This window comes from Sinocyclocheilus rhinocerous, unplaced genomic scaffold (genome assembly GCF_001515625.1).
Source record: "Sinocyclocheilus rhinocerous isolate Xijiao unplaced genomic scaffold, SAMN03320098_v1.1 scaffold919, whole genome shotgun sequence".
Classification (NCBI taxonomy): domain Eukaryota; kingdom Metazoa; phylum Chordata; class Actinopteri; order Cypriniformes; family Cyprinidae; genus Sinocyclocheilus; species Sinocyclocheilus rhinocerous.
Window position 1 is genome coordinate 2,086,908 of NW_015637585.1, and position 72,089 is coordinate 2,158,996.

At 37.4% G+C, this 72,089-nt stretch overlaps 2 protein-coding genes and 1 pseudogene across 5 annotated transcripts in view; 2 read left to right on the forward strand and 1 right to left on the reverse strand.

The window, feature by feature from the left end:
* The first annotated feature begins 14,408 nt into the window (after window positions 1–14,408).
* LOC107749095 (calmodulin-regulated spectrin-associated protein 2-like) lies at window positions 14,409–57,028 on the forward strand. Of its 3 annotated transcripts, none has more exons than XM_016564148.1 (18): window positions 14,409–15,073; window positions 20,549–20,808; window positions 32,045–32,206; window positions 41,029–41,106; window positions 42,333–42,474; window positions 44,701–44,840; window positions 46,820–46,910; window positions 47,185–47,269; window positions 47,371–47,396; window positions 47,594–47,663; window positions 47,754–48,002; window positions 48,811–50,632; window positions 51,883–52,019; window positions 52,645–52,865; window positions 53,245–53,341; window positions 54,818–54,927; window positions 55,803–55,921; window positions 56,170–57,028. In XM_016564148.1, the coding sequence occupies exons 1-18, from the start codon at window positions 14,935–14,937 to the stop codon at window positions 56,464–56,466; spliced, it is 4,245 nt and encodes a 1,414-aa protein (XP_016419634.1). In that variant the 5' UTR covers window positions 14,409–14,934; the 3' UTR covers window positions 56,467–57,028. The 3 variants fall into 3 exon arrangements, with proteins under 3 accessions (XP_016419634.1, XP_016419635.1, XP_016419636.1); XM_016564149.1 differs by having other exon boundaries at window positions 47,597–47,663; XM_016564150.1 differs by lacking the exons at window positions 54,818–54,927; window positions 55,803–55,921; window positions 56,170–57,028 and adding an exon at window positions 53,542–53,801.
* Window positions 34,474–40,704, reverse strand: LOC107749091 (sterile alpha motif domain-containing protein 9-like; annotated as a pseudogene).
* A 4,139-nt stretch (window positions 57,029–61,167) lies between the features above and the next one.
* Window positions 61,168–72,089, forward strand: part of LOC107749106 (WD repeat-containing protein 47-like) — a 20,872-nt gene continuing 9,950 nt past the window's right edge. The window contains exons 1-7 of one of the 2 annotated variants that reach the window (XM_016564170.1): window positions 61,168–61,349; window positions 62,703–62,869; window positions 63,668–63,751; window positions 64,066–64,150; window positions 65,526–66,316; window positions 67,498–67,615; window positions 69,483–69,664. In XM_016564170.1, coding sequence (XP_016419656.1) covers window positions 62,712–62,869; window positions 63,668–63,751; window positions 64,066–64,150; window positions 65,526–66,316; window positions 67,498–67,615; window positions 69,483–69,664 — 1,418 coding nt within the window. In that variant the 5' untranslated portion in view covers window positions 61,168–61,349; window positions 62,703–62,711. Of the gene's footprint in view, window positions 61,350–61,508; window positions 61,557–62,702; window positions 62,870–63,667; window positions 63,752–64,065; window positions 64,151–65,525; window positions 66,317–67,497; window positions 67,616–69,482; window positions 69,665–72,089 lie in introns of those variants that run through there. The other variant, XM_016564171.1, reaches the window with a different exon arrangement.

The window sequence follows — 72,089 nt, forward strand, 5'->3', positions numbered from 1 at the left end:
TTCGGGGTGCCTGATGGTTACTTATGAAGCAGTTATGCAACTGTTCGCTTCGAGCATAAATGGAGGAAGGACGTTCTGACCCACCAAGAGGAAGTGACTGTGAAACTATATCAGGGCCGTTTTTGACAAACAATCTTTCTTCCTCTGATCCTGAATCAGTGTTTTGGTTTGATATTACACGTGTGTCAAGACAGAGCCAGATTTAGCCACAGAAAAGCAAATTAACATTTGGGAACCACCACAACTTCCATTTCCAACTTTCCATCTGTCCATCTATCTATCTATCTATCTATCTACAGTATCTATCAAAGGTTTGGTGTCAATGGGATTTTTTGAAAGAAATTAATCATTTTATTCTGCAAGTATGCATAATATTGATCAAAAGTGACAAAGACAAGTATAATGGTACAAAAGATTTATTTCAAATGTGTGCTTTTGAACATGCTTTCTATTGAAAAGATGTATTAAGCTGCAGTTTCCATAAAGGTATCAAACAGCACAAGTTTTCAACATTGATAATAACCAAAAATGTTTCTTGAGTGTCAAAGCAGCATATTAGAATGATTTCCAAAGGATCATGTGACACTGATGACTAGAGTAATGGCTGCTGAAAATTCAGCTTTGGCATTAGGAATAAATGACATTTTTAAACATATTTAAAGAAGAAAACAGTAAAATTTTAAAATTTTAATAATATTTCATAATATTACTGTTTTTACTGTATTTTTGATTTAAAAAATGCAGCCTTGGAGAGCATAAAATACAACTACCTCCATAAATTCAGTAGTTCGTATTGTTTCAAAAACCTGTTTAAAATGCACATTTGACTAAATCACATGTTCAATAAACTCCTTTTTCCTTGTAATTAATTTCAATTCAAGCCTTACAGGCCCTTTCTTAAAACCCATGCCGCTTGACAAAGGTGCTGATAGCAGAATTAGGCAGTGAGCATTACGATATTCTCTGGGGCGCCGGGCCTGTCGCACTGATGTGAAAGCGCGGCGCGACGTGTGGACAAGATGCAGGCAGTTGGACGGCTGGAGGTCTGCTGTGGGGTTTATTCTGCATTGTTGTTGGCTTGGCCTACATGCTCAGCCAAGCATATTCTCTTACTGCAGACACAAATCTAACATCACTGATGCATCTCTCTGTGCATCATCCTTCTTCTCCGTCTCTTTTCACTCTTGTCCGAATCAGCGTCTCATGATTAAGGATGCTGCCAACAGGCATTATAATGACGATCACGCTCTGGCTAATGCCATGTTGTTGCTGCATAATTTAAGCCTATTTTAAAAAATAAATGGCAGTATTGTGCTCATAGCTCTGCCCTGGTCTCAAACACGCATATTAAGTACAGCAAAAATGTTTTTAATATCAGCACTGGTGCATTTCTTCAGCCATCTGAAAAGTTTTTTTTTCACCATTAGCATCTTATTAATATTGGATGTATATCAGGACAGTCATCGTCTGCAACATAATGTGGCCAAAAATATGACAAGCACTTATTTGGCTGCATTTTACTCTGTCACTATTCTTCACCACTCCAGATGGACACACAGGTTTTATGAATTGTTTAGCATGAACATATTAACAAATCCTCGTCTTTGCATATTCTTGTTTCGCATATACTTAAACATTTGTCAGTTTTAGAACTTTGGCTTTAATTTTTAGGACGTGCACCTGACATAACAGTATTAAAAGTATTTTTTTTAAATTAGTTTTTCCTGGTACTGAGCCGAGATGTACGAGCCGCTGACATTAATTTAATCTTAAAGTTCAAAAGGTCATAGAGCAGGTATTTAGAAGCACACAACTCAAAAGCAGCTTTAAACAGAGGTTGTGTTTGATTGACAGGGGTTTAGCCAATCAGGATTGAGTGGAGCGATGTCGATTGGTTGTGACTAATAAGTCTTGACAGCAAAAAAGATGGTAACAGTCTTTGCTGTTTTCATGCTGTTCAGTGATATTATACATATGTTGAGAATCAGAAATAAGCCACTTATTTCAACTTTGTCTTTTCTGCATCTATTTGCATTGATTGTCTGTTTTTAAATAGCCATTTGCATTGATTTTCTACTTTCTAACAGGACTTAGACTTAGTTCCTCAAGACATAGGTATTCAAAAATCCCTGAATTGCAAGATATAAACTCAGAATTCTGAAAAAAAGGTCAGAATTGCAAGAAACAAAGTCTGAATTGTGAGATATAAACTCAGAATTGCAAGAAACAAAGTCTGAAATTTGAGATATAAACTCAAAATTGTGAGATATAAACTCAGATTTGCGAGAAATAAAGTCTGAATTGTGAGATATAAACTCAGAATTACAAGAAACAAAGTCTGTGACACTGGTAACATAAAGGTTGTGGGTTCGATTCCCAAGGAAAACACCAAATAACTTTGTATAAAAGTGTCTGTAAAAGTAAAGTAAATCAATAAACATGCTATTGCTTTATAAATCTGTATTTACAGTATTTCAAAGTTTATTCAAACTTGCACATGACTGGTTGAAAATATTTTCACAAAGGTCAGCTACTCACACAGTATGTGTGTTATGATAGTACAGAGAGAGTTTAGACAGTGCAACCATCTATGAATAACAAGGAATGTGAATCAGTTTGCTTGGGTCTATAAATCACATGGCCTTTGCATGGGTCTCTGCTGTGTTTTATTCCACAGATTTATGGGATATGATTCACATGTCAAAGTTCACAATGTCACCAAACAGAATAGTTTATGTCACGTATCCCTGTAATCAAAAGCTACTAAAAAAGGACAGCTTGTCAAGTCAAAGGCTTGTGTCAGAGTTTAAAAAGCCTTAAGTCCATAACAAATAGATGTGGGTGAAGCTTGAAAGCTCTAGGACTTAAGTCAGAATCAAGAATTTTCCTCTCAGAATAATAAGCTTAAATACAACATCAGTATGTTGAAATGCCATAATTATGGGCATGTATCCTGTTCAGTGTTGTGCTTTAAGGTTTAGGTTTACAAATACCCTGTGAAGACCTTATTCAGATTCAGGGAAAGGATTATTTAATCAGATTTAAATGAGATTCAGAGTATTGTTTTAAATAATTTTTTGGTTTCTTTTTTTCCAAGCGTCCCTGGCAGATTTTCAGTGAAACAACCTTCCAGATGTTACTTACACAAGATATAAAGACGCAGATTGAAACATTTTTCATCAGGAGCTCTAAGATATACTCGATTGCTGGGAACTTTTTTTTAAATAAAAAGGCATAATGCAATTTAAATCCAATCCTAAATGCCAGGTGGCCAGTGCAGCAATGCCAGAAACCTTTCTTTCTGGCTCCTGTTAGGATACAAGCTGTGATACTTAGTGCAGTATATAATTTGTGTTTTTGGTCATTTTATATAAAAAAGTGTATTGTGGTAGCAAAGTAATGTTTGCCACATGCCTTTTAGACAGTACTAGCATTAATACAGTGGTTCTGACAGTGACAATGGAAACAGAGATTTTTGACTTTACAATCATAAAAAAAATATACATATTCAAGAAACCAAAAAATGCATTATCGAATAAGATTAATTAAATAGCCTAATATAATATGAAATGGTATTTTTTTATGTGAAAGATTTTTTGGAGATCTATAATATGGTAATATAATGTATTGACTTTTATGGAAAAAGTTTACCTAGTTAATCTGTGATCTCTGCCTACTGATTGGCTGAAGGCACCAAAAGATGCTACTGATGCCATGCTGGAAAATGAATCGTTTATGAAAATGTTTCACTTGTTACAGCCCTTGCCTCATTCCTGAAAAAGAAAAAAGAAAAAAATATTTTATGGTTAGTAATAAAGATGCTAATAAATACTGACCCAACTTATTTTAAAACTTGAATGTGAATTCACATTTTGTAGGTTATAAATTCAACCCGACACTAAAGTCTGATATAACCTGAATTCAACTGATTATTGAACACATAGTTTATCAAATGCTCAGATGCTGGAAAATCAATATCATTTCTCTGGTAGTGAGACGACCTCTCCAGTAATGCTGCGTTGTGTGTGTTGTTTACTCCAGGAACTGTGAAGCCCATGGGGGAGGCTGAGAGGTGGGCAAACAGGAAGTGACACGCTTGTGTGCGTGAGCTGTGCCTGTGTGGACTGACCCTAATCACAGCGGACAGTTTGCACTTACATAAGCGGCTCAAAACAGCCAGCAGGTCTGAAGACCATCCTGGAGCAACATATGTGACTCTGTATGTAAGTATGTGCGTTTGTGTGCACGTATGCATCTGTGTCCACTTTCTTTAATGTATGCACACACAATTGTCTCTCGCCCTGCTGATGCAAGCAGCACTGTCTTTCATACTGTTTTGATGAACACATTATTCCCACCGTCTCAATTTCTCCCCATCTCAACACCTCACAAAGCATCTCGCAGTTAAAGTGCTGATCTCGAATCAGATTTTTCCCCTTTCCTGGCACAATCTCAGTCCTATAAACAGATTCTGGCTCAGCTCTCCTACACATCCGACTATTCAAGGCAAAAACGTATGAAGAATAATGCTGAGGATGAGAGGAGGTAAGCACAACCGGCGGCTTTATCAGTGGTGAAAACGCACACACGCAAGCAGGAGGATGAGGATTTGCTGTGGTATTTACTGAATGCTCGGGTTAACTCTTTTCATTGGGGTATAAGTGAGAGGACTGTATGTGTTGGTGTTTGCTGCTGACGGTGGCTTTGCGTTGAGAGCAGATCGGCCCGCTGGCTTCAGCGTTTTACACAAGTCATTTCATAGCAGACAAACTAAAGTCACACACCTGAAGCCGGCATGAAGTGTTAACAATACAATCTCATAAACAGCATATAGCAGTATTGTTAATGCTCTCATGCATAAATGAAGCTAGAGAAATATATAGTTGGACTATAATTATTTGCAGCAGTAACTGAGATGCTGTTAAGATCTCTGTGTTACGTCTTTTTTGATAAAAAATCCTGAAAAAAAATGTGTCAGTTTTCACAAAAATATTAAGCAGCACGACTGTTTTCAACATTGATAATAATAAGATTTTTTTCTTGGGCAGTAAATCAGCATATTAGAGTGATTTCTGAAGGATCATGTGACACTGAAGACTGGAGTAATGATGCTGAAAATTCAGATTTGCATCACAAGAATAAATTACATTTTAAAATATATACTTGTCACATTTCACTACGGTGCCGGAGCGCGGAGCGAGGAACGAGGAGACTTGGAGAACATTAACAAGGAGAATTTAATGAAATCAAGGGAACCAGGAAAACACACGTAGCTTAGGAGGTTGACATTCACAGACATTCACAATACCGGAACATTTTCTGACATTACTGGGGGGTGGGCGCCCTGGAGGCTGGTGCAGGACTGGGACACAAGTAATACCTCCAGGGTGGATCAGGCAGTCCAGGGTGCCATGGCGGAGCTGGGAGCTCTGGGAGCCATGGTGGAGCAGGCAGTTCGGGGTGCCATGGCGGAGCAGGCAGACTAGGAAGCCATGGAAGAGCAGAGAGTTCAGGAGGCCATGGCGGAGCAGAGAGTTCAGAAGGCCATGGCGGAGCAGGCAGACTAGGAAGCCATGGCGGAGCAGACAGTTCAAGAGGCAATGGCGGAGCAGACCGTTCAGGAGGCCATGGCGGAACAGGGAGCTCGGAGAGACATAGCGGAGCAGACAGTTCAGGAGGCCATGGCGGAACAGGGAGCTCGGGAAGCCATTGCGGAGCAGGGAACTCAGGGGTCCTGGCCTCGGCTCTCGGCCCGGCCTCCACGGACGGACCCCTACTACCCCCCCCCCAAAAAAAATCCTTGGGGAGAATATAGTCTTTAGAGGGCCTCCGTAGGCCTAACTCGGAAACTGTGGCCCTCCCTGGTCTTGACTTGGGGACTGGAGCCCTCCTTGGGCTGGACGTGGGAACTGGAGCACTCTTTGGGCTAAACTCGGGGACTGGAGCCTTCTCTGGACTAAACTCGGGAACTGGAGCCCTCTCTGGGCTAAACTCGGGGACTGGAGCCCTCTCTGGGCTAAACTCGGGGACTGGAGCCCTCTCTGGGCTAAACTCGGGGACAGGAGCCCTCACTGGAGCGAGCTCTGGGGCTGTAGACGCTGGGATGAGGGCCTTGAACAGTCCTTTTCTCCTCATCCTCCTCCCTTGGTTACGGGTGAATTGGGCGGACTTGACTGAGGAACGGCCTCTGGGCTGAGGACAGAGACGGTGCTGGGAGGAGATGGGTGGCCGGAACATTTGGCCGGGTATGTGGAGGGTTCCTGGCGAGGGGTGAGCTGGCGAGGCCCGGTGGTTTTCGGGAGGGACTGGATGATGATCGCTCTGAACCTCTTCTACTTTGAGACTTACACCATTTAAATAAAGGACATGATTAACCAACCCGATCAGAGGAAAACTGTACGTGTGAAGATCGCAGCCGATTACGTCATCATCCTGCCCCAGCCGAAAACAGACACCGAGAGCAGAGTCGAACCAGCTCACCTGGTTAGAGAGCTCTAGGAACTCCTCTACATACCTCTCCAACTCTCGACCACCCTGCCGCAGACACCAAAGCCTGTCTTCAGCCGCAGTCATCTTGTTTGGTTGGGTCTTCTGTCACGCTGTGTCTCGTGGAGAGTACGAGCTCTGGGGCTGGAGCCGACACTGGAGCGAGCTCTGGGGCTGGAGCCGACACTGGAGCGAGCTCTGGGGCTGGAGCCGACACTGGAGCGAGCTCTGGGGCTGGAGCCGACACTGGAGCGAGCTCTGGGGCTGGAGCCGACACTGGAGCGAGCTCTGGGGCTGGAGCCGACACTGGAGCGAGCTCTGGGGCTGGAGCCGACACTGGAGCGAGCTCTGGGGCTGGAGCCGACACTGGAGCGAGCTCTGGGGCTGGAGCCGACACTGGAGTAAGCCTAGGGACTAGAACCAACCGCCTTCTTCTCCTTAGATTCCCCTTTAGGTTCGGGGTGAAAGGCGTGGTCGGCGGACTTAACACTGGAGCGGCCGGCGGACCTGAGTGAGCCACGGCCGGTGGGCTGGAGAGAGCCGCGGCCAGCGGGCTTGACTGAGGAACAGCCGGCGGGCTTGAGAATGCCACGGCCAGCACTTGACTGAGGAACGGCCGGCGGGCTTGAGAATGCCGCGGTCGGCGGCCATGACTGAGGAACAGTCGGCGGGCTGGTTCTGGATCGGGGCTGGACGCTCTCAAGACACCAGAGGATCCCTTCCCTCCATCTCAGTCCTGTGGTGTCTGGGAGGTCCACGGGGGATAGCAATTGGCCCCGATCCAGAACAGAGAGTTCAGGTGGCGTCGTCCAGCGCTGTTTTTGCGGCGATCTGGCTGAACTCCCACGCATACTCCACGAAGGGGAGATCTCTGTGGGCTAGGGCGATAAAACGAGCGGCTACTTCCATGCCGCGGGGAGAAACGGCGGTTTATTGTCTTGGTCCGGTATTCTGTCACGTTTCACTAGGGTGCTGGAGCGCGGAACGAGGAGACGTGGAGAACATTAACAAGGAGAATTTAATGAAATCAAGGGAACCAGGAAAACACACGTAGCTTAGGAGGTTGACATTCACAGACATTCACAATACTGGAACAGAGTCTGACATTACTGTTTTTTTTATTGTAATAATATTTCACAATATTGCCCTTTTTACTGTATTTTTTATTTATAATTATTATTATTTTATTTTTATTAAATAAATGGAGCTTTTATGATAGGAAATAATAGGAATATAAGTACTTTCAAGGTCAAAGTTACAACAAAGGAAGCAAGTGTTCAAATGTACACATGGTACGTTAATTTACACTATTTAATGTTTCTGTGAAAGATTTTTTTGTAGATCAGTAATATAGTAATATAATGTATTGACTTTTATGTGTTCAATAATGTGCATTTAGAGTAAGGATTTGGTGAGCTTTGGTTAAGTTTTTATATTTTTATTTTAAATCATATTAACATTTAAAAATCATACAGACCCCAAACGTTTGAATGGTGATGTAAAACGGAGAGTACATGGTGACATTTGCTTAGATAACTCACTTTTCCCATTTTGTTTTCTTTATATAATCTTAAATATGATGACTCCTGTGGCCCATTCATTTTATAGCTCTATACTCTTACAGTACATTACTCATTGGTGTACTAATATGCTTATAAGTATACACTGGCTTCAATTATTTGATCTTTTATGAAGATAAAGTTCAAATTTCACTTAATCATAACTGAGAACTCCATGAAATGAAGCAACCTTTGAGGAGGAAGATTTTCCTCTGCCACTTCACTCAAGAGTTATAAAAAAACAGTGTCATCCTTGAGTTTCACAGATTATTATTTAGTTTGAGTAAAATATATGAGTGAGGGGAAAATTGGACAGAACTGATGTTGGACGAATCTCTAGTCAGTGTCCAGGGTGATGGAAAGAGCTGATATTAGATGTCAGTTACAGTAGTTCAGTTAGTCATCATGGTTGTGGCTCTCTTGTATTGTATGATCATTGTGGCTTTCTTAGATTTTGTCGCAATATGATGCCGTTCCAGAGCAACGGTGAGAATTTGCACAAAGCTGCTCATCATTCTTCTTTAACAAGCTTTCTGCCGTGCAGGCATGAGACCAAACCCTGCGTCCTGACTCAACCCATCTAACAACAAAATCAATGGCTGTTTATGTGCGAGTAAACAGTTTCATTAAACTAGAGTGGCACTTAAACGCACAGTAGACTCAATCGTTAGGAATGATAATGAATGTTTCCTAAACACGTCCTAAACAATTACAAAAAACTGAGGCCATACCCACTTCCTGTATGCAGTTCAAATGGGAACTGAGACCCAGCTATGGAGTTTTTGCCTCTGTAGTGGACATTATATTTGAGTGAATTTCTCTGAGACCTCACATGTCACAGTTTTAAGTCTGGATGTCCTGTACAGAGCACATTCAGGGCTTTCCAGAGATACCAAATGATTGGATGTTTCACCATGGCCACTCCCTCTCCTTGGTTTTTAAAAATGGCTGACATTAATTTAGTGATAAAATTGTACATCCTTATGGACATATGATTATATTTTGTAATTACAATTTAAATCTGATTAATTTTCAAATTGTTGTCATAAATCAACATCTCAGGAAAATGATATGGGGTTAACATGAAAACGCTTCCACTGATGATTTACAAGGCATACAGGGACCATATCATGTGTGTGTTTTTAAATCTTTTTTTTTTTTCTCAGATCCAAACGCCTTCATTTTGTCTGAAGTGAGTAACAATGCTTAGTTATAGGCTGTGGGTTGTCTGTCTGGTCTATTTAGTTAGTGGTCTCAAAGAAATAGTTCACCCTAAATGAAAATTTGTTGAAATGTACTCACCCTCAGACCATCCAAGATGTAGATGATTTTGTTTCTTCATCTGGACAGATTTGGAGAAATGTAGCATTACATCACTTGCTCACCAAGGGATCCTCTGCAGTGAATGGGTGCCGTCAGAATGGAAGTCCAAACAGCTGATAAAAACATCACAATAATCCACAAGCAATCGACATAATACCAGTCCATCTTGTGAAGTGAAAAGCTGTATGTTTGAAAAAAACAAATCCATCAAGACGTTTTTTCTTTAAGCTGAAATACTAAAATTGAGTCTAATATTGCTTTCTCCAGTAAAAAGTCTGAATCAGTAGAGAAATATGCACAGATCAAGCACTATTTACAAGCAAATGTTGATAGATTTTGATGTGAAAGGACAAATGGAATGTGCATTTGATGGAATTAACTGGAGCAAGCGTTATTATGGACAGTTTAAATTTAAAACATGTTTCTTACAAACACAGACATTTTCGCTAGTCGTGTGGATTACTTATTATTGTGATTTTTTATCAGCTGTTTGGACTCTCATTCTGACGGCACCCATTCACTGCAGAGGAGCCACTGGTGAGCAAATTATGTAATGCTAAATTTCTCCAGTTCTGTTCCAATGAAGAAACAAACTCTACATCTTGAATGGCCTGAGGGTGAGTACAGCCAATTTTCATTTTTGGGTGAACTATTCCTTTAAGGTCAAGGCTGCTTGTTTCTAAATACTGAGAGTTCAGAGCAGCACAATATTTGGTGGGCTTTGCCTCTTACTCTTATCATTAAATACCAGCTGGCAAAATAATTTTGTGTTATGGTCTTTAGGGATAATTGTATCTATTCTACTTCCTCTTTATTACTTCACAGTGAATAAGTCGGCCAAGTTGCTCAATACCACATATGTGTTGTAGCTGAGTAAATGTGAATGGTCATGTGGTAATGTATTCATCTTTGTGTGTCACAGATTTCTCAGTGTTTTGACTTGATTCACACTGCACCCAATTCTGATTCGTTTTTCAGATATTTAGGAATGACACACTGCTGGTTGTTTAGTCATTGTAGTAAATATCAGTTACCAAATTAATGACTTGTGCACAATGCCAACAGACTGACTTCTACAGTAACTGAGAGAAATTTGGATTTCAGTTGATCCAAAGGGATTTGATATGACTAAATAAATGAATCATTTTTGCTGCTTGTGAAGCATTTGCTGTTTAGTTTAAACTGATGCTTTTTTTGGACTAGAGATGGGATTGTTTAAAAGTATATCAAACGTTGAGTTGTTTAAAAGTATATCAAACTACTTTATTTCAGAAGATCAATGGAAATGGGATAGCAGTCAATGAGAACTGAGGATCTGAACCTGTCACCATCATCGTTTGTTTCAGAAAATAGTCTGTTCTTGCTGTCATTTCACAGAGTTTATGAAAAGAGCATAGAGATATTCAGGGAAAATGTAGGCCGCATGAAAATGTGCAAGCAGAACTGGAGCAGCACAAATGAAAATAAACACAACAGAACTTTTAATTAGCAAGTGAAAATACATTTACTGTTCATGCATGCAGAAAAAGACTTGACAGAACTCCTAAGGGATGCTCTCTCTTTCTCTTGCAATCTGTGTCATTCTTTCTCTTTCTCTTTCATTCTGCATCTCTCTTCATAATCTAATTTGTCTTTCTTTAACTCATTTATTTTTTAAATAGCTAAGAATCGTGTTAAAAGTAAAAAAAAAAAAAATCGTGTAATAAATAAAGGCAACAGTTTGCATTGCTTTGTTGTTAATGTTGTTGAATTTATATTGTAAATGTCTTGACTGGACTTAAAATCTGCTATCATTATACCCATTACCTTCTTAGAAGTTGTCTTTACAAGATTCTTAAAGGGACAGTCCACCCAAAAATGAAAAGTGCTGTTATCATCTAATCTCATGTTGTTCCAAAACGGTATGACTTTTTTTCTTCGGTGGAACATAAACGAAAGGAAAATCTCAGTCAACTGGCTCCAAAGTTGTTTGGTTCCCAACATTCTTCAAATATCATCTTTTGTGTGCTGCAGAAGAAAGAAATGCATAGAACCTTAGAACAACATGAAATGAAGACAGAATTTTAATTTTGAGCGCGTTATCCATTTAAGTTGTCCTCTTAAAAAGAATTATATTATATTATATTCAAGCATTTTCTGTTTAGATGGTTTTAAATGATTCTACATACTTCATATCATGTTTACTCTGAGAAACATGCAAGTAATTGGGGAGCAAAGTGCATATCTTAATTTTAACCATATTTATTATTCAGACCTCAGTGCATGCCAGGAAGAGTGAAAATGAGCTGGAACCATAAAAGGCCATTTGATTACTTCAGTTTGAAGTATATTGAAATAGAAAAGCTGAATCGAGTTGCACTGCTTGTATTCCTGGACATTTTAAGTTACAACTTCAAGATGGTGGAGTTCAGAGAAGATGTTGAACTATGGTGGAATCTCCCATTGTTTCATAACAAATCCACAAAACAAGCCAGATCCAGTGCGGTTTCTGTGTCACTGCTGCAAAGTCACAACGTTTAAGAGAAGATAAACTTAGGGCATATGGTCCAGACTCCCCTCTGGATTTTATTCAGATAAATACAGGTTTGCGCTGCCAGTGAGGGAAGCACAGGCCAGCGTGACCCCACCCTCTAACTACAGCCTTGAGGTCTGTGTGCGTTAAAAATACCCCACAGTGACCCAAGCACAAGAGTGATCCCATCTGCCATGCTCACTCTGTCTTCTCCCTGTACTTTCTGCACATAACTGCAATGTGGGCCTAGTTTGTCTACCATGGTTTTATCTACCTTTTATTATTAATAAATGCTCTAATATTAAAGAAACTTTAAAGCACTTTTTATAAAATGCAGATAAAAATTTTAAAACATTTAGAAAAAACAAAACACAACAAAACAAAACCTAAGAAACAACAAGAATTATATTTTCAAAAGTGACAGTAAAGACATTCATAATGTTACCATAAAAATAAAAAATACAGTAGATGTTGTTCTTTAAAATTTTCTGTTCATCAAGGAATCTTGAAAAAATGCATCACTGTTTCAACAAAAATATTAAGCAGCACAACTGTTTTTAGCATTGTTAATAATGAGAAATATTTTGCTTTGCCATCACAGGAATAAATTTAATTTTAAAATATATTAAAATAGTTATTTTAAATTGTAATAACATTTCATAAGATTGCAGTTTTTACTGTATTTTTGATAAATACAAAACCATTTAAAAAATCTTACCAATCACAAACTTTTGAACGGTAATGTATCATTGTTTTTGCATTTATAAAAATTGAGATATAATCACAATGCAAATTTCCTAGTGGTTTTTAAAAATGGGATTAATGCAAAATTCTTGTTTCATACTTAATTGGTTTTGTGGTAAAATATGACCCAGACATATTCTTGCCAGAGTTTGTGAAAATCAAGTGTTTGTATATATCAATATGTAAATGTATGACACAAAACAAGTGAAAGAGAAGATTATGACTTGTGCACTTCAATAACAGCCTCTCTCAAATGCTTCAAATGTAACGGTTCTCTGTTGTGAATGTTAGGGTTTATAGAAATGCAAAGCTACATACTATGCAGTATCTGCGATAACACTGACGTCAGCTGGGTCGTATCTGGAAGCAGTTTGGCAGCTCAGAGCAAAGAGCACACACTGCACTGCATACATAGACATACAGACACAAGCAACGGCCTGAACTGTCCTTTTGTGTGCTGCTTCATGACGGATGGGGCTCATCTGTGTATGGGTGGATGTAGGGCCAGTCGGGTGTGGGGGTCAGGGAAGAGATGCAGTGGAAACACACATCATTCGTGATTTGGTTGTTTTTATATACTCTAAAAGGTACAAAGCTGTAATTAGGGCGGTACATTAAACTTAAGGTACAAAAGCTAAAGGTACATCTGTATTTTTTGTTTACCCCTAAATGGTACATAATAGAAAATTAAAGGCTGTAAAAATGCGGTACAAGCTCCCATCCATCCCAAATAACGCTGTGCAGTGTATGGTGATGTCCGCTAGAGTACATTACTCTGTGTGCACAGTTGGCATAGATTTCTGCAGTCAAATGAAAAAACACAAACAGGTGGGCATGAGTATAGGGAGATTAAATGTATTTAATATCATTTAACTTTTTATTTTATTTTAAGTTAAATGGTTCTTCAACACCTGATTTAAAACACAGAATGACTTCACGGTGTGATGTAATTCAAAAAGGGTCAGAAGATTTAAAGGTGACTTTTCCAGGTTTTAAGTGCTATAATCAGGTCTGATTTCGCTCCCTTGGTGACCTGGCAAAGGGATCTCATTATAATATTACCGCCCCTTAATCTGTAAATTTCCACCCACGGCGCCGTCATTTGATTTCGCAAGCGACAACGGTGTACTAGTTCTAATGCCATGGCTAAAGTTTGAGCAAAACATGCTAACTGTTCTGTCTTTGGCTGCACAGACGAGCACAGAACACTGTTTAGAGTCCCAGTCCACTCTATGTTTACAATACATTTTAATATCTAAGTTATGATCTGATCTCAGTGAGGGTAATGAGTTATAATTTATTTTAAAAAGAATCACATGAAATTGTACATTTAATCTCAAATTATTTTAAAGAGGAAATTATGCTATTTTATATTAAGAAAAACTTTTTTTAAAGTTGTAAAAAAAATGTTTGTATATGGTAAGAATGAGGGTTTAATTGTCAGATAAACGTACAGGACTGAATTCGGGTAAATTAAGCCATTAAATTTACCTTAAGTCACTATGATTAACATTTACAGCAAGATAAACCTAAACAATTTTATCAACAATATACACAGTAAAAAAATTCTGGTTCGATTTTTTTTTACACAGCGTAGCCTACAAACACATTAGCATATTTATAGAACTGAAAGGACAGATGTGTAAAATAGATAAGTAAAACAGATGAGGTGTGTAAAATCTGATTTTATTTGACAGCTCCGTGAATCTGCCTCAGCAGTGCTTGTCTGCGTCTGGGCGTTTCGCGCATGCGCAGTCATCTCTCTCTTTTTTCCAGGCCAGTGCTGCAGGCGGACCGCAGGGAGAGGGAGAGATTTTAGGAAGGACAGTTACAAAAGTTAAAGAAGACGAGAAATCATGACACAAAACAGTGAACTCGTCGATCGCCTCTCCTCGCCATTGAACTTGACATCCCTCATCATGGCGCTCGTGCCACCTATGAAATATTGATTTTTGTCATCTACACCCACTTGGGGATATAATGCCGGCAAACGGATGAGAACTACTGCAGTCGCCTGGATTTGCTTGTTGGATATTGAATCCGGCGCTCGGGGATGCAGTTGGGATTGTTTTTCCTGTATGTAATCAATATATGAGAGCAGGGTTATTGGACTACACGAGAGCTCGGGCCGATCCGTTATTCTTCACATCACTGCTCTGATCTCATAGTTCCGCGGGACGTGATGCAGCGACGCGTTCTGTGTTTTAGTTTTATGCTTATTTATATTTTATTTTTATGTACAGCACTTTGGTTCCACTTTGTGGTGTTGAAAGTGCTTTTAAAATAAAATTGAGTTGAGTAGATATCAAGATGGGTGATGCCGCAGAGATCAAGGAGAGCAAGAGGACGTTCATCGTGCCCAAGATCAAATCTGTGGATCACTATGATTTCACCAGGGCCAAGATATCGTGCAGTTTGACGTGGCTCATCGCCAAAGCCTTTGGATCTGGTAGGTGGCGCTTAACGGTTTGAAAAATCTGGATTTTGAGTGCTGGGGGAAGTTGTCACAAGGGCTATACTGTATCTCAGTGGTTTAATATAGGCTTTATCAAACTGGGGTCCGGGGATCACTGGGGGCCGCAAGGTGGGTACGTGGAAATGATATGAGAAACGAGAAATGAGAGTGTAAATAATAATAATAATAAAATAAAATAAATATACATTAATTAAAAATAAGTAATAAATTAAATAATCAAAAATGAGGTTTAAATGAATGAACAAGCAAACAGATTAAAACATAAAATAAAAATAAATAATTAGGTTTAAATAAGTAAACAAATGAGCAAATAAATACAGTACAATAACAGCACTATAATGAGTTTTTTTTTTTTTTTTTACAAAAGAATAATAATGTAATAATGGAACTTTAGAGAAAGCAAATATTGTCAAATTAATATTTTAGATATTTATAATATTACTATTTCACAGTATTAATTGTGTTTTTATACAAACTCTGTAGATGCCTTTTAAATTTTAGGATGGGGTCCTTTGCATGAGGATGATCAAATTTGGGGGTCTGTGACATTTAAAAGATTGAAAACCCCTGGTTTAATTTCATGAATTCTTTTGTCTTTCATAACTGTTAATCTTTACATTTAGCTGAAACACCTATTTAATGGCAGTTTCCACTGTGACAACTTACCCCATGTAGTGTGACACTTTGCTGTTGCTCACCAAATATTCAATCAACTGTATATTTTTTCCTAGGCAGTGTTCAGTTGCCTTTTTGTTGACAAAGACTTCAAAGCATGCATTCATATTTGAAAGTAGGCCTACTAAGAGAAATATGGGCTGGAGTAAAAGTATGTCATCATGCCTGTTTTCCCCTAACAGTATTTAAAAATGCAGTGGGCATATTTTTAAATTTAGCATCATGAGTGTTTAGTGGAGGGATTTTGTTGATGGAAAAAAAACACCAATTTGTTCAATTATGAATATGAGAAGAGAATTAATTTGTTGTTCTCTTAGGAGACATGAACAAAATTTACATAAATTCTGCAATTTCTAAGGTATTTTAAGTGCATATGTGTCTCACGAGAAGCAGTATACAGAGGTTACAAACAGTGCATTTCACAAAAAGTCTACATGTTGGTAACTGTTGCCATGTCTGCAGAAACCATTAGCCTAGATCCCTACATAGACTCATGAAAGGCAGCAGTCTGGCTTATGGCTCTGAGTCCGTCCCCACAGTCCGTAATGAATGCTCAAAGCAGATTCCCCACTTCTGCACACAGTAATAAGATTGAATTTTCCAGAATAGCTCCCCATGGAGGATGCTGGAATAAACATAAACACAGACTATCAGACTTGCATGGCCTTAGCAGTGTGGCTTTTATTGCTAGAGCGGCCCGGCCCACAACAGAAACGCCTGTGGAGTGCAACACTACAGGGCCAAGATGAAAACGGCTGCTGGCAGAAGTATGTGTGTGTCTGTAAAAAGTCTGCTTTTCTCATTGGAGTTGCTGGTGTTCATGAACTCTAATGTGGTTGATAAAGCACGGATTTACTCTGATCTCTATTGCAGATGTCCATGAATCACCTAAATTTGAGTCTGTTCTGTTAGTGACATTAACAAAAACTACTATTGGACTTAATACCATCATTTTTGGACATTACACCTCTTGTGAAAGAAGAGAAGAAGTGTGCTTAATTTTATTGAATGCATTAGAGTATATATATATATATATAAAAAAAAATACTTGCATATAATGTAAGTTCCACTTTAGTGTACTTTAAGAGAGTATATTTGCATGAGTGTTTCTAAACACACTTAAGCACACTTTAAGAGTGCAGTTTAATTTCAGATTAAAAGTTTTAATTGAAAGTACATGATTTAATAATCTTTCATTGTGCTTCTAAAGAGTAAACTTTATTACTAACTGTTTTGTCATTCAACATTACATTAAAAGTCCATTTAAATTTGACATGCAAGTTTCAGAAATCACAATAAAGTATAATTTAGTTGCTATTAATGCTTGTCAGTATTTGGCAGTAACCGTATTTTAAAGACAATTATAAAATTATACATAAAGTACTTACTGTAAGTCCTACTGTAATTGGGTCGCAAAAACACTCTTTAGTTCAACTGATTGCACTTAATCAAATTTAATAATACATTTTCATTTAATTGCAAATAACAAACAATTAAGTGTCCAATAATATTACATGCATTTGTACTTCAGTAATTTCTTTTAACCTATATTATTTCCGTAATAAAGTCTCTTTTTGAAAGTATGCATAAGTGTACTTCTTTTTCACAAGGGGCCATACATAAAGTAACAAGTATTTTTGACATTTACCTTCATGATCCTGTGTTTGCATGGTAGTACTATGTAAATACCATGGTGCATGAATATGGTCCTCATTTAGTACCATGGCAAAAATTTGTAAGTGTGATAATATCTCCCCATCAGTCACTGCTCTTCACAGCAGAGTGAAACTGCTGATCAGCATGAGAAACAAACACAGGAAAACGAGCCCCACCATCGCAAGGCATCCTTAGATTGAAAATAGAGTCTGGTGGATGTCTGGTCATCCAAATACTTTTCTCGGAAATGAAAAATAAACAAGGCCACAAACAGCTGGCCCTCATAGCGATATTGTCCATGTCCTGTCTTTCCCTCCATCCTAACATCTGTGGCATACTGCACATACTGCACATACCACAACAGAGAGCATTCGTTTCTGTTACATCACTGAAGCCTGAGGAGCACAGGGAGTGTGTGACGCTCACATGTGACTCTGTGCAATGTTATTCTCGCTGTAAACTGTTATTAAGGACCAAAAATGTAAAACATTCATGTTATGTTACATATTAGGGACTCATATGTGGAATGTGAAAATTATTACTTTATTCGTTTCTTAAGATGACAGCATCAGCACAGTTTTATATGAGTATGAGACTGATTGAATGAATGTTAAATTTTATGAGAAATGTGTAAATATCACAACTGCCACTAGAAATATTATTGTCATCATTAACTCACCAAAACCTGAATACTTATTTTTCACAAAGTTGATATATATATATATATATACACTGAACAAAATTATAAACGCAAAAGAAAGTAGTCTATAAGATTTTTGTACTATATTCCAACTTGTTTGAAGCCATACAAACCAAAATTTCTACACTGCTCTCTTTTCCATGTTTAGGAAAGTTCATAAAAGTAATGATGTTGGCCGATTTGTGAACAGATTTGGATTGTTCTTTTGAGTCAGATACTTTTAATAATTTTGTTGATCCTGTTCACAAAATTGGTCTAATGATTCATTTACAAATTGGACCAGTTCTTGAGTTTAAACTAGCGGACACACTGATCCGGTTGCAGCAGTTAACAACCCACTGGAGGGGAAGGTTATCTGGGAATTCTGACTTAAATTTTGGCCTGTTTTTATAAGTGATCATATGGCTTCAGATTACTTGGAATTTAGCGCACAAGTATTAAGAGCCACTTTTATGATTCTTTTATAATGCTTTTGGCATCTTTTTGAAGAAAACAAGCCTGGAAGGGTTTGGAACAACCTTGAATAAATCATGACAGAACCAACCAGTGCAATTAGCAAACAACAACAATCCAGTTAGTTAATGATGGACAAAATCAAGTCCTGTTCTACTTCTTTTTTAATTGCTTGAGAAGCTGTTTCACAGTAAGGAAGAAAAGATGATTGTAATTGACATTTCATGCTGGCCTTAACATACAATTTGTTCAATGTCATTATACTTGATTATTATAAGCATATGCTAAGAATATATTCAAAATTCTATAGAACATAGTATATTATCTGCTGTAAAAACCTTGATAATTGACCTTAAGATAATAATTTCATAAAGGAACAGAGTTATGTTTCCTTACAGTAACATTTAAACTCACAAAGGGCAGAGTTGAACTTTTGAAAGGCTTTTGTGAGTCGTGGTGACTTGCTGCCTCAGGCTTTTCTCTTTCTGACCCCTCACTTCCTCTCTGTGTTTGTCGTGCCTTCGAGAGCCGCTTCCTGCCTCTGTCCTCCATCTAGCTGGGATGAAACGTGGGGGGAAAACCTTTCCATAACCAGGTAGCTCTTTATGAGCATGTTCAGGAAAAACCGTGAGCTTAACAGAAGTGTGTGTGTGTGTGTGTTTGCTTCTGGCTCTGAACTGGCGGAGACTGGCAGAGAAAGGGTTTCCATTGACGCAGCATCTTTTCATAAAGGTTAAGGGGAATGGTTTTACGAGTGTTCTGATGCCTCTGTAAATATGGAAAATACACATAAAGACTGTCGCCAGCAGTTATAAGTTAATGCTAATGTTGGAAATAAGTGTTTAATAGGGATGGATAATGATGGTCAACTAGACATACAACAACCAAATGGCTGTTTTTTTCTTATTTATTTAATTAATTATATTTATTAAAAAAGTAAAAATTATTTATAAATAATAAAAATAGTTATTTTAATACAATTATATTTTTATATAATTTTTTTTTTTTTTTTTTTAATGTTTAATTATTAAATTTTTTATTATTTTTAAAATGAAAAACATTTCTTCTCTCTTTATTTATTTGTTCGATTTAATTTAATGTTATTTAATTTGTAATAAACTAATTTATTCATTCATTAGTAAATATTTAATTATTATTATTTTTATTTGTAATGCTTTATTTTTAAGCAAGAACAGCAGGAACTGTACTGCACCTTTAAGACACATATTTCCTGCTGAAAATGAACACACACACACACGCACACAAAGACATACCAAAAGGAAATGACCCGGGAAGAGCAGGAATCTACATCGCCTGTATGTAGTCTGACTCACACTGAAGCATTATGGGATGCCAGGAATTTCCTTGGCCTTCTAAACTCAGACATCTGCAGTCAGACTTCAGCGTCAGGAACAGAGCTGAATTGTCAGTCTGCAGATGTTGTCATCCTGATGCAGTTAATTTCTGTTTGTGTGCATCACGACTGGTTTGTTTTTGTAGGCAAGTGCTCATGACTCATTTTTTTCAGGCCTGTACCTGGGTGTTTACTTGTGGGTGTGTGTAATTGTGTTTGCTTCCTACCCAGTGATTGCAGTCTGTATGTGTGTGTGACTCAATTCATGCATGCCTGTACCTGTCTGTTTGTGTGTGTTTTGAGTCTATGGTGCTATTCTGAAGATCTTCAGTGAATCAGATTAAGCGGGAGTCGTAATGGGATTAGTCTGAAAACAGTGTGCCTCTCTCTTCAGGTTCCACTCTTTGAGCTCACATCAGTCTGTTTGACCAAGCATTGATACTGAATCAGCTTTAAAGGCACATTAAGTTATTTTTTCACCTAAAGAAATGGATATAGTACTGTTTTTTAAATGTTTTACCCACCTCACATGACCACCTGAATAATCACTTTTTCTCATTAGCTTCCAAAACTGTGCATTCAATCACAATCCCTGTCATTTTCTCTTTAGACTGTGTACCGGTGGAGTTGGAGGATCCATTCTACAGAGACCAGTATGATCAGGAGCATGTGAAGCCGCCCGTTGTGTCTCTGCTGCTTTCTGCGGAGTTGTATTGCCGTGCTGGGAGTCTGATCCTCAGGAGCGACGCGGCTAAACCTCTGCTGGGTCACAACGCTGTCATCCAAGCCCTCGCTCAGAAAGGCCTCTACATCACTGACCAGGAGAGACTCGTGACTGAGAGAGACCTCTGCAAGACCCCCATACAGATGGCAAGTCATTTGACACTACACCTTCATTTCTTTCTGTTGCAAAACTGACATACAAGCAGGGTGCGAACTACAGGGGAGCTAGGGGGAGCTCGGCTCCCCTTAATAAGACATGGGCTCCCCTGAAAACGTGATTTGTGAATACAAAGATACATAACAGCTAAATTACAAGTGTAAGTCATTGTAAGCCCTCTTTTGAGGCACGCGCAAGCATTATTGATTATATATCAATAATAATAATAAAGTAAAATAAGAAACATTACTATTGTAATATTTCGCTGTAAAATTTAAAAAAAATCTGCTGTTTAGGAAAAACATGTAAAATTACAATAATAATATTAATGGCTGTCTTAATTTCTTTATTTTCAAGCATTAAACCATCAAACTTTTATTTTTCTTATTTCTCCAGGTTGCTCACTTAAAGTTAATCTTTAAAAACACCACTCATTTAATAACATTGTTAAATGTAATATTTAGCAAATCTCAAAATGAATATCAGTTTTTTCGTACTGTGCATTATAATGCTGTGATTTCTAAATTCACGTAATTTAGAATAATTGTTTTTTGTTTTTAGCGTTTTATTTTTTGATTATGTAACTATTAATTATTATTAATTATTTAGACAAAATAGCATAGAATTTTGATATTGGCCAGAATTATTGGCTTATTGGTGTTAACCATAATTTTTATTTTTATTAAATAAATTGATTATAATAATTGATATTGTTATACAACCATAATTGATGTTGTGATGCCTAAATTTACTTGTAGTTTTTTAAATGATTGATTTAAATGTTTTGTTTTTTATTTTTTATTTAATTATTTAGACAAAATATTTGTAATTGGCCATATTAATCGGCTTATTGTCATTAACCAGAATTTTAATATCAGTGTATCCTTACTACTGACTGAAGCTTTCATAAGGCTGATGTAATGCCTTCATAGTGATTTTTATAGAGCAAGCAAGAAAAACGGGAATTGAGTCAGAATGGGATTTTTTTGGTGTGGCTATAATTTTGAGGTTGCTGTCATAATTTAAAGGGATAGTTCACCCAAACATGAAAATTCTATCATTAATTACTCGCCCTCATATATACATATTAAGATATTTTTGATGAAATCTGATTGCTTTCTGACCCTGCATAGACAGCAATGTAATTACCGCGTTCAAGGACCAGAAAGATAGTAACGACATCGTTAAAATAAGTCCATGTGACATTACGGTTCAACCGTAATTTTATGAAACTGCAAGAATATGAGAATGCTTGTAAACAAGGTACAGCGCATCTGGGTTCTACGTCAGAACACCGCCTCCTGCGTCAACAACACCACACACATGTGTCGTGGTACTCCCGTGATTGTGTGTCAAAGACTGACACGGAAGTGAAGAAATTGTTGAATTAAGTCGTTATTTTTGTTTTCTTTATGCACAAAAAGTATTTACGTAGCTTCATAAAATTACGGTTGAACCACTGATGTCACATGGACTATTTTAACAATGTCCTTACTACCTTTCTAGGTCTTGAACATGTCAGTTGCGTTGCTGTTAGTGGTGCAACGGATCACAAAACTCACGGTTCGGATCATATTACGGATTTTGAGTCACGGATCGGATAATTTTTCGGATCAGTAAAAAGCTTGTGCGCGGCAGCGGCTGAGCGCACGGAAAACAGCGCGCGAGTTAAAATTGCTTGAATGTGTAAACTGGCAAGAGATGAACGAACGGGTTTAGAACGACATGAGGGTGAGTAATTAAAGACAGAATTTTCATTTTTTGGTGAACTATTCCTTTAAGGCACTATTCCTTTAAATAACATGAATCTGTTGGTACTGAACTGGTAAACTGGCAAACTGTGCTGTTTTTGGTGGCTGTGTGTAAGCTGCAGTGTGCACTTCAGTTAATGGTGTTGTAGGGTGTAAAGTGTAGGGTGGATGAGGTGGAGGACTGGACACTGCCATATTAGGCACTGCTGATGTCTGCATTGCAGTACTCCCTCTTTCTCTGTTTCTCTCTGTCTCTGCAGTAACACTCAGTATCATTTTGGTGTTCAATTTAGGTGCTTTTACCTCTCCGAGACCACAGAGCTCAGTCTAGACTGTCTGATTTAACACAGACACAACACACACATTATGACACAAACACTCACATCCACAACTCTCGTAGTTGCAGACTCACCCTGTGTACAGTAAGCTCCAAAATGAAAACACATCACCACATGCTATCAGATTTGTCTTTGCATCAACCACAGTGTGTGCGTTTATGTTTGGCAGGGTTATTCGGAATAGACGAGCACATGTGACATGAGGTTTAGAAAAAAGAATGTGAGCTTAATTTGTCTCACAGTCTGCAAAACTCATAAACCCAGTGTGTCCAAAAATACAGTTTAGTCTGCTGTCTCTGTACGAGTGCACACTTATATGTGCACATGGGTGGGTGTGTCTGTTGGCATGGCGATTAGCACTGCAGCAGTGTGTCGAGGTGCGTGTGACTCAGTTGAAGAGGAGGGGTCTGCACTGCTGTGAAACTGCATTGATGAAATTCACTTTAATCAGCATATTTAGGAGAAAAGTGTTGACTGCACATACACTCGAAATCAGCAGGTGAAACACAGGAGGTAATGGTTTAAACTATACAGTGAGGGTCTGAAGTAATGAAAATGCTTCTATTTTGCATTCTTTTCTAATTTAATCCAACATTGTGCATTTTAAATTATATTATAACAAAAAATTAACATTGCAGAATGTCTTAGTATTTTGTTTGTCCCTCTTTTGCTTTAATAACAGCAGCATTCAAGCTGCATTAACTCTTTGTGTGAAACCAGGGTTATATATGAAAAATTCCCAGATTTTCTAAGTGGTCTCAGACTTTTTGACCCCACTGTATAAATACACAGTGACCCCCCAAAAATTTGGACAGTAAGGCCATTCATTGCACACTGAAGGTCCTTGCACACTGAGTCCGATTTTCGTATGCGTTTTTTCAGGTTTTTTTTTCGTATTCGTCATTCTTTCCTATCAAAATGCTTGCTACAGATGCGAAAACGCAGAAAATCGAACCTGATCCAAATTTTTTATGACAGACGAAAGTTTCTGAGGCAGCGCGTAAACGTAATTGACACAACGTGAGGTCGTATTTATTTTTCAACGTGTGAAAATTTCACACTGCCTCCGAAACTTTCGTCCGTCATAAAAAAAAATCGGATCGGGTTCGATTTTCTGCGTTTTTCGCATCCGTAGCAAGCATTTTGAGAGGTGTTTTGACAATTCAGAGCCACCGTACAAGCGAACGCCAAAATCCAGAATGGCGTCTGACAAGTTGATCCACTTCTTCTCGCAGCACAAAGCACTGTATAGATCCTTGCACACTGAGTTCACAGAAATATTTTTTAATATGTGGCTCTAGTTTCGCTAGCAAAGCATCAAACTGAGCCACTGACATCCTGAAGTAAACTTTGAATCGCCCGTGATTAGGGATGCAGCGATTAACCGCGATTTAAAACGTCACGGTTAATTAATCGTAAAGGTTCCGCTAAACCGAGTGTTTCTGTTACACGGAACGGAACTGTAGCAGCTTGCACAAAACGAAAAAAGTTACACTAGCGGTGCACCAGCTTAAAATGACGTGCTTATCAGAGGCACGGAGGCTACTACATGCATTAGATGAACTGACAGAGGGACCAAACAGCGAAGCTTTATTTCCACCAGAGAAATGCCTGTCGATAGTGTGGGACGTAAAGAATGTACAAACTGAAAACATTAAATACTTTTGCGTTCTATTTCCATTTGTTATTTTCAAAAGAGAACTACTGTCATGGATGTTTACAGAGCAGAGGTCACCTTTTTTAAATTCCAATGGGAGAGATGGACTTTTGTTTGTCTTTTGTTTATTATTATTTTTTGCTGTATTGTTGGTTACTGTGTTATTTCTGTTTCAAAAGCCAGCAATAAATAACACTTTAATATCTAAAGAGTGTTCATGTGATTTTATACATTAGTAATGTTGGGAAATGAGTAAATGCATAATAATCGTCATAATCGTAAAACCGTGATTATTCCTCAGACAATAATCGTACCAACAAAATCTATAATCGTTGCATCCCTACCCGTGATAATCCGGCTGCTCCTTAATAAGGAGGGGGAACTCTCCTTCCTCTCTATATCTAAGGATTGGATGGACCCAATATTTCCTTTCTTTTTCTCTTTTTAAGAAGCGAGAGGACAACAAAATTGAAGGACAACACTGCTTGAAGACTCCATTTAGTACTGTTTTGTGAATTTTTTCGCAATGGATTAATAAGCATCGTACTCAGTGTGCAAGGTTTCTGTGCATGACAAATTTTTAGGATGATGAATATGAAAAAATACATACAAAAATTTTGGACGCAGTGTGCAAAGAACTTAACAATTCAAAAACATTTGCATTATATAACAACATATTAAAGCAAGGGTGAATTATTTTAAAGAAATACAGCACCAGCAAACTTTTCAATCAGAACATTTCATAAAGTTGTATACAGTTTGAAATATGAAACAATAAATATACTGTATATTGCTCAAAATTAAGATAAAAAGTCTTGGGTACTTTCTGGTTGTCAATCTCTACTTGGAATATTTTTTATTGTTAATATAATAAACTATAGTATACAGTGGTTACTCTGCTAGGACATCTGTGTGATTTTGAGGAGAACTGACTTCATAGATCCATAAAAAATGACCAGATCAGCTGGTTAACAATAATTGAAAAAGTTGTTCAGAAAAGTTAATTCTAAGAAGCTCTAGCATCACATGTTTGCCAATGCCACTTTGTTATTTTGTAAGTGTGACTTAATTGTCCAAAATGACCAAATATTTTTGAGGTCACTGTATAAGGTATATCTAATAAACATTTATCAAATTAGTAATTTTGTTATTCTGTTTTATCCTCTTTCCCCATGCAGTTTGATCAGAATACCTCAGAGGTCTGTTGCAATTCGCCCTAATTTCAGTTTATTCACCAATCGCAGCATCCAGTCTTGAAATGGGTTACACATTTTTTTTGTAATGATTTTTCTCTATAAATGCTATTAAACCTATCTGTTCTAAATAATATCTCATGGAAACTGCTGAACATGTCAGAATGTGTGTTTAGTTTACATATGTGAGCGTGTGATACAGTTGTTGTGATGTTATTGTACTGTAAGTGAGGCTGTAAGTCAAGAGCAGGTGAACGGTGAAAACTCTTTATACAGTAGTTCCTAGAAGTACGCTGTTTTTCATTTTTCTCTCATGCTCTTCACCTTCTTTGGGCGGCAGCGCTCCACCCTTCAGTCACTCTGTTTGAAGGATGGAGGACAAACACAACGGGTCTTTATGCAAAGAAAGAGAGAAGAAAAGCATGTTTGCATAGCGAAGCATGAACCCTCTGAAAATGGCACCGCATACATCAACACATTGTGTTGTAAGAGATACCTGAGCCCTCAGAAACAGTTCCAGACCTGCCGCGCTTAGCCTTTGATGATGTAAAAGCACTTCCTGTTGATGCACGCTGTACTGAGCCAGTTTTCAGAGCCCATTTCTGAAATCATAAAAATGTTGTTGTTTTTTTCCCCCAAGATTATTGGAGTATGTGTAATTTCTTTATAATTCATTGTGAAATATTTGTGAAATTAGTGAAAATTCTACACCAATTCTTTTATTTTTATTTTTTTGTGTGCAAAAAACAGATGGTCAAGAGCATAACTGAAGAATATTGTTTTTTTTAAACAGCTGAAAGTATGTACAGTATGAAAGTGTATATGTACAGTATGATAAATGTGAAAATCTCTTTGATAATGTACTAATGTGTAAACTCAGTGTTTGATTCATTGAAGCCATATCTGGTGCTTCTTTATAGAAAGTTTCAGTGATTTGAAAGTCTCTGTGGTTTGATAAACAGCCTGCAATGTAGATACAAACTTATCAGATAGATTCAACCTGACAGGGCCTTACAATCCTCTGCCATCTCTAAACAGCACTGTTTGAGGTGAACTCCAGACTCTGGATGTGTGTACTTGTATCTACAATGAAAGATAAAGAAATGTGTGTGTAAATATGGGTGTTATCCCTAAAATGGATTTCCATGCATTTGCTTGTTTTCTGCACGGAATATGATATTAACAAGAAGTAAATACAATAATGTAACGATGCATTTCAGTTTACTGTCTTTAACAGTTCTGTCTAATTAATGGACAGAACTATTAAACATAAAAAGTTAATGGTATATGGAAAAAGTATTATAACGTTTGCCTTTCTATTATTAGTCAAATTTTCTTGTAGATTTTCAGCTTTCAGCAAATACACATCAATATCATTTAAACAAGTCTTTGAACATTTAATAAATATTTAATTCCACAAACTGCATAAACTTTCCTTTTCCAGTTCCAGAATCCAGTTTTTAGATCTACTGAACTGCATTTGTAGCCTGCATAAAAACGTGTACTCTGTGTGACGCACTGTCCATGCGTTGGGGTGTAGAAATTTTAGGAAGTAAGTAAATTTTATTTATATAGCACTTTTAAACAGCAAAGCTGACCAAAGAGAGTTAAACTATGCTGTGCTATATCTAGTCGGCTGTTATGTCATATTCTTGTCATATTTATGCTGAGTGCACTGCTGGTTACAGTGTTTTTCCCCCCTTTATATTCATATTTTTGGTGATTTCTTTATTTGTAAAAAAAACAAAAAAAAATGCAATAACAAAATCAAGACTTTTTTTTTTTGTACAGTATTTGACAGATTTATTAAGTTCAGTTATTTTTGCATATTGATATATTTATAATATGATTTATAATTTAGTAAATATGTCAAATAAATATACTTTTTATTGCAGCAATTGTTATGCATGTGCTGCTGTTTACAATCTTTAAATTGAATAGTGTAATATCATATATCATGTAAGATAAGGTATCCACATCAGCCATCAAAAAATCCATATTGGTCATCCACTAGTTGATTCTATCCTGTATGGGTATGGATCTTAACCAGTATAACTTTTAATAAATATTAAAACCTTCTTGTATAACATAGTGAAACATTGTTTGCGTAGTAGTGCTACGGGAAACACTAACCTAAAACATTTTGGGAAACATTTGGATTCTGACATTAATGAAAAATGACGGTTCAGTGAGGTAGTCAATTATGAGCTCAGTAATAACCCACAAAATGATGTCTGATGAATCTGCATGTGGATGTACTGTGCACAAAGTTTTCCAGAGTTTGCAAATTAGTATTTTTATAGCATTTGAGATCATTTTGTTGTGGAGCACTGAGAGCAACACCTGAATCATGCAGATGCAAAATGTCAACATATACACAAGCTGCATGGCCTGTCATGCTGGCGTTAGACTGTGTTGCTTGTGGCAGCACTCAGTTGAATTCTGAGTGTTTGGGTGGAATCCAGAGAAAGATTTTTGGATGCTTACAATAAATGCTTGGTAACCCTTACGAAAAAGAAGTTTATTCAAGTGTGCTATTAGTATACTTCTTTTAAACTAAAAATAGGAAAGTATATTTTTAGTCTACTTTTTATGTACTTCTCAGAAATGGGCTTTATGTACTTCTCAGAAATATACTTAAATCCAGACAGATTAAAGAGTAAAAACCTAAAACACTTGTCATCTGTTAGTATTCATAAGAAGAGCTTTACTTTTGCGTATTGAATTAGTTATTATTTTGTCTTGGCAAAACATGAGTGCATACTTCATAGGCACATCTGTGTTTCTTCTGAAATTGATTTATACAGCATGTTTGGATTTGAATCTTATCTAAATCTTTTCTTAGTTATTTAGGAATGGTGAAAAGCCAAGACTTGCTGATCTCCCTGGATTAAACTGTTATTTGTCCATTTTAGTGGCTTAAGGATTGTTTGATTAAGTAGCATGTCCTTTTTAAAATTTGAATCAGAAAGTTAAAGCTGGTCAAAGAGATTTTAGGCCAGTCACAGCCTACGGATTTACAGGTTTAGGCATTTGCTTGATGTTGCCTCAAAGTTAAATTTGCAACACATAATAGAAATAACATAATTACACATGGGAAGGCACAATTACATGGGACTAAGCAAGTGTACAAATACACAAGTAATGTTTTACCACTGCTTCACCAGCCAAAGTGTTTTATATTGGTAAATGGGGTTAAGGAGGGTACAATATGGAGTTCTGGTCAGGCATTCCTCCAGGACACCACTTCCACGGGAGCGGCCCACAGACCAGAAGTGGTTGTTCCATGTCCTTAAGATAACTGTAGTGTATTTAAACAGGCTTTAGCAATTTGTATTCTCATGCTTGTATTGGTATTTTGTTTCAAGACAAATTATAGCTAGAGAAAATGCTGGAAATATCTTATGAAAATATATTGCTTAATTACAAACAAACGTGTATAATCAAAGAATCTCCTTCAGATTAAGATGTTTTTTGAGTGGGCTTTTTTTTTTTTTGGCTCACTTTTTTGTTCACACGATTTAAGAGGATTTAAGAAAATCTCATTAATATAAAATGTTAAGATACAGGATGGGGCTAAACTCAACATGACTGAAAGCAATCAAAAGAAATCCGTTTTTTTCCCTCTTTAGTATTAGGGCTCTTTAAGGCTCTTATGCAGCCCCACCAAAACCTATGACATGTTTGCGATTGTAATGTTGATGCAATCTGGATTCAGGTCCAAATTAATTTTAATCCAAATTGTATCTACCGGTACATTACAATTTTGACTGTCAAAAGAGTCTTATTATACAGAATTCTTTGGTAATGGTTGTTAACAGGCTGTTACCTGCAAAAATGTGTTGTGTTTGTTCCAATATAATCTCTGCGAAAAAATAAAAAATTTTCAGGGCGCTGTATTTTAAAAATAATTTTAAAAAGTCCAAATATGCTTTATAGATATTTATTGGAAAGGTTTTTCATGCATGAATCATGACACCATCACTCAGGATGTTTAATTATTATTATTTTTTGCTCTTAGGGCATGAAGTAAACATTAAACATTTGCAACTGAAGAGATACTGTATTAATCATAATACAGTAATTACAAAAAAAATATTACAACAATCGTTGCAAATGCAACTGAGAAACACTCCCTGTGTCACTCTCCTGTACTTTAGATTCAAAGGATAGCTACAGTGTAATCCTTCTTTTTCTGGCATCCATTCCTCCTCACTACCATTACCATCATCCTTCCTTGACTCAGATGATATTTCTGTCGCTATTCTCTAGCCCTTTTTTGTCTTGCTCCACTCTTGAGCTCTATTTTCAAGTACAACAGTCACAGTAATAGTAGTGATGCATGATGTCCAATTTAGTGGACAAATGTATAATCAGAATTTCCTCCCAATCTAAAATCAATACTTGGATAATGTAGCAATGATATGACTGCTTAGAAGTTACTTGATGTTACAAAAAAATTTTCTTACCTGCAAGAGCCATCTGCAATCTTGGGTTGGAGAAGAAGAAAAAAAAATCCACATTCAACAGCTGGCCACTGGGTGGCAGTGTATAGGATGATGCACTAGTGTCCAATAGTGGTTGATGTGCAACTATGCCAAGAAAACCCATGCATACACAAGAAAATGGCTTTTTGAATAGCCATTCACTGTAGTAACATCTGTGAGTGAAGTAACATCTCACAGCAAGAACTAGCAAATCTGCTGTAGTCCATGATGCTGAGATGAGCTATATACTTAAAAGGATAGTTCACACAAAAATGAAAATTCTGTCATTAATTACTCACCCTCATGTCACTCCAAATGACATTCGTTCGTCATCAGAACACAAATTAAGATATTTTTGATGAAATCCAAGAGCTTTCTGACCCTCCATAGACAGCAAGGGTACTACCACTATCAAGGTCCAGAAAGGTAGGCTAAGGCTACTAAGAACATCGACAAAATAGTCCATGTGACATCAGTGGTTCAACCGTAATTTTATGAAGCTACGAGAATATTTTTTGTGCACAAAAACTAAAATAACGACTTTATTCAACAATTCTTCTCCTCCGTGTCATTTTGCATCATTTTAGAGAGTGCCGCGATGCGTGTGTTCTACCGCAGCAGCACCGTGCACATGCCTTGTTTACATACAGATCAAAGCTCATGCATACTTCGTGATACTCTCCAAAATGGAGCTAGGGTGACACGGAGGAGAAGGATGGTTGAATAAAGTTATTTTAGTTTTTGGGGGGGGTTTTGCGCACAAAAAGCATTCTCGTAGCTTTGATCAAATTACGGTTGAACCACTGATGTCACATGGACTATTTTGTCGATGTTCATGGTACCTTTCTGGACCTTGAACATGTTAGGACTCTTGCTGTCTATGGAGGGTCAGAAAGCTCTCGGATTTCATCAAAAATAATTTATTATTTAATTATTTAATTTATTATTTATTATTTATTATTTAACTTAATTTTTGTTCCGAAGATGAACAAAGCTCTTATGGGGTTGGAAGGACATGAGTGTGAGTAATTAATAACAGAATTTGCATTTTTGGGAATCCCTTTAAAGCAACTGGTGCCACACAAGATACTCACTGCACTGCAACTTTAGATGTTGCACCACCACCACCACCACCACACACACACACACACCAGTTTCTATTTGTTAAATGGCTGTGAATCTTGTTCAGTTTATGTCTCAGTTCTTACATTTTTTGTTCATACAAATATTAACACATGTTAAGAAATTTGCTGTTGAATGTGAGAAGGCGTTTCTTTGTTTGCTAACTTTATATATTTGATCTAAAGACTATGTTTTTTTGTTAAAGGGACTCACACTTTAATATGTCCCACCAAGACTTCATGTTCAACTAGGAAATACAACAACATAAAAGAAAACGGCAGTTTTCTTACAGTTAAGCCATTTCAATGGGTCTTTAAATGTACTGTCGCTCATCAGTCTCTGATCCACACAATTTCAATAGCACCCTCTAGAGATGAGAGACTGCCTTAGCAGACAGGAAGAGGCCATATTTCTTATAGCAGTAGTTGAAGAAATGGCAGCAGACCATCAGTTGCATGTGTGTTGCATGCACAGACAGACACATAGTTTTTGGCCTTCTGCTAAGATATGTAAATTTTAAAATCAGAAATACTGCTTTTCTCTGTCTGACTTTACATAAATATGTTCTTTGTGCCCCTTGTAAATTAGGTCCCTTTTACAAACAGTTAATTTGTGTTGAGAATTTCTAAGAAACAGTGCTTATATTTTTTGTGTTCTTTTTTTCTCTTGTCATTTTAGAGTTCTCACCTGGCGATGATTGATACTTTAATGATGGCGTACACAGTTGAAATGGTCAGCGTGGAGAGAGTGATGACCTGCATACAGAAATTTACTCCTTTCCTTCCTGAGGTAGACTTCCCTTATGATGCTGAAGAGGCCGTGACAACATGGATCAACAAGGTAAGATCCCTACAACTCGCATTACAATATGTAAACATATTGCCTGCATGTAACTTTTAGTGAATATCAGAATGTGTACTTTTTTTTCTCAACTGATTTCAGATTACCCGGAATGTCTTACAACTTGTCCAATACTATACATTCAGCTGTGCAGTGCATTTTGAGAGAGAGTGTAAACAAAGAGAACTTGTTCACACATTGTTCTTTGACTTGTGATTGTGTAATGCTATATTTTGCATGTTTAGAGCAGACAGACAAATGGCTTGTTGTTGAAACTTTCTTACATTATGGCTATATGGGACACAACAATATTTTCTGAGTTTGAATGTAACCCACAGTGTATTTCTTTCAGATTAAAGGGTTAGTTCACCCAAAAATGAAAATTAGCCTGTGTTTTACTCACCCTCAAAGCATCCTAGGTGTATGTGACTTTCTTCTTTCAGACGAATCCAGTCGGAGTTATATTAAAAATTGTCCTGGCCCCTCCAAGCCTTTCAATGGGGGTAAGCAGGTGTTTGTTGTCAACAGTTCAGAAGACGTGAAATACAGTGCGCACATCCGTAATAAAACATGCCTCACACGGCTCTGGGGGGTGAATAAAGGCCTCCTGTAGCGAATCCATGTGTTTTTGTAAGATAAATATCCATATTTCAAATGTAATAAACACTTTTTTCTCACTTCCGCTGACTGTGGTAATTGGAAGTCGTGCAGGCGGATGACGTAGGACGTAGGCGCCGTGCGTTCGCCTCTGAGAAATGCAGGAGCAAAGGAAACAAAGTTTCCTTACTTTAGCAAAAGAAAACCAGTCTCCTCTTGGCTTATATCAAAATCCTCCGACATTTTTCTTTACAAATCCTAGTTTTGTGCTTCTAATTCGTGACCGGCGTTTTGTTTGAACAAAACGGCGAACATTTTGTTCACGTTCGTCACTAATCATGCGACGCCTACGTCCTACGTCATCCGCCGGAACGGCTTCCGCTTATGACAGATACCGGAAGTGAGAAAAAAATGTTTATTACGTTTGAAATATATATTTATCTTAGAAAAATGCATGGATTCGCTACAGGAGGCCATCCTAGGTGTACACATACACCTAGGATGCTTTGAGGGTGAGTAAAACACAGGCTAATTTTCATTTTTAGGTGAACTAGTTAGTTAGTTCACCCAAAAATGAAAATTAGCCCATAAATTACTCACCCTCAAGTCTTCCTAGGTGTATATGACTTTCTTCTTTCAGACGAAACCAGTCGGAGTTATATTAAAAATTTTTATGGACTAATTTTCATTTTTGGGTGAACTAACCCTTTAAGTCTTTTTGGCTGGGCGCTAATTGGGAAACAACAGTTGGTGTTCTGCATACATTACATTTAAAAACATCTTTAAAAACAAAAATGGATATAATCTTAATGCATGCACAAAATTCTGTCATCATTTACTCACAGTCAAATCATTTCAAACGTTCTCTCTTCGGTGGAACACAAAAGAATATATTTTGAAAAAGGTCTCAGTGTTTTTTCCCCTCTATACATTGAAAGTCATTGGAGCCCAATGTTGTTTGAACCATAACATTTTTAATAAATTTTAAAATTAATTTTTTGTGTGTTCTACAGAAGAAAGTGATTTGAAAGGACATGAGAATAAGTAAATGATTATACATTCTTAATTTTCCTTTAAAGTGATATGTTTTTTTTTTATATATGTTCATGGGCCCCCTGTGGCTCAGTTTGACAAGTTCAGAATTAACAGACACATAACATCAGTCAAATACAAACATGTCAAATCAGCGTACATGTGTTACGGTATGTGGTTGTAGAAAGCGCACGACAAAGGAGTAAACGTTTATGGTCTTTAATGCCAACTTCAGCATAAAGAAAAGGAGCGCTAAAGAGCATCAACACACGTGTACCATTAAATGAACATCAATCCAGGATAAAGAACAGAGAGAAACTGAAGGCTTATAAAGACAGGGAAACAAAGGAGTAAACGAGATGATTAATCAACACAGGTGAACAGAAAGAACTAATCAGGGGAACTAAGGGAAACTAGGTCAAAGAAGATAGAACAGAAACACAGGAAAATCTAAACCAGAACAGAACATAAATGTGACTTGCTGACGTGATGTTTATTTGGGATGATTTTGAATTGTACATTAACATGTTTGATCTTCTCACAAAATTTGCAATCCTATTTAATTGTATTATAATTTCATCCAAAATGTGTTTTTCTGCTTTCTAGTTAAGTGTGGTTAAATGTTTAAAAATAATGATCTATCTGTCATCTTCTTACTGAATGTCGTAAGCAAGTGGCCCATCCATGGCAAAGCCGATGTAGAAGGACACATTCTCTGTGCTGTAGCCACTTCTCACTCCACCAAGAAATGCAGGCCGCAATGGGATCTTAAGATTTCCATACTCTGTGAAGACCTCACCTTGTTCAATTGTACCTCTCACTCTGAGGAGCCTGCTATTTATTGGGGTTTCCTTAAAGATTTCTCCTGTTTGCCAGAGAATGTTGCGATTCTTTACATTACTGACATTCTCAGATCTGTCAAGGGAAACTTTTGTCACCAGCCTCTGTATTCCATCAGATGTCCCCAGGAAGAAGTGTGCAATGGTTGACCTTGTACGGTACATATGGGAGAGATTCTTTCTTGCTGAGCTTCTGATTTTATCAACATATGTCTTAATGCCAGTGCTGTTGACATTTTTTCCTGGCCAGAGCAAGAGTATGGCAAGGTAGAAAGGCTCTGGGTATTGGTGCTGTGTACCAACATCTTGCAGAATTTCTTTTAAAAGCTCATTGAGCTCTTCTGTGGATTTTGTTAACTTTGATTTTGAGCAAATCAGCTGAAGGATTAAGTGTGCAAGCAGATGATTTGTTTTGTCCTTCGTAGTTTTGATGGCAGAATTCTTATATATGAATGAGTATTTTTCTGCAATCTGTTCTACTGACACTTTTTTGGGCTCCAAAAACTGGAGAAGGCCTGAGAATGTATCTGCCCTGTTTTTCTCTAGGAACATTCTGCACTCTTCAATCTCCATATTCAAACTCAGTGTTGGTTTCTGCTTTTTCTCTTTTTGTTTGTCCTCTGCCGAGGTGCAGAATAATGAGATGTAGTGTTGATAGTGTTCTGAGATCCTCTTGCGAATTTTTGCATCTTTCATGTCGTCAGATCCCTTTTCTTTCATGTAAGTGAAGTAAATTTCAAGGAAGTCAAAGGCCTCTTTCACCTGTGATTTTAAAGATGTAAGGAAAGATTCATAGATCTGAAGAACAGCAACAAACTGAAGATTGGATTTGTTTTCACAAACTGGGACACTTGCGCAGGGCAGATTTCCTTTGAGAAAGCTCTGGATGTAATGATCTTTCATTGGATCACCATTCTCGAACAATGGCAGTTTTCTGATGATGTCAAAAACAGTCATGGCTGTGTCAATTTCACCTATGTAGCCAGATATATTATATGGGCTTAACTTTCTGTGAAGTTCCTGTTCAATTTCTAGGGCATCATCTGTCTTTGCCAAGGTTTGAGCTTTTCTGAAAGCTTTGCTGGCTGTGCTTGCTAACTCAAGATATTCACTCAAGTCTTCAGCTGTGCATGGTTTCTTCTCTTGTTTTTTACACTCCAGTTTGTTTTTTAATTCACTTTTTGCAACTTGTCCAACTGTATCTACAGTGTAGGAATTTTCTTTGATGGCTTTCGCAATGTCTGCCCACTTTTTAGCTTCAGCAAAGTTCTTCTCTTTCAGGTACAAATGTCTTGCTAGAGCTTGAGGAATTGTGAAGTCTTTATCAAACCTTTCCGAAGCTGCAATAAAAATCTTTTGTATTTTATTCAAACCATCTTCTCCTGAGTTTATGTCTTCTATCAGTAGTGAAAACAGGGTGTCTTTCTCATCGCCTTCGGTCTTGCGTTGACGAGTGATCAGCATGCTTTTCACTGATTGAACAAGAACGTCCTTCACTGCAAAAGTTTTGAAAAAGGCATCACAATGCAACATGTCAAGAACTATGTCTGCTCTGGAGCAGTTATGTGTCTTCTCTAGTTGTTTGACACATTCTGTTGCAAGATGTTTATGAACAAAGCGAATTGCTTTGAATCCCCCATATTCATCTGCCCCGAATTCAATCAACAAACAGGAGTAGGGCTCCATTTTCTTTATCACAGACTCTCTTCCCCAAAATGCACTTTTGATGCCCAGAAAATCTTCACATAAAGATCTTGAGATGGCTGGTTCAGCCACATATGAATTTAGCAAAGCCAGTATGCAGAAGAGCCGCGTTTGTTTACTCTCTGAAACTCTGAAATCTTTCAGAATGTTAGTTGCAACATTTGCAACATACTCTGGGTCGAAATTAGTTTTCATGATCATAAAACTGTAGAAGTTCTCCGTTGTGAAAGACTTTATTTCTTGAAGTTCTTTAAGCTTCATTTCAAAAGCACATTTTTCTTTGTCAGACAGCTTGGCTGTAATGAACTCACTCTGATCAACACTTTTGCTGTGTCTGTCTGGTGGGGTTTTTGTACGTATACAATTTAAGATGATGACACTTGCCCCTGTTTCTCCTGTGATTGTCCTCAATGAGTGCTTGAGTACTTGTGTGTGTTCTGTTTCCTCTGAGTCTTCCACTAATAGCAGGACTGGTGTTTTTAATGAATGCTCACTTTTTCCACACTTCATCAAATGAGCAACATGTTTGACTACTTCGTCTTTTGAAACAGTGTTGTCTTTTAACACTGCACATCTAAATTCTTTTCGCAGATTCCACATCACATGCATGGCCATGGTGGTGCCGCCACACCCTGGGAGATGAAAGAGATTCACTGTGACACAAGTATTTTTGGCATTTTTGGTCTGAGATCTGATACGGTTCTCTAGTCCTGAGTGTTTGTCACGTTTTATGAATGGCTTTGCTGCAGGTTGCTCTGAGAAATAGAAGTTCCACCATTTCACTTTGCCTCCTCTATAGAACTCAGACTCGGTTTTAATTTTGAACTCTTCAAATTCTGCAGAGCTCTCATCATATTCGTTTTCACATTCATTTTCACAAAGGATATCAAGGGATGTCATAAGATCCTCATCTTTCTTTTGGAGAATCACTGAACTTCCCTCAGCAGATGGAAGAAGTCTCTGAGCATTTTGCTTGTTCTGACCCAGTTTCAGTATTGTCCCATTGATTTCACTGAGCTCCAGGTCATATATGCTCCGCTGACTGATGTCATCATCACATCGGGCTTGAATGAAATCTCTCCATTTTTGAAAAGACGTATCTGAAGTGCAAATACTTAATATGTTTTCTGTACCCCCAAGGTTTTTATAAAATGACATGAATGTGTCAAAAATTGGATCAACTGAGGCCTCAGCAGTGGAGAGGAGGAGGAATATGACTAAAAACCGTCCTCTTGGAAGAGTGTCTTTGTTGCAGAGGAATGAAATCATGTCTTGTACCTCTCCAGCTTTGTGTTTTAACCATTCATTTGATTGAAGTGGTCTGTCAGATTCAGTGTTGAGGTCTTCTCTGCCATTACAAAATACCCAGCTTGTTTGTTTGTATAAGTTAAGGTTTTTAACTATTGTTCCTGGATCTCCATAGAACTGGCTTGGTTTGTGAAGATTTGCAATCCGAACATCTCTGTAGTTGTGGCAGGACCCATTTACTACAGAGTTTGGATCAAAGTCCAATACACAAAACAGTTTCAATGTTGTCATGAACTGAAGATGCTGGAGTTGTTCAGGGTGATTTTTATTTGTTACTATGATATAGTAATCATAATGATCAAGTCTGCTTCCTCCACATGTCAACAGATTCTTCAGCTTTTCCCCCTGGTTTGATGTTCCTTTGCTTAGAGGCCTCTTTTCTGCCTCTTTCCTCATGTTGTCCAGATCATTTACGTTTGTACCAATTCGGGCTATTTCAGATTGCAAGTTTCTTGGGTTACCAATTTTACAGATATCCTGGGTTGCAGCTCCCTCTCTGAAGAAGAGTGAATTTCCTTTGCTCTTTTTCCATTGATTATCCTCATCCAGAGTCTGGATATAAAACATCTTACCGTGAACTATGCTGTAGGATGGAACAACATCCACCTCTATGACATATTTACCAGAGAGTGTGCTGTCAGGGCAGAGCACTTCTACAAAGCGGGGTTGCCTGATGCATGCCTTTGCTTCATGTGTGTGCTCTTCAAAGTGTGATTTAATTCCCTGGTTAAAATGATCAATGATAGTGTCCTTCTTGTCAACACTGACCCCAATAATCTCAGCATGAGCATACTGAGAATCTTTGGAGTCTGCTACACCAAAGTGTATGGTTCCATTTGTGCGGCTGTTCATACACCCAGCAGCAAAACGAAACACCTCTTTATTGAACTTCTTCTTCATCACATCAATGTCATCTGTTCTGCCCATAAACTTGTACTCGTGAACTGGATCTGTCAGATTACCTGGTCCCGTCTCTGGTGGTAAAGTGTAGTTTTGTATATATCGATGAGAAGCAGAGTTCTGATCAAATGGATAGAGACAACATGACTGCTGTACGGATCTAGACCTCCTCATGTGCTTTTCCTTGCCAACTACTTTATCAGTATTAATGTTTGATGTTTTAGGGTCAGCTGACTCTGTTGGTTTGGTTTCTTGTGAAGATGTACAACTAAAAGTTCCTGAAAGTGGAATATTATTGTTTTGTGAAGGGAGTTCGCTTCCAGGTGCATTTAGTTGTGGGTCTTCTTTTGGAGTGCTTTTGGAGATGTTATCCATTGAATCTTTTCCCAATTGAATTAATTTGTCTGTGGAATTAGCACTTTTAAGTCCTGTATTTTCTTTTTTGTGTGATTTTCTCTTTGATTTTTTGGCATTTTTAGATATTTGTGATCGATCTGTTGAAATGCTGTCTTTGTTTTCCACTGTTGTGTCTAGCCTGGCCTCTGTGTGCTGTGTGTAGGAATTGTCAGGAGATTCTTGTTGTTCTTTCTTTAACTTCTCTAACCGGGTGATAATCTTAACAGCTGGACCATGCTTAATACCAAGTTCCTGAAGATGTTTGGGCTGGTAACAGACTAGTTCTTCCCCTGATACTTCTTCCTTGTACAGCTTGTCTGCATGTTTTTTATCCACTTTAATCACCTCAGTCAGCCAGTAATAAACTTGCTCTCTCGTCCACTCCTCTACTCGAAGAGGAAGTTCTGTCTGTTGACTTGCTGTAGCCATACTAAAACAAACAAACGAAAAAAACAATAATTAAAATATGATATATAAATATGGCTATGGCGATAGAGGCTATTTACACTAAGTGCAAATAGTGGCAATTATCTGCACCTAAGTATTGTAGTACATTATAAAACAGTATGCAATAATAACTTATTGAGTGTAAATTTTAATTTTAATTCAAATTATTAAATGTGTTAAGAGTTTAACTGTGTTAAGAGTAACTCTTTTGTAGTGGGCAACATTGATAATGATGAAGTTGTGAATGTCTCTCCGCAAGAAGTTTATGATGCAGTTATGATGCTAAAAAGTAATAAGGCATGTGGTATGGATAAGATATCTGCTGAACATTTAAAATTTGCAAGTAGAAAATTATATCCTTTGCTGGCTATTTGTTTTACTGGGTTTTTGGTTCAAGGTATTTTACCAGATTCGATCTGATCTGTTATGCTAGTGCCTATTATTAAAGACAGAGCTGGTAAAATAAATAGCATGGATAATTACCGGCCTATAGCCTTGGCCAGTACTTTATCCAAGGTTATTGAATAAGACGGAACATTTTGTCCTGACTTCTGATAACCAGTTTGGTTTTAAACCGAAACATGGCACTGATATGTGTATTTTTGCTCTAAAGGAGATTTTAGATTTTTATAACAGCCATAATTCAACAATTTTTATGTGTTTTATTGATGCTTCTTGTCACGAATCCGGTCCGTGGCCTTCCGGCCGATTGCCACTATATATTTAATGTTTTAATTTAATTATATATTAATGTTTATATGGAAGGTTTATCAAAGCTGTTAAATGGTTGTAGCAAAAAAGTTTGCCAAAAGGCGGATTCGAACCCGGGTCGATCGCGTCAAAATGAGTATGACACACGTTTTACCATCTGTGTCACTGGAGCTGACAACTGTTGACAGTCTTTTGTAATGTTGACTAGCCAAATCACACGTTGGTGGGCGGAGTTAGTGTAAATAGCCTTTGCCAACAAGGCAGCCTATTTGCACTTAGTGTAAATAGACACTCCTTATAAATATACAACAGCTAAAGGCACAGAGCAATCCATAAAAATAGAGTGGTTTATTCCAAGTCCTCTGAAGAGTCATGATCACATTATATGAACATATTTAATTTAACATACTTAATTCAACACATATACACACATCAAGCAAGTATGGTGTTTGGCATCATGCTGTAAACTAAAGATTCCTTTTGTAGTGATCACAGTATGTTCTGTTGTCTATCTTACCTTTTATGGAGTATGAAAACACTCTCTAAGCTCTGTCCCTCCCTTTTTTTTTCTCATCATATGTTACCAAGCATCCAGCTGACAAGACAAGTAAAGACATATTAGAGTTAAATCCACATACAATACTTCACTGACAGTTTATTTCCTTCTTTTTTTTGAACAATATATTTATTACTTTTTCAGTTTGCATATTACATCAGATTCCACAGTAAGTAACAATCATGTAAACAAACACAGCGACAGTTTATTTCTAATATGTAAGTAAGTGAGACTGTTAGCAAAATACACAGACAAATCCTGTGAATTAATCTGTTTATTTGTGCTTGTGTTGGCTACATGATTATTGTACACATGTTCATTTTCCAATGCAGGTCAATGAACATCTTAGAGAACTTTTGGCACAAGAACAAAGAGTTCGAGATATAGGAGAACCCTGCATGGTTCAAAAGGTGAGGAGATATTCATTAGAACATTAAGACTCTGAAACAGCCATTCTTTCCTTATGTTTGCATGCTGTTGAACTCTTATAAGTTGATGTTATTAAATAAGTGATAAATTGTCAAAATACATCTACTTAGTCTTCATTTATTTTAGAAACATTTGATCTGTACATGAAAATCAAGGCTTTTCCAAACACTTCCTTAGAATTTCCCTGTGTATCACGGCTGCAGCATGGGCTCATACAAACTATGCTTTTCAAGTTAGACATATCCTAACTGTACTGCTGAATCATAAATTGCCCTGCAGATGTAAGTACTGCAGATGTAAGTCTACCAAAGTCAATCCACAGATAAAGCTTTAATAAAACATTTGAAAATAATGTGAAAATAAAAACATTTCAAAGCTCCTATACTGTATACCAATGAAACACTTAATATTTCCTTTGTATTGTTTCTCGGATTTATTCAAAATACTTTTGACAAATATTTACATAATTAATAAATACACTATATTTAAATTATATTTATAGAAATTATAATTGAAAGAAATTACAGGATATAAATAGGAAATTGTTTTGGAAACAGCTACAGGCTAAGCAATTTGTATGTCATTCTACATCATGAGAAATCAATGAAAACTTCAGCAGTACTTACACTATAAATCCTCTGTTCTTCATGTAATGCTGGGTGCTGTTTTGCAGCTTGTTCTTACTCTATTTGGCATGCAAAAACAGTCACAGTGAGTGTACTGTGTTGAGGAATACTTCCGTATGAACAGGCACAGTGCCAATGAAATATTCAAAAGTCCACAGGCCAGTTTTATTGTGTACCTGCCTTTGTAACTTTGCCCCACCTAAAACAACAACTTGAACACACCCAAAAACCATAAAATCCATAAATCCAAACACAAATATCAGGAAGTCAAGATTTTATAAGCTAGAGATGAAATGCTAAGTTTGAGAGACACTAAAGATGCTAAGTTTGCTTATACAGAACGAATAAGAAGAAGACATCAGATTTCTGTGGTGATCTCACATTCCTTGCTTCCTTTTTCGTGCAGTTGTAACTATAGTATTTTGGGTTAATTTACATCAGCCCTATCACAATATTCTTAAGTAATTTTGTTCTCTACAGTTGTGTGTGTGTCCCTTAACTGACTCATGTCTTTAATAACTGGATCTGTTTATAATGCATTCTTGCTGTTATGGCAACCGTTCTGTGTGTGTAATCCACAGGGGCGGTACAGGAGAGAGGACTCTAAAGCACGTCCGGTTCTTTGTCTCCCCCTGGTGGACGATCACTTGAAGGACAACACAGACGGCTGTGCACTGGCTGCACTACTGCACTTCTACTGTCCTGATGCTGTGCCACTGGAAGGTTCTGTTTCTCCTACAAAGTTTCTACCTTCTCACACTATATTGTGAATACTTTATTTATATTTAGAGAGCCGCATTACACCCTGTCTACACTAGATACGAGTGGCGCGGCGTGACAAAATACTATAGAACCCATTATAATCAGTGATGCTGTCTACACTGGATGCAGCACAGCGCGACACGACAAATGCCCGACAGTAAACTGATGCCTCGTTCTATTTATGACATGCTGACACAAAGTTAAAATGATTTGCAACGGTCACTTTGTCGCGTCCAGTGTAGTCAGCCTCAAGCTATCGCATCCAGTGTAGACAGGTGTTAGATTCATATTTAGAGAGCGATATTAGATGTTGATATATGATGATGACATGTCAGGAAAAGGCCTTGGCACATTAAGTGGTTCTGGGACCATGAGCATTTCGTTTTATTGTAGACTTTCTCTCTAATTTAAAGGTATAATTCACCCAAAACTGAAAATTCTGCCATTATTTATCCACCTTTGTGTTAAAGATAAGAGTTTTTGCCATGAAACACAAAAGAAGATATTTTGAAGAATATTCATGCTGCTTTTTTATACATGCAATAAAAGCATATAGTGACCACGGGCTGTTAGTTTTCAAAAAGGACAAAAATGTAGTCCATAAGATTCCTTCTCTGAATTCCAGGCCTTGTGAATCCATACAATAGCTTTGTGTGAAGAACAGACATCATTTTAATTTTAATGGCATGTTGTGTTTTTCTATTTTCTATTAATTTTATTAATTTTTTTAAATAGATTCTTCTGTATTGAACTGCACAATTTTTCGCCATGAGTTGGACTAAAATTTGTCTTAACTACATGATCACTAAAGGCTTGTTGTGTCATACTGCTAGATCACGTCTCCGACATTAAACTGCACAATTAGTAGTGATTTTTTAATCTTGTACTAAGTATGATAAAGTGTAATTCTTGTGTAGTTTTAGACTTAAACATTGTCTAGGGCAGTGTTTCCCAACTGGGGTGCCGTCTGTCGAGAGCACGGGTGCCGTGTAAAAAATCCTTTTTTAATATTTTTAAATTGCTAAAATGTTCAAAAAAGCATCTATTATATAATATCCATTTCTGATGTCGCCAATAATTAGAGATGCACCGAAATTTCGGCTGCCGAAAATTAGTTCACCGCTCAGGTTTCACTTTCACGTGGTGTGACGCTCTGCGTATTATCCCGCTCTATGCGTGTGCGCTCCGCTCAGTCGCTCCACTCGTATACCATTCATGCTCATCGGAGCAGCAAAGTCCACTCAAACGTTGAGCCAACAGGAAACATCGATGTAGTACAGTATTGTTTCTGTCTACAATAGCCCTACTGTGAATCGGAGTTAGAAATTCAAATATTGTGACAAAATTTATTTTGTAGGGTGCCACAAGTTTGTTAAAATTTCCAAAGGGTGCCGCGACTAAAAAAAGGTTGGGAAACACTGGTCTAGGGAAATAACCTTCAAAACTGCATTATACTTTAGTCAGAAAGAGTGTATTCTTATTGTCTTAATTTTGTTTCATTGAGATGTGTAGTTGAAATACTGTAGCACAACTTTCCAACAGAGGACTGTACAGATAAACCCTCTACAAAATACTCTGCCCCTAATCTGGCCCCATAGATAACAGGCATACACACACAAACAGCATCAGGAAAACTACATTATCCACTAATCTCTATCTGAAGTCCCTCCTGTCAGGAACATAACAACATTCAGATATTTAGTGTCATCTGAAGGACACAAATTCCCTGCCTCACGTTAAACTTGACTTAGAGATATAATAGCAGGGTTTTTTTTATTTAAACTTGGTTTAAAAGACAATTGGATCTGCTACTAAAGCCACTTGATGACACCACAAATGTCTTTGTCACTTTTGATCAATTGAATGTATCCTTGCTATATAAAAGTCAGAATTTCTTCATAAGAATAAGGGTATATGAGGGTGGAGGAAGAAATGAGCGAAAGGAACAGACAGAGCGAGTAGGAGTGCATGAATGGAAGTTTGAACGAGAACAGAGGAGCAGTTATTCAAACATAAACACATCTCCACCCTGTGATTCTGAGGATTCTGCTCGTTACATCACACATCCTGGTCCCGCCCTCAGACTTTATGAAACTCCATTGGCTTCTACTTCAGTTGTGTCTCCGCCCCCTCAGATCTACTCATAACATACTTGGCTGTTATGTGGTTTGTTCCCTCCCCATCCAGATATCTGTGTCAAAGAAACGATGTCATTGGCTGACAGTCTGTACAATCTCCAGCTGATCCAGGAGTTCTGCAGAGAAAACCTCAACAACTGCTGTCACTTCACCCTGGAGGACATGCTGTATGCCTCCAGCACCATCAAGGTAAACCTGACGTCAGTACAGTTTACTTCTCTTTACTACATTTATATTTATGCATTTAACAGACACTTTTATCCAAAACGACTTACAAAAGAGGGACAAAAGCAATTCGATGAGGAGCCAACAATATTTGTGATATACAATGCCAGGTTTATTTGCCAACTAGATTAGGAAGCAAGAAGAAGGAGAAATGCAGAGAAGAAAAGTTTTTTTTTGTAAATAAACAAATGTAAATGTCTTTAGTCTTTACTGATGCCATTTTACTAAAAGATTTATTGATGGATTTTATGATTATTGTTGCATGACAATCACTGCTCTGATTTTCTTCAGAAATTAATTTGATGTGCTGATTTTATTATTCTTTTTTTGTACTAATTTTATTATTACTTTTTCCTGGTATGATTTAGGATCTGAAGTTTTCTCAGATGTTTCAACACAATGAATAAGACGCGTGTTTCCTATTTGGTTCAGTGTTGCAATGCAAACTTTACATGGTTTCTAGAATACAGATTCTCAGCGCTTTCTGTGGGGATTTTCCATTGAATATCCTTTTTTAGTTTGAGGCCAAGATGAATGAGTGATGATCACTGGAGTATTACAGGGAATTTCATCAGGGCTGATGCAGGAAAGGAAAGCCGACCAGTGCGTGTTTTAAATCTGACGGTTTGGGAGGACTGAGTCATCGTTTGTGTGTATGTGAGAGCTCTGCCAAGTGGATCGCCTCAGACAGTTATGCTAAGTGGTTTGTCTAGATCAGTGTTTCTCAACCCTGGTCCTGAGCGCCCCCCAACACTGCACATTTTGTATGTCTCCCTTATCTGACACCCATTTCAGGTCCTGGAGTTTCTTTTAATGAGCTAATGAGTTGAATCAGGTGTGTTTGATTAGGGAGACACACAAAATGTGCAGTGCTAGGGGGCGCCCAGGACCAGGGTTGAGAAACACTAGTCTAGATAAACACAGTCCATGTGTAGCCGTTACCTCAAACAGCCACCATCATAGCATATTTTTTAAGCAAATGTGTTACAATTTCCAGTCGTGGATTTGCCGTTATGTCAGATGAGTTTGTGGTCGATTATATAAACCAGGTTAAAATGCTTGTCGGCTGCTTCAGCCAATCACATGCTGTCCAGTAAAACAAAGGTACATCTGATTTCTATGGTCATTTAGAGCTTAAGTGGTGTGTTTTTCACTAAATTATGTCTTTTTCATGAGGCTAACACAGCCACTAACTATGGTGAAATAAAGGTGTCAGGACTGAATAAATCCGCAGAGAGTGCTGGGTCTGTTCTGTTCGTGTCAGCCTGCCCCGGTTGCTTTGTTGCTCTTGTTGGGTCAGAACACCCTTTGATGCACTGAAAGAGACTCTTTTTATGGTTGCTGCACTGTTGCTTTCAATAAATGCTCTATATTATGTTATACACTAAGGACAGTCAGTTATTTTGCACAGTTATTCCGCTATTTAAATAGCTTAAACTTGTGTTTGTGTGTTCTGTCACATCAGAATGTTATGATACCTATTGGGTGATCAGGCTTCACTGCTAGATCAGTAATCTAGGCTTCACTGCCACCATGTTCAGATCACATGAGAAACCTTAATATTCCTCATGCAGTATATAGTATGTATAATGAGTGTAGTATGGAACATTTCTGTATGCAAAGAATACCTAAAGTAATAATTCACCCTGTTTCATAATTTTTAAAAGTGAGCGCCGCACATTTTTTAAAAAGTAGTAGGCAGTACACTGTATATACTGCACAGTATATATGTACAGTAGCCGTTATCTTGCTTTTTGAAGTTAGTAAGAGTCTATTACAATCTATAGGAGAACATTGACATCTTGTGGTTATAGAGGAACATTGCAAGACACATCACAGAAATGGCAGGCTTTGTTCAATGTTTTTAAAGATTGAAGAGAGATTGTTTAAAAGTTTTCTATCATTTTCTTCTCATTAATTTTAGTTTGTTTGTGTGTTTTCAGAGTAACTACCTTGTGTTTATGGCAGAGCTATTCTGGTGGTGTGAAGTTGTGAAACCATCTTTTGTTCAGCCCCGCACACTCAATACCAAAGGTAAGGTCTGTCTTAGTGCTGGGCGGTATGACCAAAAATGTATATCACGGTATTTTTCAAAATTATACCGGTTTCACGGTACACCGAACGTTGTTTAAGCGACATACACCGGTATTGCGGTATTTTAAAAATTCATATCATAACAAAAATAAACACCGGTATTCGGTATGAACCGGTATACCGCCCAGCACTAGTCTGTCTCATCTGTTGTCATTATATTTGGTGTTATATATTATTTTATTAACACCAGTTCTGTTTACCTCTTCTTTTGTAGTATCTGACCCATCCCAGTCCAATAAAATGGCTCCCATAACCAAACAAAACCTGATCCACAGGTCAGGCAGTCCGGATCAGTCTAGGTTTGTCTTTAATACAATGCAAATTTGAGGTTTACAAAGAATTTAAATCATTTATCATGAGTTTATGCTGAATTTATATTCCAAACAATTTCATCTTTTAGGTCACAACCTAAAAATGACAACTCGGGTAAGACTTCAAAAAATTAAGTCACACTTTTGTAGAACTTACAAGAGTAACCTCTCATTAGTTTTGTGTCTCCTGTAGCTCAACAGGAAAAACATGGCTTTAGCACACACACTCATACAATTTATAGCTTGAATGCACTGAATAAACAATAAACTTGCTGTTTTATGTAAGTAAATGGGTATTTCTTTCTCTCACAGCAGTTATCAGGCGGTCGTCCTCCTTGTCATATGTGGACGGATGTGTGGGGACATGGCCTAAAGAGAAACGGTTTGTGCCCTCTACAAACTCTCTATGCCTTTGACTCTCTTACTCTGTCTTTACATACTGCAGATGAGTAACTGTTTGTCTTCACCTCAGGTCTTCAGCTCATGGGATATCATTTGAGATTCCACTTGATGACAGCATGAGTTCGTCTTCAGGACGTGGACTGAGTCGATCGGCAAGCACTGAAGGATTGGGTTATAAAGTTCACCATGCGGCACGAGGCATGCGAAGGAACCTCTCGTTCCAGCCCGTTAATGGGAACACCCACAGCAAAATACGTGAGGAGGATGATGAGGAATCCAACAGACAGATCAGCAGACATCGTCTGGGAAAATACGCTGGGTAAATCTTTTCTGCCTTTTTGTCACATTTAAAGCTACAGTTCAACCAAAAATGAAAATCATTATTTACCCACTTTTCATGTTGTTTTAAACCCACAAAAGAAGTTTGACTGAATGGAACTGAATGGAGAAGGACACTGTCAAAATGACAAAAGCACAATAAAAACAACATACACAGTCCATACTAGTACAAGACCTTTGTTAAGTCGGTACTGAAATTATAAAAAGGTGATGATACCAGTCTTTCTGCAGTATTATCAAATACAGACTCAATTCAGTACCCACTAAAAAGCCAATCTGCAGTATTTTGCATACATGTAAAATTTGCAATGCGTCCAATGTGTAAACAATGTCACTTATGCACTAAATCCAGTTGAAACTCCAGCACAGTCTGCATAGAAATGTTTAAGACAAACGCCATTACCTCAACCTTGCAGACATTTGCTGCTGTTTGCATAAAGTTGAGAATTTCTCAACTTTTGAATGCTTTTAACACTTTATCCAGTCTGCTATCAATCCCACAATCCACCACACGAGCATGAAGCTTGGCTTCTGTAGAAATGCATAAAAAATGCCCACGCTTTTTCAATCAATCTGCTTCAGTATAAATATACCGTAAACCATGGCTCTGATTTTCACTGTAGATTAGCTTCTGAGACAGGCTGCTTTATATCTTCTTTTCTTTAGGCGGTAGAAATATAGAAGAAAGTATTAAGTATTGTATTCAGTGGCAAGCTGTTTTATTTTGAAGTAATAGTTATCCAAATGTTGAGAGTTCACTAAAACTGAAGGAATATCCTATGTTTCAGGTACTCAAATGGTGTATCGGCAGACAACTCAAGCCCTCCTTATGACCCTCAGCCCAACACCCCCAGTATAGAAGAAGCCCTGAAGATCATCCATGACTCTGAGCGACCCCACAGCAGCTTGCAGCCCCCATCTGGGGACAGCACCTTTTTCCTCCACAACCCATCTACCCACAACTCCGCATCTGATACAAACGATCCAGAGGACTCGCTTTCCAAGGCCAGAGCAGTAGATGACGTGGACCTAAATTCCACCTCTACTGACATGGACACCGGAATCCACGTCCGTACCGAGGATATCCAGGATGGACAAGATGAGGATTCATCCCTGAAGGACTATTCAGACATGGACCAGGACTACGAAGCTCGTTCCTGTACACTTCCGGAGACATCCGGCAGCCCGTGCCCAAGCCTTTTGGGAACGCACTCCCTGGCCACCAGCATGGCCTCCTCATTGGGTTCTGCTGTTCGCATGACCAGCTTTGCCGAACAGAAGTTTCGTAAACTAAACCACGGCGATGGTCGCAGCAGCGGTAGTGGTGGTAACACGCCTGAGAGCGGTGACCTGAACGTCACAACCCCAGGAGCGACTGGGACAGTTCGTTCGATTACTCCTGACACACATAGCCCCTCTCGCATCACTTCCCCTCGTGATCCCTCACACCTGTTGGCGTCGGAGATGGTGCAGTTGAAGATGAAGCTGGAAGAGAAACGCAGAGCCATTGAGGCGCAGAAGAAGAAAGTCGAAGCGGCTTTTACGCGTCACAGGCAGCGCATGGGCAGGACTGCCTTCCTCAATGTAGTCAGGCGTAAAGGAGTCGTGTCGCCACTAGGGGGTGACAGTGAAGGCCCAGATGGTCGGGAAAAACAAACCAGTGACCCACAACCCCCAAAAACACCTTTGAATTTGAATGACTCCGATTCTAGACTTGAGAGATGTCGACCTGATGGCGCACCGCCGAAATCACCTCTGGAGGAAGCAGCCATGGAGGTGAATCTGGGGGAGTATACGCGATCCATCGAGCACCTGAACACGTCTCTGAGCTTCCTTCAGTCAGAGATGCAGCGCTTGGCACAGCAGCAGGAACACATCATGCAGATGCGCGAACACCAAAGTTGGGTGATTTCGCCACCGGATCCGTCGCCACGCAAACAGTTGCGTGAACTGCGCAGCAACAGCGTAGTTGGCCGAGGTTCGGTGGGGTCGCTCTCCCCCATTTTGTCGTCCACCGGTTCGCCACGCACAACACACCGTTCGCCCTCTACAATCAAAAGGAAGTCTGCGTCTTTCCACGCAAGGACGCCACGAACGCCAAGGCCCAGCGACCTGAAGATTACCCCCTTTAGCCGGATGCTTAACACGCCACAGTCAGTAGACAGCCTGCCTCGACTTAGACGCTTTTTGCCAAGTCAGACGCATTCCAGCTCATTCGCCTATTTGGGAAATGACGAGGGATCTTCGAGTGAGGACCACACAGCTAGAGAAAAGCCATGTAAGCAAGAGTCCAAAGATGCACTAAAAGCAGCTGCAAATTCACCATCTGCTCAGGTGAATGAAAAGCAGGGAGAAGAAAAACAGGACGCTAGAGATGTTAGAGAAAAAATCATGAATGTGCCAACATCCGAGGTTCTGTCTCAGCCATCAATGAACCATTCAGCGGTAACGGCCAGTGGACACGCAAATGAAGAAGAATCGCATGAGAAGAAGGATCTGATTGAGGTTCCTCTCTCTGTTCTGAAGCCTCTGGATGGACATGATCTGGAGAGCAGCAGAGAAACAGAGACTGGACCAGACCAGAAAATGTGCTGTGGCTTCTTCTATAGGGTGAGACTTAGATGTTTACATAGGAAGTATGAAGATTTAGAGAGCAGAAAACACTCTCATATAAAGAAAAGTTGTCTAAATCAGGGGTTTTCAAAATGGGGTCCCCAGTTTAGAGAAAAACAGAGTAAAAAATAAATAAGCTAAATAATTTTATAATTATTAAAAAAAGAAAACAATGTAAAATAAATAATACAAAATCATTTTAAAATACAGCTAACTGTACAGTAGAAAAGAGTAATAATGTAATGTAATAGAAACTAAATATTTTCCAAATAATATTTTACACATATTTATAATATTAATTTCATAGTATGAATTGGGCCTTTATACATAAAAATATATTGCCTTTTAAATATAGTATATTGCCTTTTTACTGCATTTTAGCATTTAGGATGGGGGTCCCTCACAAGAGAATGATTATATTTACATTTACATTTACATTTACATTTAGTCATTTAGCAGACGCTTTTATCCAAAGCGACTTACAAATGAGGACAATAAAAGCAGTCAAAACTAACAAAAGAGCAACAATATATAAGTGCAAATGACAAAGTCTCGGTTAGCCTAACGCAGTACACGTAGCAAGGTATATATATATATATATATATATATATTATACATAAACACACACACAAAGAAAAACAAGTAGAATAGAAAAAATAGAATAGAAAAAAAAATATATATATATTTATTTTTTTAATTAAAAAAAAAAAGATAAATGTAGATAAAGTAGAATTAAAATAGAATAGAAAGTGCTAGAGTTAGAGGGTCAAATAAAGGGGGGTTTATTTAGGGGTCCGTGGCATCTAAAAGATTGAAAAACCCTGCCCTAAATAACTGACACATTTAAACAATGAAATAATAAAAAAAAGAATGAACTTATTTGAGGTATTTACAATAATTAGCAGATTTTAGCAGATTAGCAGACTGCCATGCTTGACAATATTTCTCTAAAACATACAAGACCAGGGGTTTATTTCAAACTAACAAAACACTTTAATTCTTTGTATTTGACACGAATGGTGACAGTGTATGGCACTCTGTCCAAGGGCTTCAGCACGTCTGTAGTTTCAAGTAAGCGCTCATTTGAGATAGAATCTTTGTATTTTGAAAATTTGTGTTTGAGTTTTCTGTCATTTACTATGAAGCACAACACAATGTTCTGGGAGAGACATTGTCTCGTACACCCAGCTGCACATGAGGTTCTGTGTCAGACTGAATGATTGTTTGTTTGTGTTGCTGTGACTCAGGATGACCTGAAGGCAGAGGAGGATATTGCACAGAAGAAAGCAGCTCTGATGGAAAAAAGGCTTCGGCGGAGGAAAGAGATGCAGATCAAGAAACAGCAACAGGAGGCCGAGATGGAACAAAAGAAAGAAGCAGCACGGTATGAAAAACACCACAACTCCAACAATATCACACAATAACAGAGAACTAAACGATCACAGTAAACTAAGCCACACAATCACAGAAACTGTAGCTAATTCAGCACGTCATACTCACAGAAATCAAAGTGCGCTAGAGATATAGGTGTTTTTAGGAAAAAGTGTTTTTAAAGCAGGTCAACAAACTGGCATTTTGACTAAACAGTCACAGTTGCAGAGTATAATTAAAATGTGTGAAGAAAGAAACAAACAGTAAAATAAATCTACAAAAATATACACAAAACATATTCAAAGTATGTTTTTCACACTGTTTATCACTAAATAAATATAGGGAGAACTAATTATTTTCATTTATACTCAACAGTATATGTAGTCATAAAATGCAATATTTGCTTAAATATTGTAAAGCATTTGAAGTTTAGATCTTTCCAGAGCTTTTCTGAGTGATGACACAAATTAAATGTTGAACCAATTAATTGAAATTACTGGTCACTGGAATATGCTCCATTCAACATTCACCAGTTTTAGTTCTGTATTTAAATGAATCTAAAATGGTTTGTAAAAGCCATTAAACTTGTAAAAGCAAGATTTGTTCATCGTACTTGGATTGTCTGCTTCCTTAATCAGATTGAAAGGGGAAGAGGAACGCCAGAAGAAAGAGGAAGAGAAGGCAAGACGGGATTTTATAAAAAATGAGTATATGAGGAAGAAGCAGCTCAAACTGATGGAGGACATGGACAGTGTTATTAAACCACGCCCCCCTAGTATCAAGCAGAAGAAGCCACGCCCCAAATCTATGCACAGAGACATCATGGAGTCTCCAAAGCCTCCAGCACGGACAACCACAGGTACGATGTTGGAATCCAGGTTGTCAGCCTTTGAGTCAATGTTACTGTTTTTTTTGTTTTTTTTTTACAATATTAAAATCATTAAAATATAACTTTTGATTAAATGTAATTATTTTTATATTATTATTATTAAAAACAATTATTATTAGACACTTTATAATATACTTCAGTAATATAAAAATATCTAATTATACAGTATCTTAATAATGTTAGTAATTATATATCTACATTTTATGTTTTATTAAAATGTTTATATTTTTATTAAAAATAGTACACTTAATTTGTTCTTGTGAAATCAAAAGTGCATTTGAAACTGGCTTCTAAAAGAAAATGTATGCCAATTATGTCCATGTATATGCATGTGTATTTGTGTGTTCAGGGTCACGACCTCGTGGATATTCCGTGTCCAGCTTATCACTCGCCTCGCTTAATTTGGCAGACAATGAGAGTGTCAAATCAGATAAGAGGACATCCAGGTGAGACCACGTCCACAGTTACTGTTACCGTCCCTGTAAAAAATCATTCAAAAACAGAGAAAATAATTATAGTTTTTGTCGAGACTATAAATGTCACACTCTTGTATTAACCAGTACTGAGACACATCTCTGTTGTCTTGTTCATAACCCTCTGTCCTCCTCTGTCTATGGTATCTCTTGTCTTTTCTCTGGTTGCTCAGAGGCAGCAGACTGTCTCCTGGCAGTCTGTATTTCTTTCTGAGCTCCCCTAAAGGGAGAAAGGGAAGGTCAGTTTGCAGACAGCATCACACCCATGTCATTATCTCACAGGGCTTGTCATTTCAGCTTGGGCGCTGGACAAACTCATCCGCTTGGACAGATCAGTTCACTGGTTCATCAGCATATTAGTGGAACATAATAAGCTGTTATATAATTCTCATCTTTGAATCATTTGTTATAAAACAATCAGTGGCAGTCTTTGTTTTCTTGTGTTCATATTTTGTTATATTACAGTATTTATTTGTTTTTATAGTGATTTTTTGTTGGCTAATTTTAATTTATCATAGCAGCACCAGAAAATGGCTCATCTTTTAGCAATTGTTTATGAAACTCAGTTTAGCATTGTGTCTTAAAGGGATAGTACACACAAAAATGAAAATTTTATTCCAAACATGTATGACTTTCTTTCTTCTGTAGAACACAAAGAGATATTTTGTAGTTTTAGGATTGTCAAAAAGTGCCGAATTCAGTACCAGTGAGAAATGCTGGTAGCGTCTCATTTTTTAAATTTCGGTACCGACTGGTACCGAAGTCAGTACTTTTTGACAAACCCTATGTAGAAAGTTGGTAACCAAATGGTTTCGGGTCCCATTGACTTCTATAGTATGGACAAAAATCCTATGGAAGTCAATAGGACCAGAAACTGTTTGGTTACCAACATTCTTCAAAATATCTTCTTTTGTGTTTGTTTTTTTCATTTTTGGTTGGACTATCCCTTTAACTAGGTGCAAGTGATAAATTATAGTTTATATAATTACATAATCTTCCATGTTAGTTTCTGTCCAGCAAAAAATGACAAGCGACAAGACATTTTGTCAGTCCATCTGGTTGCAACAGAATCATGCTCTGCATCACTGTATAAAAACATCACATGCGTTCTGATTGGTTATTACTTCTATGACAAGTCATGCAGCATTTTTTCTTTCACTGTGGGCTTTTTAAATTACTTAAATTAGTTGCTGGAAACTTGCACCTGGTTAGAACATTGGTTAGTGCAATGAGTACTCTATTTTCAGTTTCATCTATGCTCCGCTTCCTTTTTTACTGCCTTCAGCTTCTCAACATCAGTGTGTGGAATTAAGCTTACTACTGGTTTTTGGGCAGTTGATTTTATATAAAACATTGCTTTTTCCAGCTGCAATAAGGGCCACCTGTTAAATTAGTACTTCGGGCTTTATAAAAGAGCTATTTTAAGTGTGTCTGATTATGTATTTTCAGACCAGAGTCCACAGAGGGCTTTCTGTCACCGTGTCCATCCGTAAGTGGAAACGGGGAGAACTGGGAGCTCGAATCAACATCGTCTGCAGCGTCTAACGCAGAATACACAGGTGACATGACAGTCCTGCAGTGTGACATGCTGTATTGCATCTAAACATATTTGTACTTTTATCATTATTATGCATGCAGAAGTCTCTTATGCTCATCAACGCTGCATTTATTTGATCAAAAATACAGTAAAACAGTATTATTGTGAAATATATTACAATTTAAAATAACCGTTTTTCATTTTAATATATTTTTAAAATGTTATTTATTCCTGTGATGCAAAGCTGAATTTTCAGCAGCCGTTACTCCAGTCTTCAGCGTCACATGATCCTTCAGAAATCATTCTAATATTCTGATTTGCATTTCTTATTATCAATGTTGAGAACATTTGTGCTGCTTTAAATTTGTTGTGGAAACTGTCACACTTTTTTTTCAAGATTTTTTGATGAATAGAAAGTTCAAAAGAACAGCATTTTTGAACAAATCTTTTGTAGCATTATAAGTGTTTTACTGTTACTTTTTAGATCCTTTCTGAATAAAAGTATTGATTTCTTTCAAAAATCTTAACTAACCCTAAACTTCTTAATGGTAGCGTATATTGAATATTTGTACTTTGAAAAATGTATTTGTTTTAATGAACTGCAAAAAAAAAAAAGTTATTTAAAATCCAGAAAAATTAAATTTTAACCTAAAATCTTGATGTTAAGAACATGTTTACAGTATTTTATACATATATTAGCTTCCAACAAGCAGTATGCCATTTACTCCAACATTAAACTGAATACACTGAACTTTGGCAGTGGCGTTTAAAATGGGTAGAATTGACTGACCCTTATCATAACCTTGTCATAACCTTGTCATAACCTTGACCCTCAACAAATACTCTGCACACAATTGTTGATCTCTTCATCTAATTTTTATGTCTCTTCCTCTCAAGGGCCAAAGTTGTTTAAGGAGCCCAGTGCTAAATCAAATAAATACATCATCCAGAACGCACTGGCTCACTGCTGCCTCGCAGGCCGCGTCAACGAGGGACAAAAGAACAAAATCCTGGATGTGAGGGGAAAAAAAGTTGCAAAATCATTGCTGTAGAACATTCTATTTGATTTATGTAGAGAATTAAAAGTTTTAATCTATGTAACAAATAAATATTTATTTATTTATGTATTATTTCATGTTACATGAGTCCTATTTAAATAAATAATTCTTGATTTACTTGGTGTAGAGGTCTAGACTGTCATTTAAAACCTGAAGGGGAATAATAATTATTTCATATTTGTAAGTATTTGTTTTATTTTTCCCAGGAAATGGAGAAAACCGAAGCCAACAACTTCCTGATTCTGTTCAGAGACACTGGCTGCCAGTTTCGTTCTCTGTACACATATTATCCAGAGGCGGAGGAGATCAACAAGCTGGCTGGCATCGGGCCCAAGACCATCACACCCAAAATGATCGAAAACCTCTACAAGTACAGCTCGGATAAGAAACAGTTCAGCAAAATCCCCGCCAAGACCATGTCAGCTAGTGTGGACGCCATCACCATCTACAGCCACCTCTGGCAGAACAAGAAACAAAACACACCCAAAAAACTCCTCAAATAAGTTCACAGCTCACTGGCAGACTGCTGAGTGTTCCTGCCTATCGGACATTATGATGCACATCCTGAATGTAAAGAAAACACTTTTGCGGGCTTCGGATGTTCATTTGTGGCGAATTCGAAACCTTCTGTTCTACAGTACACACACACACACTTGTGTGTGTTTATTTGCAGCACTGACGGATGCGCTTTTACATCATTTTTATTTTCAACGTTCAATTTTGTGGCCTTATGCTTGTCTTGTTGTGTCTTTTATGCAATGCTTAACGCACAGTTACTGAGTTTATGAGCAAGTCATTGCATCGTATGAAGATACACAGTCTGCTTCTTTTGTGTTTGTGGAAATGCAGGTGTAAAAGAATATTAGGGACATACTACACTTGAAGACTAACTTTACAGATGGTCATGCAGTTAAAGAAGCATTTAATGTACTGGAACCTCAATTTTTTGCTTTATTTAATGTCTGCATTTTTATATTTTGGGTAGGATTTGTAATTGTTGCACAACTGCTACGCCAGAGGAACATGTGTAAAATTAGCTACAGTAAGAGTTTTTCGCTCAAGACACTTTCTATAAAATGAACAAGCTCGTGTTACTCTGTATGTGATGTAAACGTAATGACGGGGCCTTTAACTGATTAAGTGGAGGACCAAAACTAAACATATTAGCTATAATTATAAATACATTCCTAGATATGTTGCTATCGCTAGTGTCGCGGTCCAGAATATCTGGGTGCCATGTATGTTTGAAACATACATTTTAGAGAGACAGATCAATTTAGCTGACTGTTTGAGTAGAGTACATTTCCATATGAATAATACAGAGGAAACACTGAGTTATTTAACATATAATGAAGCTCTCAAAGAGATGGTGCATATTATTGCTAAATCATGTGGTAACTCGTTTTTAATTATGAAGTGCATTTTAAAGAGCTGGGATTATTTGGGCAGGCTGTTGTCTGGTAACACATTTTGTCTGCAGGTGCAAAATATTCGAAAGATATTTGTTATTTTTACTAAGTGAAGTAAATCATTGTTTGAATTTATTGATGCTGTACAGATATAGTTTTACATACTAAGCATATTTTTTAAGCCATTGAATATTACTGATATTTTTCATATGAAAAAGATGATGTTTAACAGGTGCAAGTATGACGGGATGTGATAAGAGCAGAAGATGTTCTGAGAGATGTTCATTTCCACACGCCGTCTAATATTTTTCCAGGTCATGTCTGCTGTTTGTTCATCATATGCTTTGTTTGTTTGTATTTGAATGTTAACCTCAACATAAATACAGATTTACCACCAAAACCTTACCTGTTTGGACCTATTTTCCCCCTTTGTTATGATCCAGTATTATTATTCACTTGTAATAACATTATTTATGACTTAGTAATTATGGTTAGGGATGGGAATCATAAAAAATGTAACCATTCTGGTTCCTTAGAAGTAGTATTACAATTGTTAATGGAACTGTTAAAAAATAAATACTGAATGCAATGCAACAAACAACAAAAAACGAATAAAACATAAACTTATTTAATTTATTATAATGTATAAACAAAAACTCATGAAAACGCATATTGTGTTTAAGGTGTATATGAAAATGCTGTCAATACAGTGAGTGATTTAAAGGGTTACTCCACCCCAAAATGAAAATGTTGTCATTAATCACCTACCCACCCCCACCCCCCATGTCGTTCCAAACCCGTAAAAGCTTCGTTCGTCTTCGGAAAACAATTTAAGATATTTTGGATGAAAACCGGGAGGCTTGTGATTGTCCCATTGACTGCCAAGCAAATTACACTGTCAAGGTCCAGAAAAGTATGAAAGACATCGTCAGAATAGTCCCTCTGCCATCAGTGGTTCAACCGTAACGTTATGAAGTGACGAGAATACTTTTAGTACGCGAAGAAAACAAAAATAACGACTTTATTCAACAATTCGTCTCCTATGTGTCTCTCCACATCACCGTAGCGCCATTCTGGAGAATATCCGCTGAGCGCAAACTGTGTACTAGTGATGGGAGAAACGAACCTTTTTGAAGCTTCGAATCAATTGAACCAATTGCTGCACAAAATGATTAACTGTTTCGAAGCACTCGAAACACCACACGCTGGTGACGGCTGCTGGTCAAAAGTGTGTAAATGCAACAAAAACTCAGGCTAAAACATGTATAAAAACAGATTTTAAAACCACATTGCAAATGTTTTATTGAAAGTATAATACATTAAATGCCATAAAAATGATGTAATAACATTACATATGAAGTGTCTGTATGGCTTTTAAAATATTTTATATTAATTTGCAGGGCTTGTTTTGTTTTATGGAGAGCTTGTATATATATGACACAGTATTTAACATGTATTTACATGACACATGACACTTGACACAGTATTTAAATGGTCATAACATTTTGTCTAATAATCAGTCTGGTTTCCGTAAAGTTGACTTTGGCAGTTTGATACACGCTCTGAACCACTGTTTCGAAACAAATGTTTTGCAAAAGTTTCGAAGCTTCAAGAAGCTAGGGATGGGCGATACCTCTTATTTTATTTTCGATCCGATACCGATATTTTCAAGCCCAGTATCGCCGATATCGATACCGATACCTCTAAACTAAACTAAACTGATCTTTTAAATTATTAAAAGAATATAATCAGTAATTATACTCACTTAATATTAGATTTTAAAGCCATGTTTTTTAACATTTCATAGACCTTTTTTGTTTACACTGTCAGAAATAAAATATACTATAATTGTATTTTAGCCCTTTACTGGGGCAGTAACCTCAAAGGTGCAACTATACCCCTAAAAGGTGAGCATATTAGTACCATACACACATGATCCTTCAGAAATCATTCTAGTATCATTTGCTGCTCAAGAAACAATTTATTATTATAAATAATAATAATTTATTATTATTGCTGCTTCATATTTGTGTGGAAACCGTGATGCATTTTTCAGAATTAATTTTATAATATAGTAACAATGTTTTGTAGGCTAATGTAATAATGTGGCAATGGTTTCTTAAGATCTACTTATGCTTCTGATGCTTTTGGGAAACACAGCCATATTTAAACAAGCACTCTGAGCCATGCGTTAGCAGCGAACGCTGTCTGTGATTGATTGGTTCTGTCTTTCAGCATTTGCGTGTGTTCCGATGAGCAGGAGAAATGGTTCTATCTTTATGTGAGGATCGATCCTTTCGATACAACACCAGTATCGAAAGTATCGATACTTAAGGATCGATCCGCCCATCCCTACAAGAAGCAGTGCTTCGAAAGCGGACATCACTATGCTATTCTGTGTCAGCCGCGACTCAAGGATACATTTTCTACATGTATTTACACTTTGATTTGAACGAAAACAGCACATCCGTGCAGCACGGCTGACACAGAAGAGCGTTTATCTGCAGAGAATATCTGCTGCTTGCGTCCAGCAGATATTCTCCAAAATGCCACTACGGTGATGGAGAGACACAGAGGAGACGAATTGTTGAATAAAGTCGTTATTTTTGTTACGGTTGAACCACCGGTGGCAGAGGGACTATTCTGACGATGTCTTTCATACTTTTCTGGGCCTTGACAATTTACTAGGCAGTCAATGGGACAATCAGCCTCCCGGTTTTCTTCCAAAATATCTTAAATTGTTACGAAGACGAACGAAGCTTTTACGGGTTTGGAACGACATGGGGGTAAGTGATTAATGACAAAATTTTCATTTTGGGGTGGAGTAACCCTTTTCAAAGCTTGAAAGCTTGTGAATGCGTTTGATTCACTAAAAAGAACCGGCGCTTAGGAGTGATTAATTAGAGAGTCTGTACACTGGTCGCTCTTTATGCGTTTTGTTTCTATAAAAAACTACCTCAAGTGTCATTTGTTCGGGACTCGTCTAGTCTTATACTAGTCCCGCTGTGTGTTTTAGACTCACTAAAAAAAGAATCGGTCAAAAAGAGTAATACTTTCAAGAGTCGGACTACACTGGTCGTGCTGTATGCATTTTGATTCTCTAGTCTAAAAGAACCGATTCATAAGAGTGATACTTTAGAGAGTCGGACTACAGTGGTCGCGCTGTACCGATTCATAAGAGTCATTCATTCGGGAGTTGAACTACTTGGTGGTCACGCTGTAGATTTAACAGCGATGTAAAAAAAAACGGCCTATGTAACGGATTTTAATAAAATGTAAAAAATAAACAATTATGAATCACAAAACAATTTTTTTTAAAATCGGCAAAAAACACACAGATAGCTGCTGGAGTTCTGTTGGACTCGAGGACCAGAAAGATAAAAAAAATATTCAACTGTTGTTTTGGATTTGTCAGTTGAAATTAATCGTCCCCAGTGGAAACATTTAAACCAGCAATACATTTTGAATCAAATATCGGTTATTAATCGTGTAACTTTCTTATATTTTTGTGTATTATTTGTAATTTTGTGTTATTTTTATTTGTATTTCAATATTGTGTTATTTGTATTTGTGTGTTGTTTGTAATAATTTACAATTAATTAGAACATGATAATTCCATCACTTAAACCCAAAACATCTCCAAAAAACCTCTACTTTCTCGGCTTAGTATTAGTTTACACACATAGCATAATACGCACATAATGCTGCTAATCACAAATCCCCATTAAGCCTCAGTTTGTTGAATAACACGCAGTTCCGTGCGGGCCTGGGCGGGTTTTGCGGGGGTTCGTGTGCGTGAGCGCGGATTGGTGGAGAGCGCAGAGGAAGCTTGTGCTTGACAACCAGCGAGTGCCAGGGACAACAAGAGCCTCCCTCCCCGAAACACGGAGGAAAAAACACCAGACAGTGCGTGCCGACACACCCTCGGCGGACCCACACAGGATTTCTGCACTGCGTTTATATGTAGAGATTATCAGGTGAGATTAAAATCGCTCTTCGCGACGGTTATCGCCGTTGTTTTGAGGATAGGCGAGGCCGGGGGAGGCTGCTGCTGCTGCTGCGCCGCCTGGATCTGGATGACACACACTCTCCCCCCGCAGCTAGATCAGAACGGCTTCAGTCCGTTCTCACTGGTGTCTGATGGGATGTAATGTGTTTTATTTAGGACATAATCAGTGTAAACGGTTAGATAACGTTAGATGCATTGCAGCGACCTCATGCAGGTTCAGCGGTGGGAATTAAGCAAATCTGCGTTTCCCATATTGCATGTTTGGGGGTGGCGTGGCTTAGTGGTTCAAAGATTGAGCTTCTAATACTAGTATAAGGTTAAAGGTTTAAATCCCAAAAAACAATTCATAAGATACTACCATTGTGCTTGTTGTAGAAATGCATGGGTGACCATTAATGTATAGTGCCTATTTTTCAGATTTTCTTTAATAACTACTACAAATCTACCTGTCATTTTTTGTAGATTAAACATATATAGTTGTGTATCTCAAATTAAGAGCATTCTTAAAGGAATAATATTATTGCATTAATATCTAATATTAATAAATAGTTTTCTCATTCGTATACTACTAATTCCTTTAGCTATCAAGAATAATGTATGTTTTTAAAACAAAAATGTAAGTGGTATTTTCATTAGAATTATTTGAAATTATTTTAAATGGGTTAAGTTGGATGTGTGATGTGATTGGATGTGATAGTATTGAGGCACAGGCTGTTTTTGTTTTGGTAGAATGTCAGGTCACCTCCCATGCTTTTGTGTGTTTACATTTGCATTTTCTGGTACGTTTACTTTTCTTTGTCATAACACTGGTTTGGTATTTTAATTAGAACGCTTGTTACTTCTTCACTTGTAGTGTTCAAGCGCTAGAGTGTTTTATAGCTACATCAAGGGGTTTATAAACTGAAGTAATAAATAATAAAGTCCCATTAGCAGTACATTTGTTACAGTGTCTTTGTTAACATTATGTAATAAAAATACAACTGTTCACAACTTTTGATTTTTAATAATGTATTAGTAAATGTTGAAATGTTAAGCAATGCTGTTAATTAATGTTGAACCAGGACTGCCGTCAGGGTGGACAATTGGAAACATTGTCATAAGGAGCCCTAAAGTCCTATATTTTATAGCCTAGCCTTAGATCTGGGGAGGGAAAATACCCATAAAAATTATTTCTAAATTCATGTTTTTTTTTTATTTAGCCTAAGTAATGGCCTGATGACCATTGGTTGATTGAGAAAATGTATATTATAGCTGTTTATAGGTAAAACCATCTGCTAAATGATGCATTCGTTCTCATTCGTTCTCATTCTTTCTGCGAAAGCTTGCCACCATGACGGCTGAGGAGATCATAAATGTAAAGGAAGTGGAGATCATCAAGGTGATGCTGGACTTCCTGAACACGCGCAAGCTGCACATTAGCATGCTGGCCCTGGAGAAGGAGAGCGGGGTCATCAACGGCCTGTACTCAGACGACATGCTCTTCCTCAGGTTTGATCCTTATACTCAGGCTGAGTTTAAATCAAAATTAAAAACCTAATGTGGTGGCGTTATGAGCCAATCATATAATGCACGAGCCGGCATGTTATGAAGTGCCTTTTTTAATTTTTCACTGTACCATCCCCCCTCCCACATAACCATTTTTAAAGGTTCAGGTAAAAATTAACTGCTAATGTGGTACAATGTTGGCACTTGTGCCATATAGGTTGCCGACACCTTGTGTAATGGTTGAGTTTGCCTATTTAAAGCAGTTTTACTCTGCATTGATGTGATAAAATTGAGTTCCATTTGTTTCACCATTACTATTAAACTCAAGTAAGAGTATAGACAATTTTGATTTAAGTTTCAAATCGACCGACAGCCCATGGCTCACTTGTGTTCCTTTGAGCGTTACTCATTTCTCATTGAATAAGTGCACAAGAGTTTGGGTCCCTTTTCAGAAACCGGGCCCATTATAAACAAAGGTGCCTTTCACACCACTGCCCTGCTTAACTCCAGAATACAGTTAGGAATAGACTGATAATAAGGCAAATTCAGAGTTTCATCACCATGTTAAACTTACTGAACTTAGATGTAGTATGTTTTATATTGTCTCTGATGTACTATTTGAGTGTAATACAATGTTAATAAATACCAGTCAGATAATGAAATGTTGATTTGAACCTCATGTTTTCATGGAAAATGTTTCTTTGAATATAGTCTAAACTTGTCTAAATTGTTAGTCGTGGAAGGTGGTATTATTATTGTACTATTATAAGTCAAATTGTCTTTCATTCCTCTCTCATGCAGGCAGCTCATTCTGGATGGTCAGTGGGATGAGGTGTTACAGTTTATTCAGCCTCTTGAGTGTCTGGATAAATTTGACAGAAAAAGGTGAGAGATCAGCTCAGAATCTTTCTAGAATTGCACCTCGTATCTCGTAGGAGTTTACTTGCATTTGAATGTGAAGAAAAGAAATTTAGTCTTCTACACTTTAGAATTTTAAAGTATGATTTTGTTCATTAACACTAAGTTTTTAAGAGCTCACTATATAGCAATATAAAATATATATAGAATATAGCAATATAAAAGCAGCAATATTACCCAAATTAAGAGCAGTCCAAATTATTTATATGAATATTTCAATAAAATGAGGCACTGTTGGTTTAACTTCACATATATTGCCGCATTTTTCCATGTCATCTCAGGTTCCGCTATATTGTTTCGAAACAGAAGTTTCTGGAAGCTTTGTGTGTGAACAACGCTATGTCTGCCGAGGATGAGCCACAACATGTGAGTATCATCAGTGTCATCATGACATCCTACACAGAAATGGTGCCAAGTTGTCAGATGAGTTGTCACATGTGATGTTTGATTCATTTTGTTTGTCATTATGTGGCATTGCTTTTTTAATTGCTTTTATTTGTACAAGCACCAAATCAGTATTTCAGAATGGTTTCTAAAAGATCATGTGACACTGAAGAATAGAGTAATGTCTGCTGAAAATTCAGTTTCGCATGACAGAAATAAATTACATTTTATGTTACATATAAATGTATCAAAATAGAAAACAGTTGTTTAAATTGCAATAATAATTCACAGTATTCCTGCTTTGTTGTATTTTGATCAAATAAATGCAGCCATGGTGAGACTTCTTTCAAAAAAGATCTTACCAATCCCAAACTTTTAAACAGCGGTGTATAGTAATTATCTTGATAATAATTAATAGTAATGCAAACCAAACAAGATATACAATATATTATTTCTTGAAATATAGCAGAAGATAAAGAAACATACATGCAAAGTCACTTTAGTTTTAGTGCTGTCAAACGATTAATCGCGATTAATCGCATCCAAAATAAATGTTTTTGTTTGCATAAAATATGTATGTGTACTGTGTTTATTTATTATGTATATATATAAATACACACACATACAGTGTATATATTGAAAATATTTACATGTATATACATATATATATTTATATTATTATATTTTATATAGGGCTGCACGATTAATCGAATGCGATTGTCATGCGCATTTTGTTAGTAAAGCCGGTTCTGTAATCAGCAGGAAATCATCATCACGTGCTTTCAGATGGAGCAGAATTTAAGCAGTTGAATCTTCTGTTTATTCAGCTGCAGCGTTAGGCATTTTCTGGGTTTCTTCTGCGAGGCGTATTTGGAGTTTCAGCGCGAGAGCGCCCGCTGGCCTTTGGATGGAGATTTACTGCTGATCACAGAGCCGTGCTTCACCGAAAGATACGCATGATAATCGCAGCTTCTGTCGAATCGCGATCTCGATTCCATTTCGATTTATCATGCAGTCCTAATTTTATATTATATATAAATATATTTAGTATATAAACATAACATATTTTTCTTAAATATATACATGCATGTGTTTGTATTTATTTATACATAATAAATATACACAGTACACTCATATATTATGTAAACAAAAACTTTTATTTTGGATGCGATTAATCGCGATTAATCGTTTGACAGCACTATTATATATGGTTTCTGTTACGCTTATTTTAATGGCATTTTGATCTTGATCTTGAGTATTGTGTCCAAAAAACCATGGTAACTCCATGTGAGAAACTGATTAGAGCTTGTTTGCAAATGGCTCTGGCTTCTCTCTCATTCTGTCTCTCTGTGTTCAGTTGGAGCTGACCATGCAGGAGGCTGTGAAATGTCTGCATGCTCTGGAAGAGTTTTGTCCATCTAAAGAGGACTACAGCAAGCTTTGCCTTCTCCTGACGCTGCCCCGCCTCACCAACCATGCCGAGTTCAAGGACTGGAACCCGAGTACGGCACGCGTGCAGTGTTTTGAGGAGGCCTGCGGCATGGTGGCGGAGTTTATTCCTGCTGACCGAAAGTTGGGCGAGGCTGGGTTCCGCGCCAGCTCCAACCGTCTATTCCAGCTTCTCATTAAAGGCCTTCTGTACGAATGCTGCGTTGAGTTCTGCCAGAGCAAAGCTACCGGAGAGGAGATCACAGAGGGTGAGATTCTTCTGGGAATAGACATGCTGTGCGGGAACGGCTGCGATGATCTCGACCTGAGCTTGCTTTCTTGGCTCCAGAACCTGTCGCCCAGCATCTTTTCTTGCGCCTTTGAACAGAAGATGCTCAATATCCATGTGGATCGGCTTGTTAAACCCGCCAAGGCCGCTTACGCAGACCTCCTCACTCCACTCATCAGCAAGCTCTCCCCATACCCTGCTTCCCCTCTTCGGCGCCCACAGTCTGCGGACACCTACATGACACGCTCTCTAAACCCGGCGCTGGACGGCCTGTCCTACGGTCTCTCTGGCCAAGAGAAGAGAGCAGCGGGAACGGACGGAGGTAAAACTTCACCCATGTCACACTCGTTTGCTAATTTTCAACACCTGAACCGCAGTGTGATGATGGAGAATTCGGGATGTCACAGCATCTTTGAGGAGTCACCGGAAAGGTAAACATCACCCGATACACCTGAAATATCTGCATTTGAGTTTAAGGTGGCGGACCCTTTTAAAACAAACTCCAGAATACTATAACCTGTACATATTCAATATGATCGATGGCACTATTTGGACAGTACTATTACAGTGCAAATTAGCTGATTTTTAGAGAATTAGCTGTAATTATTAAAACTACAATGTCTTTAAATAAAAAAAAAACATTTTTATTATTATTATTTTAGTTATTTATTTTAGTTTACACTACTTGTCAAAAGTATAATTAATATTTTTTAAACTAGTTTCTTATGCTCACCAAAGCTGAGTAAATAGAAAATTTACAATTTTCATTAGCTATTATTTCAGTCTTCAGTGTCAGATGATTCTTAAAAAATTATTGTAATATGCTGATTTTCTGCTCAGTTATTATCAGTTGTTACTGGTGCTGAAATATTAATAATGGTTATTATTATTATAAAAACCGTTTTTACTGCTTAATATTTTCTGTGAACACCATGATATTTTATTTGATGAATAGAAAGTTCAAAAAACAGCATTTATTTTGAAACATTATTACATTATTATTATGTCTATGTTATTTTTTATCAATTCAGTGCGTCCTTGCTGAATATAAGTATTGATTTTTTTTTGCTTTCTTACCCCAAAATTTTGAATGCTAGTGTATCACGGTTTCGACAAAAATATTAGGCAGCAGAAATGTTTTCAACTAATTTTTTCTTGAGCAGCAAATCAGCATATTAGAATGATTTCTGAAGGATCATGTGACACAAATGTCTAGACTAGAGAAATAGCTTTGCCTTCTAGGAATAAATTACTTTTTAAAATATATTACAAAACAGTTATTTTGAATAGTAAAAATATTTCACATTATTAATATTTTTACTGGATTTTTGATAAAATAATGAGTCTATGAGTGAGCATAGGAGACTTATTTCAAAAACCATTTTTTAAACATTTTAATTATTCCAAACTTTTGAAGGTAGTGCATATGTATAGTTAGTTGTTGCATTGTGTTATTGTTTAAAACACCCTGTGACAATATGCCACTGTGCATATTCAATTCTGAGATGGGTGTGGCAGAACAGAATGACTCGAAAGCACAATCTTTTCAGAACAAAATAATTACAAAGGTGAGGTGTGTGTCTAAAGTAATGTGGACTCTCTGGTCTTGCAGCTCCAGAACTGAAACTCCATCTGATAAAATGATGAGCTCACCCGGTCCTCAAAACTCTCGCCCGGTCTCTGCCCCGGGTCAGGATGCCCCAGACCCTGGTTCTGCAGAGAAGAATGAGGTACTTTGCTGGTCAATGAATCCATTGATATTTCCTGAACATTAGATCAAGCACTCAATACGTTTCTGTTAATGATGTTCTTTATTTTAATTGAACAGTATTAAAATAAACACCAGTAAACGACACCCCTAATAAATTGTTCACTAAATTTAACAAAATAAAAAAACTAATAATTGAAAAAGTAACATGATGCCAAACAAATTATATTTCAATATTTAGCATTCAAGTTGGATAATTTTTAGTGACATTCTGATTAATTTGTGACTGCTGTTTTACAGCATGCTTTGTAATTATATGTCTGAGCCGTAGAAGTTTTCATGTTTTCTCTCCTCCATCAGAAACAGCCTGTATCCCTGAGCAGGGTCATAAATAACTGGCAAGCTCAGCTTCCACTTTATCACTGCATAGTTGCAGAGGGCTTAGATTGGCCGTCGCCAAGCTACTGTTGCTAGGCATGTGTTTGTGGGGGAATGCCATTAGAAATATTCTAGAATGTTGATTGATAAATTCACATTCTTTTTGTGCAAAGAGTTTTAGTATGTTGACCTTTACAGATTTCTCTTGTTTGAAGGGCTCTAGAAAGTTGACTGTCAGAGGTTGTGGTGAAAAGAGTTCTAGAATATTCACCATTAGTGACTGTTGTGAACAGAGTTCTGGAATGCTGACATTTAGTCTGTTGTAAGAAGTTAAAATTGAAATGTTGAGCTATAGAGCAGCATTATTTAGTATCATTAGATGCTTTTGTAATTTGTATTCATATTTATATTTTCTGTTCTTATTTTACTTTTAGTTAAAGTTTTATTTTTGTTCGGCATTTTTGTCATGTTATGAGATAAAAAAAAATATGTCTATATAGTTTAGTACATCAAGTTAATGTAAATGAGATGTTTTCTGGTTGCAGTTTTTAACTATAAAAACCCTGCTATGGATGTGATTTGTATATATTTTTTTAATCAAGAGTTCTGGACTATTTAACTGTGATCTTTGTTATGAGTCTGATTGTGTGTAATCAGGACCATTAAATGAACAGCCAATCAGCTTCATGCTTTCCCTCTGCTCTGTTTGCCCTGTTACACACAGCCCTGTTCTCTTTAGGTCACTTTCCATCAGGAAACCCACCCATCTTCCTTTTCTCTGTGATCTCACACAAACATACAGAGGATTATTAGTTATGACAAGCATTTACTGTCCTTTAGTCCATATCCTGTGGTTTACAGAAAGCTGCTGTGGTCATTCCAGCTGTGATATGCTCTCCTAGACTCTGGGAATCTTTTAAAAAAAAATTTATTATATGCCTAAATATTGTTTAAGGCTTGCTAAAATTATTTGGTAAGTTATTATAACAAATAAAACATCAGCTACTTGTATATCAACACTTTAACACTATATTTGGATGTAATAGGCAAATTAATATTTTACATCTACTTTGATGTTTCATCCAAATGCTTTGAATATTTTTAAAGAAATATGTGGTTTGTTGCCAATGGTCAGTAGTCTAGATGTGTTGATATCTCGGATTACAGAAAGTTAATTGCAGTGGCTCTGAGCTCTGTGACAACATCACACAGTTTCCTGTCTGGGTTTTTAATCTGTGGTAGTAATCACTGTGGAGCTGTGATGTGCTAAATCTGTTCATCAGACCAGAAAGTGACTCCCCTTCAGCGTCTGTCTACTCATAAGCTTTTAGTGTGAAATGAGAGTAAGGCGGTGTGTCTACCAAAGCGTTTTTAGCCAGCTGAAAATGCTAGGCGTTTTTCTGAAAACGCCCATCTGTGGGCGCCATAGAATGCTTTAGAGGCACAGCGTTTAGCATACCTTTTTCTCATTTACATCTCAGCATATCTTTGTCTTCTCTGTTTCTGTATAGTTGCGGGACTCCACAGAGCAGTTTCAGGAATATTACCGCCAGCGTTTGCGTGTGCAGCAACATCTGGAACAGAAGCAGCAGCAGCGGGAACTCTACCAGCAGATGCTGCGAGAGGGCGGAGTCCAGCAGCATGAGGCCCCGCCCACCGCCAATCACAACCTCACAGAAACCTTCCTCACCAGGTCAGCCATGCTCCACGTCACCACTAACATCACATCCAAAGGTCAGCATTTGTTCTAGAGCTGCACTGACATGCATCACACCAGCTGAAGTTTACAAACACAAAGACACAAGGTGAAATCTGATGCTGCTAAAAGCAAAAGGAAAGGATGCAGAGAAAAAGGCAAGGCAGGTTGAATATCAAATGAAAGGCTAATGAGATGTAGATGAGAATGACCTCAGGGTTTTACAGATGGTACAGCAGGCTGCCAGGGAACTGGGTGGAGAATTCCCTAAGGAAAACAAACACATATACACACACATGCTCTTAGACCGGTTTTACATTTGCCTACTTTCGACTCCCATTTACATAGTGTTTTATTTATTACCAGGCAGGGTAGTAGCTTGCATTCATGCTTCCCAAGACAAATTGTCTCCGCCAGCCTGACAAGTAGGCTGTACCATTTTTTTAATAATACCTGAAATTAATATTTTTATCAAATATATATATACAATATACAGTGGAGTAGTGTATGGATAGTCTGTGGAGTAGTTTATTATTTAGGATGTTTCCTAAATTAATACATAATTTAGTTTTTACAGAAAACAACAGTATTATAAATATAAAAAATGTTTAAAAATGTTTTATTTGGTTTGTCTTCTTTTGCTTTAGTGACAGCACTCGATATGATGTTAAAGCTTTACAAAATCCTATTACTTTCTAGTTCTAGATTTAAGTTATATTTTAAATCTTGTGTTTTTAGTGTGGATTTTTGAACCCTGCTGTCCTTATAATATTTTGTGAGTTATTAGTAGACTGTAAGCCTCCATTTTGCCTGGTTTTCATCCCACTCGATGGCCCTTGAATCACAGACATGTGGGTTTCTTTCTGTGTGTCAATAAATAATGGAAAGAGATGAGAGATTCATCAAGATTAAGGAGAGGTTGAAGCCTAAACAAAATGATTTTAGATTATTTAAAAAAAAATAGATTTTAATAAATCCGTCCCTCTTTACAAAACAGACTCCAAATGTGTCAGTAATCCTCTCTGAAAATCTGCCAATTGTAAGGATTTTTTTGGGAGCATATTTATTGATGTTGTGCGTCACTCAAATGATTTTTTTCCTACCCCTTACAAGAAAGTTAGTTTATTTAATGGTGCAAACACTGAAATCTGAGAATCACTGAACTCATTTTAGGACCCTCTTCTCTTGTTCGGCTTTGATACTTCTCTAGTTCTTCTGTTGCTGTGGTTACGGTGCACTTGTAAAACAGAATCATAACAAAGGGAGGTTTTGGAACCATGCTGTTCTGTTCCACTGGTGATGTCATCATCATTAAAGGCCACAGCCATAAATAATGCAGCGTGTCAGAGGGGATGGGGAGGGCAGAGGAAACACTTATTGTTCTGTCAACAGAAGCATTGCTGGCAGTGAGGACAAGTTTAGGAGTTTACTATAATGCCACAGAAATTAAATTTAAAATACATTAAAAACTAATAAAAATGTGTGTGCCTGTGTTTTCTGGCCTTATGCTACCTGCTTCAGGGGATTTTCAGGGGAAAACCCCCTTGACCACTGGGAAATGACCAGTTGTGGTAATGGTGGGTGGTGTTTGGCAGAGATTAAGATGAATTCCAAATGAAAGGCTAATGAGATGAATCTCAGGCCTCTACAGATGGTGCCGCGAGCAGCTATGCACCCTAAAGGGGGTGAAGAAATCCCCAAAGAAAACACAAATACATTTTACAAGCTATATGCACTTTGATGTGTGTGTGTGTGTGTGTAATGAAAAAAGTCTTTCATCAGTCCAGGGGCATAAAAAAAAACCATATTTTGATACTATTTAAAAAAAAAATATTATTTTGGATATCAGTAGATATTAATCGTCTTTATCTGGAGAGTTGTTCACAAGCTGCACATGCAATAAAGAGCTGCATTGTTGCAGACAAAGAGTAGAAGGCTTCTGCAAGTATTATTTCCTACATTGGATTGTTGCCAAATATCCACTTAATCCAGTGCTCTCTTTGTTTTCTATTAGGGATGTCAACGATTCATCGACGATTAATTAATTTTTTGATAAGAGATGTAATCGATTAAAGCTATCGGTGGTCGATTAAGCAATTTAATTTGGGGGTGCGTGCGGCTCATGTGCAAAACACATGCAAGCGACTGTGAGTAATGGGGCTGGATCTTTTGCGAAAACAATTGACTAATGTACAAATTACGCTTTTAATGTGATACAAACTTTAAAAGTACATTCAAATAGGAACAATGCAAAGTCCTTTAACATGGAAAGCAGTAGAAATTTAGCAACTACGTTATGTTTAATTATAATTTTCCCAGATAATTGTTTCATATTGGGCTCTGACAGGGCTGTGCATGGGACACGAGCAGGAGGACAAAGCCCATCTCTTTTCTCATATCTTCATGTTTTCTCTCAATATTC

Coding starts and splice junctions, on each gene's coding strand:
- LOC107749095 (XM_016564148.1), top strand. CDS start 14,935: ATGGGTGATGCCGCAGAGATCAAGGAGAGCAAGAGGACGTTCATCGTG. Junction 47,270..47,370: donor GGCAGTCCGGATCAGTCTAG/GTTTGTCTTTAA, acceptor TTCATCTTTTAG/GTCACAACCTAAAAATGACA. Junction 47,664..47,753: donor ACATGGCCTAAAGAGAAACG/GTTTGTGCCCTC, acceptor TCTTCACCTCAG/GTCTTCAGCTCATGGGATAT.